A 72,089-nucleotide genomic window follows, 5' to 3' on the forward strand; every position below is an offset into this window, starting at 1 on the left:
ACTGCTCCAAATGACAATGAGTGGTACAGTGGTTAAACATTGTCACCTCACAGCAAGAGGTTCTCCAGTTTGATTCTTGGCCAGGGTGCCCTCAGTGTGAAGTTTGCATGTCACCCTGCATTCAAATGTGTTTCCTCCCACATTCTAAAGACATGCATCTGGAGTATTTCTCCCTGGGCCTTTGCTGAAAATAGGCTCTGACCTAGTCAGACTTTCCCGGTCAATAAATAAAAATAAAATCACTGGTTATCAAATCTCTGTGCATGTAACTTCTAGCCAACTAACATTCAGCTGCCACTTTAACTGATGATATACTGTAATCTGATCTGCCCTATTTTTGTAACTGGGACTGAATGTAAATTTAGTAGTAAGTGCGTTTAATATACCATCTGCAATATGGAATTTGTCAAGAAGCTGCAAAGCAAGTTAGTGTAAATGAATGAGCCTAAAGATTTATATGCAGCAGCAGTTTAGACACTAAATCCAGTTTACAGGTGTTAGCATTTTAGCCACTAGTCTGGCAGGCAACACATAAGTTTAAGGCTATGAGCTACTAACAAGCTTCTTCTGGTTGTCCATGGTTTGATTCCAACAGCCTCTTTTGTTCCTACTGTGTGACTCTTAATAAGGCACTTAACTAGACAGTGCCCCCACATAGCCCCTAAAAAGGGATACTTCTGTCCATTGGATTTAACCGATTAACAGGCTGAAAAAATATTTATCCTGGGGTACTTACTTGTATCAGGTAGTAATTCTAGTATCCTGTCATTCATAAATGGCCATTGGCACTCAACACTTCTTAAAAATGCTGGACAATTACTAACTTGTTTTGTCATCACAGCTGGGAGTATTTGGTTTCACCTCTTTAGTTCCATCTTGCCCTAGTCTTGTAATCTTGTATGGGGGAGGCATAAATACATTAATTATTTCTATTTAATAACCGGAAAGATGGTCTGGTCTGAGAAGTGATCAATATTCCATGTTTAATATAACCTTTTTGCAGAAGCCTTTAGGCTTAGTTGCTTAATCCTAACTGGCTGCCCGTTTCTTGTATGGAGAATGGCTAGAATGGATGAGTGAGCAATATCCCATGCTTAATGTAAGTTTGACAGATGTTTGGTTTGAATATCTTACTCATGTCTGACTGCCTTATTTTTAGTATAATAGAACTGGTGAGACATTGTTACCTAGGTTTAATGTTGCAGCCTTCATGTTAGACAGTGTCACCCTTTTTCTAGGTTCAGTGTCTCTATGTTCAGTACTCCCTCCGATCTTGTCCTATCCGTGTCTTGAAGAACTGGTTAAGGTGAGTGACTCCTCTTTCAGTTTTAATATTGTGGTGGTACGGCAGTAGCGTTGTTACCTCACAGCAAGAGGTTCTCCTGTTCGATTCTCGGCTGGGCTTGGGAGTGCCTTCTGTGTGGAGTCTGCATGTCCTCCCCGCGGTTGGGTAGCATTCGAAAGACATGTGTGTGTAAATGGGCATGCCTTTGTTGAAGGTTGAGCGTCGAGCTGGCACCTCGGCGTTTTGTAAAAATCTACTGCCAATCCTTAGCGGATTGGAGTTCCGCTGTGGCGACCCCTTACCGGGAAAAAGCCGAAAGACAAACAACAACAACTTCAGCAGGAACATTCAGACTCAGTATTGTATCCTTTCTGGCTGCTCTATTTTTGTGGAGGACGCCCTCTGGCAGCCAAGTACGGAAAAGCAGAATATGGAGGTGAGGCAACCAGGAATTGAGCTAGTGAATGTTGTTTATTTATTTATTTTATTTACTGACATTTGATTACTGGGAAAGACCATCTGGGTATAAGCACATTTTCAGATGAGACGTGGGGAGAAAAGCTTCACAATATTACAAAACATTTTAAGAACAATAATTTTACAGTCTTCAAAAATAACACAAAAACCTCCACAGTTTAAATAATTATAACAAATTAGACATAATATACAAACATTTTAAGAATCAATACAAGTTATATGACAATCATTTAATATTTAGAGAAATTTTACACAATTTGTAGAGAAATTAAAGGTAAGTTAGTCTAATACAAACAGGAATTGTAATATGAAGTGAGGTTAAAACAGGATTATGGTATGTTTAGAGAGAAGGTTAGGAAGAGAATTTGATACGAGTAAGGAGGTATAAGGAATAAAACGTCCAAGGAATGAACTTTCTAAATTAATGGTATAATGACCCCTGGGCTTGTTGACTGCTAAGGTATTATATTTCTTTAAAATCTAACAAACACTCTATTGATTAGGTCCCCCTCAGTATAATAGAAACTCTGTCACGATTTAGCAATAACTTTAGGCATATCTCCCCTCTGAATATTTTCACTCTGAAAATACATTTTTTTTACTTTGTTCTCAGCCGATGGATTCATTAATGATTGTCTATCAATCATCATGACATGAACCTTTGCAAAGGATACCCGTGTATTCAGAGTTAGATATTTTAAAAAATCTGTAGCTAAAAAAGATAGCCTGCCATTCTTTTGGTCCAAACCAATAAGCAAGTATAATATAAACACTCACTCTCTAAGGTGATGGAGCAAGAAAGCTGCCACATTGTGAATGTCTGTAAAGGTTATAGGCACTAACAACAGGATCGCTGTTTTACTTCTTCCACTGTACATCTGTTAATACTGTGCCTTGTGGTGGTATTGTCACTGCTACAGCCTATTCCACAGTCATTTTCCTAATGCAGTGAAGTCCTTTTTGATTAATTCAGTTACATGTAATATTCATTAACATGTGAGTCGGGGAGACAGTGGTAGCTGTGGACATGGCTTTAAGCAAATATGGAGTACTTTAAGTATATAACAATGAATACATCCATATACCTACAAATATCAAAATAATCTACTCATCGTTTGACAATTCCCAGGATGTAATTTTCAAGGCTCTTTTTAAAACTCCTTATTTATTTTATTTATTTATTATTGTTTGAGATGGCAACAGCAACCAAAAGTTTGACAATGGAACTGGCACACCCTTTCTGCAACTCTGCACTGCCTACTGACTTCCTTCATTTAGCAGTGAACAGCTCAGGGGCATTTCTGTAGCTGGGTGGGGATCACAAAACACAAAACACTTGAAATAATGTGAATCCAGTTCACAGGTAGAGAAAAGGGTTTTAAAAACGGTAATACTGCAGTGCCAGTACCCCATACAGACTGGTACCTCTGGAAATGGCATCACTTGGCCCACTTGTTCTGTGCCTGTCATGTGCAGAATTTAATTTCTTTTAATTTTCTTTACTAATTTCTTACCTGATGCACAGCTCCATACTCACTCTTGCTTGGTGATCTGTACATGCTCAAACTGATTAACTCCCACTAACATGGAGGCAGGTCTCACTTAACTTCCCCTCTCCAACTTCTCTTACCTCAACAGTAGATATACTCAAACTCAGTGTTTTCATAGTCCAGCATCTTATCACTATTTCAGTGTTGTGCAATTCATCTACTGCTTCTCCCAATTTCACTTTATCCAACTACCACCTACAATACAACTTAAACTATTTATTTAGTGGCTATTAACTACTACATTGATCCCAGCCCTGGTCATTGTACTGCAGGTGGTGTTATGCTGCTTCACAGATAAACTCTCAGCCTCTCTGTAGTAGCACAAACCATCTCCACCAATGACCATAAACCCAGTTGGATTCTCACTAAACTTCCAAACAAGGGCTTCTATCATCTTTATGTTATAGGTGCTTATCTATTTCCGTCTGCCTCTCTTGCAAAATTCACAGCTTTACTGAATAATATTCTGGCCAACATTCCTGTAGCCCAGGGGTCTGCAACCTGTGGCTCTGGAACCGCATGTGACTCTTCCACCCCTTTGCAGTGGCTACCTGTAGCCTTTGAAAAATAATGGCCACCGTACCACACACACACACACACACACACACACACACACACACACACACACACACACACACACACACACACTTACGTCTCAACTGCGCAGATTTTTGCAGAGTATACTGACGTTTGCCTTATATGTTTGGTCTGTTTCTCATAAAATTGTGGTTTTCTGGCAAATCATTTAGGGCTGAAGTTAGAAAAAAATACAGACATTTGAGTTTCAGACTTTGTAACTTTCAGAAAATTAATGCTAATGCAAAATCGGTTATTCCATCAACTTTCTAAGTTTGTAAGAGCAATATTTAAAGTGTCCCTATTTTTGGGTGTTTGTGCCCCGTTGTTTATGGCTTTGTCCAGATTACTTGTTCTAAGAGGTCGAAAGATATACATACACACACACACACACACACACACACACACACACATACACAGAGCTATCAAGCAATCTCATCAAAGGAAGAAATATAGGGAAGGATTTTAAATAATGCTCTTATAAACTTGGTTCTTTTATATTTAGTATAATTATATGTAAAACATATGCTGTGTTATCTTCATTTTAGGGATCAAATAGGTTTTGTGGCTCCCGGTGAATTTTATTTGGTGGGAGGGGAGGCAAAAATGGCTCTTTTGATAGTGAAGGTTGCAGACCCCTGCTCTAGCCTAACACATAATTATCCTTAGGTACTTCAAGTTAAATTTATTCAGCCCACTGTACATGATATTTCAGAGCTCCTCGCAGCCTCAAACTCCTTCAAATGGTGACTATGCCTGCCGGACCTAATTTTAAAACTAACGACCACTAACTTCTTGATTTCATAATTACCTCTCACCCCAACAATATCTCCAATATCATAAATCACCCACTTACCTTCACTGGCCACTGCCTTTTAACATCTTATGTACAAAATCTAAATATAAAATATGATCTAGAAGTATTTCCTACACCAAAATAACTAGACTGAAAGCAGCAGCATCCACAATAGACTTGTCCGAAATTCCCAGCCTCATGACATTGATCCACATTCTGCAACCAACTTATTCTCACATCTTTTTTACTAGACCTTCAAAACACACTCTTTTAAATACTTTCTAGGTTATTTAAAGATAACAAGACTGATTGATTCTCTAAAAAGTTGAAAATTCTAATGCATTTACATGATGAAGTTTGGAAATTCTGGAAACATGACCCCATTCCTAACTCAAGGGAACAATGTACTAAGTAACACAACCTTACTAAACAAGCCATATGCAGGCATAAAGCCAAGTACCTCAAATAAATACAGGTTATCTTCACTCACTTACCCAAACAGCTTCGGCATTAGGTAGGTAACATCTCTGATAGAAATCCCGATAAAGAGCTTTTTTTTCTCTTGGCCACATTCCTCACTCTTCTGGAATCATCTGACTTGATGATTTTCTCAATAGATTCCCCAGTCTGCCCAAGCAGCAGAATATTCATCCTCTTCCACACAAATTCACCCAAATCTCCAAGGTTACCTCCCACCTTTCAACTTTTCCAAAATCAGAAGCAAGCAAATTACACCTCTGCTATAACAAATTACCCTAGACTCTCACTCTGGTCCTAGTAACCTCTGCCCTTTGTTTCTCTACCATGGCTGAGATTTCAGTCATCTTACTAAAACACATTTACAAATCATATCTTTACAACCAGCACTATGCCCTTTGTCTAGAAAGCTGCCTTTGTCAGACCTGTACCAAATGATCACAAACCATACTTCAGTCTCCCAATTATGTCCCATCTCAATACTTCCTACCTTTGATAAAATGCTTGAAAAATCATTTGCAACCAACCCCTTGCTTACCTTGAGAAATATTACTTACTTTCTAAGAAGCAGCATGAATTTTCAGCAGGTAGAAGTACAATGAATACTCTGTGGACATTCACTGGATGACATCCTCATTAACATGGTTAAAGGTAACCTCACCTGAGGCAGTATTCATTAACCTTATGCAAGCCTTTTACCTGTTTGACCCCCACTTAAAAATATATCTGTTTAAGCTCTGAATTTACCTAGCAGTTCAGAGATTTCCTCCCCTCTATTTTGCCCTCCAAAATATTTCATTTCCTCTCATATCCCACTAGAGCAGCCTTAGGCAACGTTATCCTGCTTACACCACTAGAATATGGCCTACTGCTGTTCATCATTGCTTAAAAAAATACCACCCTAGAGTCTCTTCTAATAAAATATTTCATCACCAACTCCCCCTAGTGTGAACATCACTACAACACCTTGAAAATGGCAAATTGTATACTCATTCAAGGCAGAGCCAACCAGCTTTTTGGCTTCCTTCACCTCAAACTCCTACACTAAGACACACATTCACCCCTGACCATGAGACTAACTACATCCAGCCCACTAATGACCATACTCTCTTAACAGCATCCACTAAACATATTTCTACAGACCACAGTTTCTCAGTTCTTACCTCTAAACTATGGCAGTCATTGCCACCTTTTCTTACTGAAATCAGAGCCTAGAAACAGTTCTTACCTCAGTTTAAACAACTTAACTGAGCAATATAAGCACATATGTCAAAATATAGGCCATGTCACCTAACTCCCATAATTACACTATTGCATTCATCTCAGGAAAACCTTGTCTGTTTAATCTTCTAACCTCTCAAACATATAAACTCATGCCCACTGCTTCTCCATCTGCCCTATCCATTCCCTATTATGTAGATAATATCCACATTTCATTTTATTGGCTCTTATAGCTGTTTGCATTTTACAATTTCTACTCTCTTCATGCTAAACTTTTCCTCCACACTTGTATATCCTATGTCTATTCTTTTGGCTAGACCACATTTATCACACCTTTAACACCTGTATTATGCATTGTACACTCGTGATACTACTCCTTTCTAACTTTGTAAATACGTGTATATTTGTTTACATCTATATTATGTTATGTTACTAAACTGTATCATTTAGTTAGACCTTTAATCTTAAATGTTTATTGTCACTATGTTTATAACCTAGGCTGTGCCTGCATGTGGTCATTCCTATTAGATCCTAAACTGGGTAATAGAAAATCATTCTACAAACATGAATGGAGTTACAGTGAAGGCTGCAATAGTAATGTTATTCTTAAGAAAAAATTGCAATTTTATCACTGATCAAAAGTAAATCATGGAGATATTTGTTAGGCTCTTTTATGGAACAGGTGTACATAGGCTACCAAAATTCATCATTAGAAAATGTAAGAAACGGTGGTGAATGCCTCCTAATCTATATAAAGTCTCTGTAGTAGGCTAAAGTCATATGTCTTGAGGAACACGATTCATGTTAAAGGAAGTACCCATACATTAAGAGTCACAGGTGTGTCAGAATTGGCAGCACAACTGAATATGCATTAAAACGTAAGAGATATCACAAAGGTTAAAAGTGTTATTTACAATACACAGAAGTGCAAAATACAATAATGTGAAATGAGGAATTATATTTGTGTATTAAAACAAAAGAAATAACAGAAAGTCACAGGGGTAATACACTGGTCTTACTCATTCTGTCTTCTCTCCAATTCTTCCTATATATTTTAAAACAATATGTGAGAATGGGATATATTTACTTACACAAAAACTCTTACCAGACCCTTCATTCTCAATGATGCCCCTGTACTGCAAATTTCTCCTATTATTTACCATCCATTGTATAGCCAGTTTTTCCTGCCACATTTTCTTCTTTGCCTGATTCAAAACTGTTAGAAAATAACCTCTTTCAGTTAATCTTTCTAATATGTTCTTAGAACCTTCTTCAAATCCTCCTAATTTATTGTATTACATCCAGGCCTACAAACATACCCATTGCCAAAAACTTTATTAGATGAGGTATAAGCACTTGGCAACTTTTAAAATGTATTAGCCGAGTTTGTTTTCCTAAATACCTTTGTTTACATACCTTTTATAATCATTCTGCCCGGTGCTTTATCCAAAAAAATTCACAACATTCAAACTAACGTTAAATGCAACTTTAATCCTCCATTCATTTGGATCTAAATATTGAATGAAAGTGCTAGCCTCAGCTTTATCCTCTTTGTGCAAAAGCAGCAAGTCACTTGTGTATCAAACATACATGATTATCTCCTGTTCCATAAACCTTTATTTATCTATAACAACTCTTTCAAAATTGGCCATAAAGATGTTTGCATAAGCAGGTGTGAATGGCAGATCCATGGATGTTCCACTTCACTGAAGGAAACACACACACACACACACACACACACACACACACACACAGACACACACACACACACACACACACACACACACACACACACACACACACACATTAACTATGACTTGGTTCAAAATAATTATTCATTTTTGTCTGATTTGCAAAAAATTACAATGTCAGTGACTGCTGTTGTTTTGGATTTAATGTGAGCATATCAGAGAAACGAGAAATATAAGCCTTGTAAAGAAACAAATTTTTCAGAATTTTTATGACTCCCCTGAAGAAGGTTAGAGCATTACAAATGAGGCAGACCTCACCATTTCAGAAACAGTGTCCCAAATTTCTAGACAGCATTTTATACAATTCATCTAAAGATATTAAAATTCAGGCTGCAAAATGCAGTGGCCATAGTAATATTTTATTATGATGCCTTGTGATCTTTCCTGAAACACAGTGATAAAGACATTAATGAAAATGCATTCAATAGAAGTAAATTCCCTGTCTTGTGAAATGGCATAACATTTGAGCCATTCAGTCACTGAGACCTCTCAACTGCCCCTATTTTCAGGTCAGATTTCACCCTGCACAGGATGTTCCTATTTTTTGGAGGTGTCCCTATTGTCAGGTTTGATTTACTCCTTCAAACAATTTTCTGAATCCCCATTGTCACATGTGATTTTTGAAGCTGTCTAGTATCAAGAAAACCACACTACATGACCAGCATACCAGTAGCAACATTAAAAGAATTTAAAGAAAGAGGACACACATCTTATATCCCCCTTTTTCTGAAGCAAAAATAAGTTACTTTGTGTGGTAGAATTTTGCAGTATGGTTTAATGAAGTCTACATATTTTACACTGTCTCCTTGATTATGTGCTTATATTTTCCCACCATTTTGTCACCCTCTGTTTTTAAATGTGTTTCTAAGTAGTATCCCTCATTCCTGCTGGAGGCAGGAAGATTTATGTGATATTTGGTATTCAATGTTTATGCTAATTAGATGTTCAGATTTATTTCTGGATATGCCTTCTTTTTAAGGACCTTTATTCCTTTATAATGTATCCAGGTTGAGAGGTATGAATTTGTCATGTTAACGCTAGCAGTGGATAACACCGTGGTTGGATCTGGAATAATGTTTGCTTTCATCTGGAAGACATCATTTGCCTGTGAAAGGGAAGCCCGAATGTTTTATTACTATTGTCTGTCTAAAATCTATTATTTTATTGCCTGCCTAACCTCTAAGTACTAATCTAATTTTGCTTCTTCAAACATCCTTAGTATTAGTAGGAATAAATATAAATATATTATAAATAACTAGTAATTTTATTTCTAGTTAATCAGTCTTTCTATATACCAGGTCCTACTCATTCTGTACTGGCTGCTATCAAGATTGCATATCTCCTTTTTAACTGTTTTATTGCTGTCCAAGGAATTGAAAATATTCGCCTTAGCTGCCTTACATTTTTCTTCTCTTTCTCCCCTTCTTTGTTGCCATATGGTCTCTGAATGCAGGCAGTTGCCATGTTATCACCACTCCTCACTCTTGTTTCTCTGTTCATGTGAACTATTACCTACCCACTCTGTCTTTTTGTTCCGGTTTTGTCCTAAAATAAGACATCACTGATTTTGTCAGTTTATCTTTTCATTATAAGTGAAATGCCTCAGAAATATTTGTATTCTACCGAGTCACTCATGTTGCAACTTTTCTTCCAAGCAGCACATTAGCGCTCACAGCTCTAGACTATATTAATACCCTTCTGTGTTACTGTGCTAAGGTTAGCTTGAGTACTGTTATCCTGGAAATGTTGCAGAACTGGTGCCCCAGGATTTTGCAACAAATTCTCTTGTCTTTTGTTGAATCTATTTCTGTCTGCATTAGCTATTTCTACTTAACTGTGCCCTGTAATAAGATCCTCACATGTTGCTCACTTTATTTTATGAGTATGATTACTGAAGTCGTTGTATGCTGCTATCATGCATCACGTTTCAGTGTGATGACCTCTGCACCTATTCAGCCATATGAAAATAATTGCCATCTCAAAATACCTCTCCTGTCTGTCAATGTGAAATGCCAGGTCAACTACTAAAGAGACTGCAGGTGTACAGAGAAAAACATAAATCTGTGTGACAGATAATAAACAAACAACAGTTGGAAGAGTCACGATATGGCCTAAGGTGGCAGAAGCATACATACAGCGTATTTGTTTCAAATATTCACAGGTAAGTGTGATGCACAAAAATTGTGGAGGATTGTTTTTCCTGGGCTAAAGCCATTTGCCTTGAGGAACATGATTCATGTTAATGGAAGTACGTACATTATGAGTTACAGGTGTGTCAGTACTGGTAACAAAACTGAATATGCATTGAGAGGTGAATGTCAGCACAAAGGAAGAAGGTTATTTATAATACATAGATGTTCAAAGCACAGTAAGTGAAAGAACAATTCATATATGTTCACACACAGTATTAAACTAAAATGTAGTCAAAGTGGGTTATACACTGGTCCTTTTCATTCTGTATTGGTAGTTAGTGAGGTCACTGATCTTTATATCAAATCTACCAACCTACAAAGGCCTATAATTAAAAATGTACAACTAATTGAAAAAAGAATCTCAGAAATGGATCAGCTTGTCGATAACCATGACACGTTAGTAGAATATGCAGACATAATATGCACATCGTAAGCAAAATATTAAAGATATAATCTGCAGCTGAATTGGACATTCATAAGCTATTTCATTAACATGCAATGATTATGTCACCATAGTCACAGAGAACAGCCTCTGTTTCAGAGGCCACATGGCCTTGTATAAGTCATAGCCGTAGTGCAGTGTAAAACCAACAGGCTATATGAGGTAGAGGTGAACGCACAGCTGGAAGGGAGTGAACACAAAACAGTATGTTTCAATAATAATGCTACAAGAGTGACTTGCAAGAAAGAACAAAAAACAAAAGAAAAAGATAGGGGGTGACGTAAGGTGAAGATAAGTGGAAGTCAGAAATAAAGAAAAAAAGGTATAAACAGCCAAGTCAAGGATGGTAAAGGTGCAAGCAGAAAGGTTAAAAAGGGGATTTTTTTCCAGAGGTATAAGAAAATTAAGGAAAATAGGAAGAGTCTATGTCAGAAGAACAAGGCACAATATCGAAAGTCTGGTCACTTAGAAAAATAAGCTGTGAGTTCAGCATGAACCAGTACATTCTGAAAGATACTGTTATACATTTAAAGCACTTCTGTATGTGGGTGGAGTTCTACCTCCTACAATCCCAGTGAGGGAGGATATACCTTCATATTCCTGCTACCTGCACACACTTACTCTAATACTGATATAAATTGTATCAAATATCATGCACTGGAGACCATTTCTTCAAATTAAGTTCAGTTTATTTGCACTGCAAAAGTCAAAGCAAAATACATTTTAAACTCAAATGAAAACAAGCACATTTTGGCTTAACAAACGTTTGGTTACTTACACTTCATCTCTGTGTTTACCAGTCCATTTTAAATTCTCACAGTAAAACACAATATTCCCATACACTTCACATGTGTAGTACTGTAGGTCTTGTCAAGCTATGTCACAATCCTCAAATACAATCAGAGTAAGGATCCTGATATTCTTTGAGAAAATCCGCAGTTATGCTTTTGGTGTTCCTTATGTAGATCCATAGGACTTCCAATAATTCTTCTCGCATTTTCCACAGCTGCTTCTTGTCAGAATCTAGTAAGAGCGTTCATTGTTGGCCTTGGAATCTCTGTCTGTGAGAGGCACGGCTCCATCATTGTGAGCCTCCAGCCCTTCTTCTAACATTCTTTCACATGTAATTTTGATTAGACTATGGAATTCCAGGATCTTTTACTACTATAATATGTTGTCTACACTCACTACAACAAGGTCTTATCACATCAAAATAGCGTTTCTGACATAGCAAATAGCCACTGTGTCACAATGGCCCATCTCCCTATATAAAAAACATGCTTCATCTAGTGAATAGGGTGGTTTATGGGACTGGGTTAAACCATCAACAGTCTTGAAGCTGTTGCCAATACATCTAAAGGTAAAATGAAATGGCTGCAGTGATAAAGTTCAAGTACATAACATGGTGTCTACATCCCATTGTTTTTACAGCCACCACAGGGATGTATCATCGGGTACCAAAGCAAAGCTATGTCCCAATGAGTGATAATGTAAAGTTGTGACCACTTGATAATGAATAATTCTCATTTTATGGTGCAATATCCTGCATCAGCTTTACTAAGCTTCTTGCTTAGGTAACATAAGTGGTCTTTGTCATTATCAGATTCCTGAAATAGCACATTCCACAACCATATTTCAGGTGCAACAGTATACATAATAAAATGAATAATTAAAGTCAGAGGTAACCAAGACTGGCTCTGAACATAGGATAGCTTTCATTTGGGAAATGCCAAAACAAAGCAGCCAGCACAAATAGAGGAATCCAAGACTTTATTAAGTTTAAAAGCAGACCAGTTTTGGCCCGAAGAGCCTTTATCAATGCAGAAAAACAAGCCCTCACAGTAAACCGCCCCTTTTATATGTGATGCTCATAAGTTTCCCCACTGAAAATATCAAAACAATTAAGTGATTCCTGTATAAAGAAATCACCTACACCAAAATATTCAGACATCACAACTGTAACATAATTATACATACATCATAAGTATGATGAAAATATTTAAAAAATATTTTGAATGCTAACACAGAAAAAGAGTGAAGAGATATGTTATTACAAGGTCTTAAGCCCTATTGAATCAAAATGAATATACATTGCAAACGGTTTGCCGACATAATGTTGAATAATGTCTAATAGTCATTTGGTTGAAAAATAACATCTCAACCCAAAACGTTGAATTATCAAAATGTCTACAATCATTTCATTGAAAAAGCAATGAGATCAACCCTACTGTTTTGCAGGGGGGCTACGCACCCCTGCACCCCCACACCCCCCCTATTCAAATATATCAACTCAGAGATCACACTACAGTGCAGAAATGGGCAAATTCGATACTTTTGACTTTGTGTGTTTAGACTAATTTTATTTCAACTTTTTCATCATTGAATATAGTGTGTTCAACCAATTCAGTTTCAACCATTTAGCATTCAACATTATGTCAGTAAACCATTGCAAACACCTATGTTCAAACAAAATATGTTAAATGATGGTAATAGTTTATATTAAAGATGTTCGTTCAATCCTGGTGGGAACAAACCCCCCAAAGAAATAATCCATGACCTTTCCTTTTTATTTAAAAGTTCATGCCACTTGGCTTTGCAAAATTTAAAACCCACAACCTTGTCAATAATAGTAAAGTGAAAATTGGTTGTTTTGTGAACCAAAGTGTGTTTGTACAACAAGGCATTAGCAATAACCTTGTTTCTAATATTACTCAAGTGTTCTGAAATATGTAATTTAAAAGACCTAGAAGTTTGGCCAATGTAAAATGCAAAGCAATGGCACTCAGCCAAATAGATCGCTCAACTGTGACTGTATTTTATAAAGGTCTGAATTTCAAAAACACGTGTAGTATTTTTAGTAGAAAATTCTTTGGTTTTGAATACATATTTACAAAAGGCACAATGTTCACAAGGAAAACATCAAAATAATTTAGTACCATCTAAAGTACGTTGAATTTTAACATAGAAAGATGAATCCCTCAGATTTACTAATCTTCCGTGCAGGACTAATCTAGTCCTGCACGGAAGCGGCAGTTTAAGAGGAGGACGGCAGCGCGCTATGCATATTAATGAAGGTGCGCTGCCTGATTTCCTAATGTGACATGGAGTGTGGACAACTGCAGGGGGTGTTTCTGTGAGCAGAGTTCTCAGAATAAACACACCCCTGCAAAGTAGAACAGAAGAATGTGTAAATAAATGAGTGAGACCACTCATAGATGTCCGAATATCCCCACCAACATTCCCCATGTGTTCAACAGCAGCAGTACATTGAAATAAAATGAAGATACCCTTGTATTTATTTTTTTAAAACCCCGAGTACAGCTAACTGTAGGTGCATGGGTTTGCCTATCGCTTAGCTAAAGTTAAAGCAGCTGAAAAGGCTGAAGAGGATAACAAGGAATGTATATGCAAATGAAGCAGCACAGCAGTAGTGTAGTGGTTAGCACATCCACCTAATAAACAGGCATTCCCGGTTCAAGTTCCACTGCAGCACATATCATCTTCCACGTGAAAACTGTATATGAACATATATTTACATCTTTTTGCTGTATAACCTACATAATAACATTTAAATGTGAACTGGAGTACTGCATGAAATGCACATGTGAAGTGTCAGTGTCATAATGAATAAGGCACTAGTAAGCAGGTTTAAGCACAAATAAGCAGTTGTAAGCATGTCTAAGTATGATGGCGTGGGGGTAAGTATTGCCTACACAGATTAAGCAAAGTAGAAGCTAACTGTGTGTAAGAAACTGTAACCGGAGGTTAGCAGTGCTTACCATCGCGCAAACCCACGCATACCCACTTACAACTGCTTTAAAGTGCCTTAATCACTCTGGATCCAATGGTCCATGTTCTGCCCAGCAACAAAAGAAACTGCCTCTGCAAGGCTCAAACTCAGGACCCTATACACTATAGTCACAGTTGTTAACCATTAAGCCAGCATAGCAATTGATATGCATGAGGTATCAGCAAACTAATTTTCACCACAGGAAAATCAAACCAAACATGTGAACTGAATCTATGTACAGTGTGAAGTGGTATAACCTGCTATATAATATAAATATGTGAACTGGAGTACTGCAGTAAGTCCAGAAGTGAGGTGCTATTGCAATAAAGTGTTGAAGTTCCCAGGACCCCATACAGCATATGTACACATGAATCAAGGATACAAGACACATACATAACATGTAATGAAGAAGACATCAATGCCAAAAGGCAAATATCATGCAAATTGAATATTAAGTACCACTAAGCATTGCACAGCACTGCTACCCAGACTACTGGCACGATACTACCAGTAGGAGAAACAGTATCAACCTGCAAGGTCTAATCTTAAACAAATGCATGTTCCACCCTAGTGGGACAACCCCAAAAATTCTGCTAAAAAGTGTCCTCGGGGTAACATACCATGCCTTACAAGTAAGCAAAGAAGGATATGTATGTTCATGGACTGAATGTGTAGGAACCCTGAAGATCCATGGGGTGAGACAACATACATGACAGGTCCCGAGAAGTGGAGAGTGGGCACTGTGTAGTGGTGTGATGAGATTCGGATGGAACCTGTAGGAAGGATGATTGATGTGGTGGAGGGAGGGGGTGGAGGGAATGATGGGTAAGACATTATGGGCTGAGGCGTGCCAGGGTTGGACGGACCCATTCTAATGGGACCGCCCCATGGATTTAAGTGAGAAAGGAGGGGGCACAGGAAGGTAACTGAGATATATCATTTCCCATGACAAAGCACGGTATGAGTAATATGTATGTTGCATAACCCATGGAATAACATATATATATATGAACTGGAGTACAGCTGCCACGAAAGAACATATATATATATATATATATATATATATATATATATATATATATACATACATACATACATATATGACCTAGAGTACTGCAGGAAATGCACATGTGAAGTGTCATTATCATTATGCATAAAGCAGTAGTCAGGTTAAGCAGCAAGAAGCAGTAGTAAGCATATGTCAGCAATAGTAAGCGAGTATAAGGCTGTGAGCGGGTTTGCGAAAAGGTAAGCACTGCTAATTTCTGGTTACAGTGCCCTACACCCAGTAAGCCTCTAAATTTCTTAACCTGTGTATGCAGTGCTTACCCCCGTGCAAACCAACTTAAAACTGCTCGAAAGTACCTTAATCACACTGTATCCAAGGCCCTTGTTCTGCCTTGCAAAAAAATAAACTGCCTCTGCAAGGCTCAAACTCAGGATCCAACACACTATAGTCACAATAGTTAACCACCAAGCCATCATAGCAATAGACATGAATGAGGTATCAGCAAACTAATCCTCACCACAGGAAAGTCAAACCAAACATGTGAACTGAATCTATGTACAGTGTGATGCTGGATAACCTGCCACAGAACATAAATATGTGAACTGGAGTACTGCAGCAAGCATAGATTTGAGGTGTTATTGTAATAAAGTGTAGAAGCCCCCAAGTCCCCATACAGTGTATGTACACTGAATCACGGATAACAGGCACATATATAACCTGTAATGAAGAATAACTCATTGGCAAATGGCAAATATAGCGCTAATTAACTATTAAGCAATGCTAACCACAGCACAGCTCAAGTTAGTAAGTGTAAGCAATGTGTAGGTGAGTCAATTCAATCTGTCTAGTGGTATACCTCTTTAAGCAGTGCCAACCTCATGTAAGCAGGTCTTCCCATAGCTTAGCCTATTCAAAACTGGCGAATCATGGGGAAGTGCAGGAAAATGGCTGTATTTAAACTCCACAGGTGGGAATACTACTCATAACTGGTTGCAGCTTCCTACTGCAGACAGAATGGATGGTGTGGGTGAAGGCACTCGATTTAGAGAGCAGCGCTGGGGCATCTAGGAGTCAAAAATAATGGTATGGCTCCTGGTAAAAGACCATGATCAGAGACTACTGCAGGGCCAGTACCAGGGCTCGCAGTATAAAATGGAGGCCTGGGAGAGTCTCGCCCGTGACCTCACCAGTGCTACAGGTATCCCCCGGACTGATGAGCAGGTCAGGCTCCACCATGCTGATCTGAAGTGGTGGAGGGGGGATGTACTGGAGCAGTGGATCCAGGAGTCTTGGCAAATGCCCAGTGCCCCAGGACTGAGTAAGTACTCATTCTACTAAGTAGTAAATAATTGCCTAGCTTGTGTATACTATGGATAGGTATGGCTAAATATCACTGCATTTCCCTGACAGCTGCAGATGAGCAGGCTGTGAAACAGCAAGCCCATGATGCTAGGCTAGGCTGCAAAGGCTGTGTCGTGAGGCAGGTTAGTAATCAATCTGCGTATACTATCATAACAAATAAATATAAGAGCCTTAGAAAGTGTTGTACCAGTAGAAATAAATGTGTAATAGTCTGTGAATAAAGGTATAATCCATGGAGTGCTTCGGTTTACTCTTCTCTCATATGTTGGTGATCTGTTCCATACTATAAATAGTAATGTTGTATCTTAAGCAGTGTCATCCACACCGTGATATGCAGATAAAATGGGCATGAAGTCCTGCATAACAATGTTGTAAGTGCCAAGAGGTCAGTTATATTGTACAAGTTAGGGAGACTTAGATAGAAACAGTTGAAAGTTTTACATCAATTCCCTGATAACACAGTGTACTGTGATGTTAGCTATAATATTTTGTCTCACACAGCAGAGGTTTGAATCCTGGGAGTGCTACTAAGTTGTATGCATAATCATACCCCATAACTGTACAGATTTTGATACAATGTTCAGATAGAAAGCTGTATGCATACTTACACCCAACAACAGTACAGAATTTGCTAGAATGTTCAAAATGTAAGTTGTATGCATAATCACACCCCACAACTGTTCTAATCTGTCCAGCATGTCCAGATAAATGGCCCATATCACCAGCTTGGTACCCTGCTCCCCTGAAAATCCAGTGTGATGTTCCAAGAATTGTAGGCAGCTGTCAATGACATATAACTAATATTCAAACGTGTACATAGTCAGAGAGAATGTATATGGAAAAAAACTGTCATTCTAGCACCTCACCCAAAGTGTATGACAGCAACTCTCAACATATGTTGCATTAACACCTGCAGCCTGTCACACCTGTATGTAAGACACAGGTCACGTATATAATAATTTATAAACATACCAGTGTACAATATAAGGCCATTGTGTAGTGTAATAATACATGTAAGGAAAAGACCACTGCAGTGATTAAGAATGTTGTGAATACTACAAGGATATATTAGTTGCTAATTGAACTCTCTCTCACTCCTACCATATGTGCATAATAACCCAATGACACTCCTCAACTGGTATGTGTACACTACAAACTTTTGTTGGGACATATGTCCTAATGGTTTATAAATATTCACATTTGTTACTATACATGTGCCATGTGAAAATACACCCATATTGGTGGCCTGTTGCCATCAATGAAACCTGCATCCTTCTGTAATGGCCACTGTTGTTCCATATATACATGTGTTCTGCTTGCTCTGCAACTGTGTTAAATCTGGTGTGTTGGGTTAATGGGAATACTTATGCATGCTGTTATAACTAATCCTGAATGCTGTTGACTGTTACTAACCCATATCTGTCATAAACCTGTGACAACACAGCACGTATGAGAAGGCCGGTCCCAGCGGACCTACCTGTCTCACCTCAGCTGGCCATGGCACCAGGCACCAGCACATCTGGGGCACAGCCTGGGACGTCTTCCTCCGTGGGCCATGTGCCACCTTTGGGTTTAACCACTGCAGGGGATGGGGCTCGCACCCCCCTCAGAGCGGGCACGGAGGGGAACCTTTGGGCCGTGGTGCATAGGGAGCTTGATCTGGAGTATTGAGAGCAGCTACGCCAGCTTGAGGGCCAAGTGGCGCTATTAGAGGGTGAGCCTGCCCCTCCTACACAGCTCACAGCACAGCCACCTTCGGGGCCGAGAAGGTGCAGTGGTGACTGCCCATGGGTGGGGACCTCAGTCCCACTGTTTCCAGTTGGGGGCTCATGGGCTTGTGACTTCCAAACACCCCTCCCTGTCCAAGCACTGGTGAGGTCACAGGCGATACCCCCCCATGTGTCATATACCGGTCCTGTATGTGTCTTGTGTGTCTTGTCTGTTAACCTACCCAACCTACCTCCCCAAATATACCTACTACCCCTCCCCAACATCCCACTCTTACCTGAAATTTAAAAAAAAGCACAATCTGCTCCCACAAAAAAAATCTCGCCCGATACATAGCTGTCCTTTTTGCACATGTGTCCACTGGACACATGTAATCTGGTCTAATTGGCATCACAATAAATATATGTTGTCCTCACCCCTCTCACAGGGGTTTGAGGGTCCAAATGTACCTGCAAATATAGTGTATATGCAGAGCTGTTGCTGTAAAAGAAATGAACAGCTATGGACCTTTCCTATACCCGTCCTGCACATGCCTAGCTATTTTCCCTACTGTCTTTCCCTCTTTGTGCCCCATTTTTCACCACTGTCCTATCAACCCCTTTTTCTTTTCTTTTAAAGGAATTAACACAGGGGTAAGTGGCAGTAAGTACTGTTAAGAAGCAGTAAGCGGGTTTGCGCGAGTGTGCCCGGGGGTAAGCTATGCCTACACAGGTTGAGAAATTCGTAGCCAACTGACTGTAAGATAACATAAGTGGAGGTTGGCAGTGCTTACCATCATGCAAACTCATGCACACCCACTTACAACTGCTTAAAAGTGCCTTAATCACTCTGTAGCCAATGTCCCTTGTTCTGCTCAGCAACAAAATAACCTGCCTCTCCAAGGCTCGGACACAGGACCCTGCACTCCATACACAAAGTGATTTACCACTAAACCATGGCAGATACACATAACTGGAAGTTTTCACAAACATATCATGCAGCACAATCAGTCAACAGTACAAGAAATATATTATTATCACACAACATAACCTGTTAATGCAAGAAGTCTGGACAAAGTATGCCACACTGTGGGTACAAATAGGGATATATGTCAACTAATGCTCTGATACACTTAAAATGTTGCTAGTTACACAGTTATATGTATTAGAACACACATGTAGAAGGAGATGAAGTCTGAAACACCAAAGTGTTGCCACTACTTACTGACTTCAATGCTGCGATCATCCATGACAATTGACAAGTGAATGAGGAGCAGGTCAAAATATGAGCTGAACATGCATGGTCATATGGACAGATATATATATATATATCTGTAAATGTAAACAGATAGACAGCTATATGTAGATATATATATTAATGTATGACTCACAAATAAGCATATAACAGCAATTGTATATAGATACATACATATGTTCATATGTATGTATGTGTGTATATCTATCTATATATATATATATATATATATATATATATATATATATATATATATATAGATTATAGAAGCAGGATTTGCCTTCAGGAAACATAACAATCAACAATTACTTATGTAGTTCAGCAGCCTCCAATTACACCCTGTAGTCAAGCCCTAGTGGGAAAAGTAGTACTTGTACTAATGTCACAGTATCTTGTACATAACATTGCTTAGCCTAACATCTCACTATCACACTGAATGACCCTCTTCTTAACAGTTATATCACTGAAAAGGTGCCATAGCCTAGGTTAATGGCATGGACCCCCCCCCATAAAAGGCTGTACAAGGGCAAGGAACACTGTATACCACACACTTACCTCTGGAATGTACAAAGGCACATATGTGTTCTCCAGCTGTTGCCCCCATATATATGGACTTGGCCCAAGAGTTGGTCTGGGAGTCCATGACATAACTGGGATGATAGCAGTAATGCTAGTGGTAAATAATGATAGGCCATTACCTAACAACCCTTCCTGTATCACAGCAGGACAAAGACTGTCATATATGTAGAGGACAGAGGCAGAAACATAGGGCCATATTTGCATTATTGCTGTTACACACCCTGGAAATTGCTGGTGTTACAGGATTTGTTGCAGCATACCCTTATGCAGGGATACGACATTGAAATACAAATGGATGTAGCCATGTACTGATAGCACTCAAAAGACAGAATGCCACAGATATATTTGTGACAATACCTGTGTGGTGCACAGACAAAACCTAACAGCCACCCCCCCCCTGGTATCATATGGATAGGCCCACAGTTGTGAGCTATGCAGACAGACAACATTCCATGCAAAAGTACCATGTACACAGAAACCCTGTAAGAACAGCAAGATGCATTGCACACAACAACACTTCTCATGCTGTCTGTAGGTCTGGAACCTTACCCAAATGTGGATTTGGCCTGTGTCTGCAGGTTCTGCTGTAAGAGGTATTGCTACCTGCTGTCTGTAACACTGATGTCCACACACAGGAAGGATGTCATCCATACTGTAAAGGTGAAGGGACAAGGCCCACAGAAGGCAGCAATTTATAGTAAAGGGTTGCCATGACGGTGGTTATCTGAAGTACTACACAGCAGGCTGCATGCAATTAGCAACTGGTGGACACTTACTGGTGCAGAGGCCACCACCTGATCATGTGCAATACCAATAAAAGCATGCTGCAATCTATTCAAACCAGTTCAATCACTCTACTGGAGAGACTGAGAGAGAGAGAGAGAGAGAGAGAGAGAGGAAAAAAATTACCTTCAAGAAAGTTCACAAAGCTCAGGGTTGTGTTACAGCAGAAACAAAATAACAGGTATGTGAAACAGATATGCATTTACTGGCATGTAGTATATGGCATAGAATAATAGGATGTATACTGTGAAAGGATGTATATGTGCCATCAGTGCTTGGTCCTGTAATGATGTTGTGCTCAACAACTGCACTGGACAGTAGTATCAGTACCTGTGGGCAGTGGGACATACCTGTCAAATGTGCAGACCAGCAGTGAATGGCAAAGATGTGACCCATGATATCTGTGTTCTGTAAATTACTGTGGCCAACAGCTGGTGGGGGTATTAATACTGCCATGATAGACACATGGGTGAGAGACCCCACCACCTGCAGGACAGTCATGTTAAAGTGTAGCATAGCATGCCCAACTGCCATAGCAGTATAATATGCTTTTCTAAAGTATGTCACCATATATACCCCCCTAATGTTAGTCTCTGTTCACATGTGACACCTGTCTGTGTTGCAGCAAGGCAGAACAGTTCAGCTGTGAAGTAAAGAGGGTACATGAGTGTGGTCCAGATGTTTGTATGTACCCCACATACAGATACATATATGTGTGATACATATTCACAGCTGTGTATGTGTACAGAACCTTGGACAGTTATATATTTATATAGGTATATAAACAACACAAAATTATATCTACACATATATGCACATATGTATATATATATATATATATATATATATATATATATATATATATATATATATACATATATACATACATTTATATATATATATATATATATATATATATATATGTGTGTGTGTATACAGGCAGATATATATATATGTGTGTGTGTGTGTGTGTGTGTGTGTGTGTGTGTGTGTGTGTGTGTGTGTGTGTGTGTGTGTGTGTGTGTGTCAACATATATATATATATATATATATATATATATATATATATATGTGTGTGTGTGTGTGTGTGTGTGTGTAGAGATATAAAAATATATATATATACATGTCAATACATTTCCCCTGCCATGACATGTGTGAGAGAACATCACACATCAATACACAACATACCTACACACCAGTACATGGCTGCAAGATGGAGTGTGGAGTGAGGTGTGTAACCCATGTTGGGAACACATTGCAATTGTATGAGATGGCAGGATATATGTGTTGGTGAAGGGTATTAGGCACATATTGGTATGTAGGTCTGGTTGGATGACAAACAAGACAGCATACAGGGCTGGTATATGACACGTGTGGTGGTTAAACACTGTGTATGGGTAGTTACATTTGGAATGGGGAGGCCATTGAACCATCACATGGGAACAAAGGGAACATGGTGCCACCCATGGACAGTCACGACAGCATCTACATGAACATAAAGGTGCCTGGGCTGTGCACTGGGCAGGAGGGACATGCATGTTGAACCTTGTGTATATGTACTGCATGTCTTTAGGTGATGTAGCACATACCCCATGTCTCTGTGGAGCTCCCTATACCCAATACCCGTGACCTAACTGGCTGACAGACCCATGTCTGTGTGTGCTCCATGGGGGGGGGGTGACACCATCCCCTGAGGTGGTTCCACATGAAGGTAGTGCTGGAACAGTAGATAATGAGGTTCCATGGAGGGCCACGGATGTGATGTGGACTGCTAACATGTGCACATTAGGTTAAAGTGGTGTTCCTGTTGGCAAATAACCCCTACACATACTGGTGTGTAACTGTCATGGAGCATATGTGGGCTGTAATAGTCCACACAATACCAGAACATGTCCAACAGCATGCACAGATATCCCCACTACTACAGAATGGCAAATGTGTAGTAGTCACATAGCAGGCCTACCACATGCATATGTGGAAACATAGTGGCAGTGACAATGGCGTGCAGGTGAAATACCCTGTAACAGCCCTGCAACTCTAGTGTCCCCACAGGGAGCATGTCTATAACCACATAGCAGAAAGTGTTGTAAAATGCAATATTTGGCCCAATGGTACACATGCCGAACACATACCACTAGCGTAGTGTGAACATTATGTTGGAGCTGATATGGTGGTGGGAGACTGATATGTGCATTGTATTATGGTAAACTTGACATATGAGTTGCTCAGACATATTTCCATCATTATGTCTTTCAGGGAGTATAGCACACCCGAGGAACCCTGCCTACAGTGCCGCTGAGGAGTAGATCATTATCACCAGCATCATTCACAACTATCAGCTGTTGTTCTCCCAGACAAGCATGGACCAGCAGGAGAGAACAGCCATGTGGATTGATGTGGTCTGCAGGGTGAATGAAGTGGGGATGCACAGCCGTACTTATGAGCAGGTCTGCCACCATTGTAGTGACCTTCTCCGGCAAGTATGTCATTGTGCTGCTGCCATGTGGGATGACCACCTTGCAAAAGGGGGGGGCCATAACATCCATTCCCCCTCACCAGAGTGGAGAAGCTGCTTATCAGCCTGGTAGCACCTGCCTGCCCACAAGAGCTCCAGACTTATACAGTCATGGAGGTGGGTGCTACTCACACACCACACATTGAGCATGCAGGTAAGGTTCCAGGGCATATCAGTAGACTACTGTAGTGTATGCATCTGTACAGGTAGACCATGCATATGTGAGATGTGGGGTATGTTGCTGTGTAGTACCGATAAGCAGTAATGCATAAACTGTAGTACTGTGGACTTCAGTTGTTGTTGTATAATATTGCAGCCCACCCTGTAGCAATGCCACAGCTGTGGCTACTGACATCAACTCTATCCCATGCCAATGTAGATACCTCTGGGATACCAGTAAGGCAGTGGCCGGATGCTGGTGAGTATGGTTTAAGGTTATGCTTGGCAATTCACTGTGCATGTCATAGCTAAGGTGTAGGCCATGTACACATCTAACACACCTACCCATAATGCATGCTGTACATGTGCACTGACACAGCACACACCTCACTAATGGGATTACCAGCCTCAAACGCATGCAATACACAGTCCATCTCAGACAACTGTGGCTACACTCCAGTGCACATTGCCCAGGCACAGCTGACATCTGCCCAACATACACAGCTATGTCATACACAGAGCAGTTGAACATGCTACATATAATGACATCTTACTCCCTCTGCTAACACACACTCCAGGGTCCGAAACATAATCAACACATTACACAGAACATACTGGAGGGATAGGGCCCTGTCTTGGGGAATCCCCACACTCTGGAACGGACTACCCATACATGTCAGACAATGCTACTCATTGGCCCTCTTGACAGAAACACTTGGCAATTTGATGGGGAATGGGGAATACACCCTGGGTAGCATGTCTGTGCCACAGCCTGATAGGGGCACAGGGGAATAACATTAGTTGGTGGTGCATGGCAGGGATCCTCTGTGACTAGGCTTATGTAGGCCCCAGGACCAATAGACCAGTACTCATCTATGAACCTATGTGTACCACAGACAACATCAGCCAGGGCCCAATCATGGTCAATAATGGTTTCTATACTAACCATAGGTACAATATATTGTCTCTGTGGTTGGTCTAATAGTAGTCTACCACTCATACATGTACCACTGATGATGACATATGTGAATATACATCAATCACTCACTAAACACATGTCCACATGTGATCCAGGAACACATAGAGGCTGTGAGCAGCAGTGGAAACACACCTGACACACAGAAACACATCTTGCAATGGTGTGTATACCCGTGAGGTATGGTGCACAATACATGCCAGGGTGCTGAACAGATGCACAGCAATGCTGTGGACATGGTGCATTGGGTTCCAGAGAGAGGGCCATCACCTACAAACAGAAGCCATGCATCACAGCCATGTATAATGTTGGTAACGGGGATTGACTACAGTTGCACTGCATGCTGTTGAGCCCCACATGTCCTGCATGCTGGCATGTGTGTAATTACAAGTATGTGTGTGATACTGTACTGAACCTTCACCTGCTATTGGGTGTTTTATGGGGTTGTGGGAGCTGTCTGTAGGTGCTGTCTGGTGGAGTGTATGGGTTGCCATGTATGTCGACTGCATGTGTATATGTCTGTGTGTGTGGCCATGTCTGCACACATGTGTGTGTGTGTGTGTGTGTGTGTGTGTGTGTGTGTGTGTGTGTGTGTGTGTGTGTGTGTGTGTGTGTTTACTGTTTAGCAGTGTTGTACAGGTCTTACAGTCTGTTCTCTGTTTTCCCCTCACAGGTGGCGAGGTGGGGCTGGGTCCCCCCTGTAGGGAATCTGATGTCACTGATACAGACAGTGACCATGAAGATAGGTGTGTTGAGGCACAGGAAGGGTCATCAGGGACTGCCGCTGTGCCACCAATTGACAACCCACACATATCCATGCCATCCACGCACACAGTCACACTGCCTCTACACACCTCATCACCATTGGTCCTAGATGAGGAACAGCCTACGGTTGGCATGGGCCAGGGCAGTGTGGTATCTATGGCACATGTGTCAGGACACAGCAGCCATAGCCAGATGTCTGGTGGGGTATCCCATAGGCAGATGTGCAGGGGTACTTGTAGGAGCACTGCTGGTCATCATGCCCCTGGCAGACGTGCCGCATCTATTTCAACCACACGCATGTTTCAGACTGTCATGGAGGCACAGGCACAAATGGAATGGTACACCAGGCAGGGTCTAAGGGCGCAGAGGGCTCATCACACCTCTGTATCTGACAGCATCCGTGACCTAGCAGGTACCATCTGTAATTACACCGAGGTCATGGATAGACAGTGGGGTGAGACATTGGAACTCATCCACAATGTCATGTCCATGCATCAGGACAGGCCGGGATGGTTGCGATGGCCACGTGGACGTATGCCAGCAACATTAGCAGCTGGAGGTCACCATAGACATCCAAACAGTCACAGCCGCTCCCGCAGTGGCAGTATCAGCCCCCGCACTGTGGGTGGGACTGTCCACAACCCATCATAGCAGTCCACTTGCATGTGGCCCTGGCCAGTCCCAGGAGTGACCTGGATCAATTGGACGTCTGTCAAACTCAGGGGACAGTACTCAGTCTGGCTCTGTACCTGATACTGCCTGTAGCACCCGTGCCAGGCACAGGTCCCATGTCCATGGCTGGAGATGGTGAACTGCAAACCCTGCCAGGTACAGTCTGCAGCTGTCCCACATTTCCCTGTATAGGGCAGCCACATGGAGGAACTGTGTGCATGAAGACACACACACATAAACAACAAACCTAGGGCAACCACATACCTGCACATATGACATCACCAGTGGCCCATAGCAATACTCAGCCCCCCCAAACACACACACACACACACACACACACACACACACACACACACACACACACACATGTTGTCAACTGTATGGCTCAGCCTAGGCCTCTGGCAAACCAATAACACACCCTGTGCATATGATGATACATGTGCCACTCCCTGCCATCTGTAACATTGATGCAGGGACAGGCTAACATGGTTCTAATGCACAGGGTGACTGTACAACAGTGTAGCAATGGAATGATTTGTAGCATGTTGTCAGCAGTAAAGTGAAATGCTAATATCTTGGAAGGTGTAGCTGTGCAACCATGATGCATCATAGCTTTAATTAACAATGGTGTATTGTTGTCACCAGTATTTGTTCTGATTGTGTTGTGTTTGTCCATGCGCCACATGACTGATGGGTGTAGTGGTGTCAACAGGCCTTCTACAGTGGACACCAGTAAGTGTAGTGGGTGGTACACATGCCATGGCTGGGTACAACACACAGTGCCTTTGGTTAGGCTGCAGTACAGGTACAGGACTGTACACATGGAGGTATGTCCCCATGCAGGTAACACATCTGTTGCACATGGAATCCCACCAAGACAGGATAGGCACAACAACACAGTGCTATATATGCAGTCTGCAATGTGGATGACATTACACATGCTAGCAGCAGGGTGTATGTCCCCCTCCCACTCTACTGTGATCCTCACCTAAGTAACATGTGTGTGCCAATGCCAGTGGCATAACTCTACCCTTAGCAGGGTGTGAGGCACTTAACTACTGTGAATGGAGTAAACAACAACTAACAACCTGATTACATACACTGTACAGTATTACAGACAGCTATGTGGGGGGGATAGACACAACAGTAACTGCAATTATGGCAGTCATGTCCACAACAGCCACACCCAGTGAGTTATAGCAACCCCAGTAGTGCTGCACACCTCAGCAGTGTGGAGGAGGGCATTGACACATCTATGACCTGTGAAGGACTGTATGCCCACAGGATGGCACCTGTGGTATGTTGGCATATGCCAAGCAGTCCTGGTGGAAACATATCCTGTGAATGGAGGTAGATCCCGTAACAACCACACACATTCCTACAAGTGGGATGGTGTACAAAAGCCTGCTATGATCTACATAGGCATTGTGCACCTCCTAACCCTCATCTACACCTGTAATGATTGGGTTAAGGAGGTATACCAGGTTCAGGTTGTATTCTCTGCCTTTGACAAGTCCAACATTGTCAGGGTCCCATGTGTTGAGATAACCAGTGACATTGGCCATGGGTTCATTGTTGGTAAGTTCCATGTCCCGGCAGACCATGGTCATCAGGCTACTGGGTGGTAGTTCCCAGCTGACATGGTGGGTTTGTGGATGTCCCTGCCAACATTGGTGAATCCATTGTCAGGTGTAGGGCTATTGGATTGTATGAGGGATCCCAGCTACTTACTGCACCTGCCCAGGGGGTTCCCCCAAGCATGACATGTCACTTGACTGTACTGCATGATATATTAGTAATGCAAGCCTTACATCCTACAGGTGGGATGGAGTACTGCTAACATGTACTGCCCTTGTCGTATAGGGTCCTGCTTATGGGATCTGCTAAGGTTGGTAATGTATTGCAGGCCAGATGCATTTGGCTGGGGGGGATACCTATCCATGCCAGATGTATGTGGTTTGGGTCTCTCAAACCCATCAATGGTGCATGTGGACATATATGCTGTGGTTATGTTCCCAGTTCCATCTACAGATGCATGTCCATATATACCTATATTGATATATATATATATATATATGTGTTCACCTTTGACAGGGGGACAATCATTCCTTCGAATAGCCCTTTCTGCAAACCAAAAGGACTAACCCGTCATTTCTTACTGCACCACAGTTAAGAGAACTGCAGTTCTAAAGGCACCTTTGCTGACTCTCAAACTGCAAGTTGGAATACATATCGTAATGGTGGGGGTCATGACTCCCTGCACCCCCCCTCTGGAGGGCTGGGCCCCCCTATAACCCCCCTACTGTGATATACAAATTCCTAGTGTGCACTACAGTGGGGATAGGCAATTATTCCCCATCCCCACTATAGTGGCATCTGCAAACAAATTGCCTAATCTGCAATGAGCGAATGCATAGTGACATTCGCTCATTGCACATTTGATGCATGTATTGGAGGACTGTGCAATGTTGAGAATATACTTTAGGCCTACCAGCTTCCGGACACATGGATCTCTCCCTTTGAAAGGTGAGCCATATATATGCTGACATATATGCATTCCTAGTGCTGTCTATATGTGGACATGTGGATATATACATATATATCGATGGCTGTATGCGTATCAATGAATATATGTATTTATTGGCTTAAATATATATATATATATATATATATATATATATATATATATATATATATATATATTTATATATGTGTGTATGCATATAGATATGTCTATACCTATATCTACATATATAGATATGTTATATTCATTCAGTGATGAATATATATGCACATAAATACATCTATATGGTGGAATGCATTCCCTGTAGTGTTGTATACCTGGCTGGATGATATGTATGTGGAAACATCATGATTATGCATATCTGCCATGGCTTAGTGGTAAATCACTTTGTGTATGATGTGTAGGGTCCTGGTTACGAGCCTTGCAGGACCTGTTCATTTTGTTGCTGGGCAGAACACACAAACCTGCTTACAACAGCTTTATGGTGCCTTAGTTACTCTCTACCCAACAGGCCATGTTCTGGCCAGCAACAAATTAAATAACTCTGGCAAGGCTCAAACCAAGGACCCCACACACCCTAGACAAACTGATGTACCACTAAGCCATGACAGGTACCCAGACATTTAATGTTTCAGAAACATATCAGCCAGTCCTATCATGCAACAGTGCAGAGAATGTATACCAACATCTAGATGTCTGCGTGTGCAACTATAGTGCAACCTTAGCAGATACAACATACCCATATATGTATAGATACACATATATTCAAATATATATATTGTTTTACCAACTCTATATATATATATATATATATATATATATATATATATATATATATATATATATATATATATCGCTATCTATGCACATATACCTATATATCTGTAAGCAGATAAATATATCTATATCGGTATATATGGCCATACATCTTTAGATAGCAATTGCAGATTAACAAATACACCTATGTCCACATGCACCGTTAATGGGGTTGAGAAGCTCCACACACTATATGTTTTGTACGAATAGGCACCCCCCCATAGCTAAACACCTGCACCCTGCAATGCACTACCAAGTACAGTCTGCCTCCCACAGGACATGTAATATGTGGAAGCCATCAGTGTCCCCAGGATACAGATACACATACACATATATGTTAATACAGATATGCACATATATATCTATATATATATATATATATATATATATATATACATGTGACTACACATACACACGCAGGTATATGTACAGTAAGATACATATGTAGGAGGTGCACACAATATGGAACAGCCAATATGCCTACAGTTAACACCTGAACAACTGGACACTGTATGGGCTACACATACTAATGTCAATCATTGCCTGCAGCATATACCCATAGAAAGGTCATAGGAAAGACACCACACACAGGTTTGCAGAAATAGGACTCCTTTAATTGTGTACCATAATGGTCCTATATGCCATATCATATAGCTGTTCAAATACTGACAACCATATAAATGGAGTACTGCAAATGTGAAACAGTTAAACTTATACGGTAGTCTGGAAAGGTTCACAACTGTTACAGTCTAAGCCAAGCCCTTCCGAATGTACAATAGTGCTGACAGACTGGGCCACAGGGCACCACACAATCAACAGTATGTACTGCAGGTATGTAGTTCAGCAGCCTCTATCTACAGTCTGTACAAACCCCGCAGGAGGTAAAGACATTTTGTGATCAAATGGGTTGTACCTGGAACATAACAAGGCATAACGCACAGAACAGTCTGTATTGCAGGAGGCAGTAGGCTTGCAGTATCCCAAGTCATGTAAGTAATGTCAACATTGGTGGAGTATACGGTACTGTACATCCACATACCTTGTGGCAGCACACCCCTGATACCCCCCACAATTGTAACAGCCTAGGTCATTTATGGTTCTCTCCACCTGGACTCAATAATACAAGACCATATACCACTGTTATATACACTGGCCTCTGCAGTGCATAAGGGTGCACATGTGTTGTGTAGGTGACGCCCACACATATATGGCCCCAGCCCCAGTGTATGCATGGGGGATACAACAGCAACGTACTAATGGCAGCAATGGCAGTGTGATATACTCACAGCCCACTACAGAACAACCCCCAACAGCATGACATATGTGCACAGCTTCGTATGTAGATGGGGGATAGAGGCTGGAACACAGGAATATATGTGGAACACTGTTACCATACACTAAGCAAGGTGCTGGTGTTACAGGATAGTCTGCAACATACCCTTAGTCAGGGTATTGAGGTTAGATATAGACATGGATGTAGCCATGTACTGGTAGCACGCAACACACATACTGCCAGTGTCATATCTGACACAGGACCTGCGTGGTGGACAGACAACACATGATAGGCATACCTCTGCCCAGCAAAAGGTTAGGCCCACAGTAGTGAGCTACTGCATTCCAAGGTACACTAGTATGTACACACACACACACACACACACACACACACACACACACACACACACACACACACACACCCTGTAACACCAGTACTATGCAAAGCATTACACAACTCTACCCACAGTCTGTCTGTAGTTCCTGAACCTCCTACAAATATGTGTCTGCTCTAAGTGTGCAGGTTCTCCTGTAAGAAGTATTGCTACCTGCTGCCTGTATCACTGATTCCCACACACAGGACAGATATCCATCACACAGGAAATGTAAAGGGACCACGGCCACATGCTGTAGGGAGTTATAGTGGGTGGTTGCCATGACAGTATTAATTCAATGTAGTACACATGTGTAATTATATATATATATTGCTATCTGGATAAGTATATGTACATATAGCTCCACCATATGTCCTGGACATGGAGTGTAGCCATATGCCAGCCCCTACAGTCCCACAGTAGTAGTGCAAGGGGGTGACAGCAATGTATAGCAGGTATATTACTTGACTGTTGCTACTGTCATTGGGATTGTCTTCACAGACATGGTGTGTGTGGATGCTGACATCTGCTTATAACGTGTACCACTGGCTACTGACAGACATCCTAAGGAAATCATTGTAAGGTACTGCTGCTAGCATGTAATGCCCATGTGAAGTGCAGCAGAGATATTGGCCACTATATGTGGAACTTCGGACACAACCTGTACAGTCCAGAGGTATACACATGATCCCTTAGTGCACCACATGCGTAACACGCCTGACAATATGGATGTAGACAGCCATGTAGATGGGTATAACACATAACTACTGGTATACATTTGGCAACATAGGTGTTGGATTCACACACTCCTGTCTGGCCTGACACATAATGATTGCTGGTACAGGGGTGCCATGGACACATACCACCCACTAGATATTGACATACATCTGTACAGCATCCCACTGCTCTGTCTGACATACATAACATTTAAGGGAGGGCCAGCAGCAGCACATCTGGTGAGTATCTGCACATAACACCCCACTGGTTAAGTACACTAAGCTGTTAGGCATGTAACAATGCACTGTGCAGGCTACAGACAGACTGGCACAACACTGGCCTACTTCTCGTATGGGGTAAGGCACATGTACCTGCACATATAGCAGGCTTGACAGCCATGTCACAGCACAGGGTAAGATACACCTGGGTGACAGTGCATAACCACAACCAGTGTGAACACAGCCACAGCCACATATGGTAAGCTAGCATAATATTACAGTATATGGACTATCTGTTCTACACCATCCTCATATGTGCCACTCACAGAATGACCCTACATATAATGGGGTGCTTCACAGTTTGTCATGATGGCTGTCTGTGGTATGCGACATGTGTGTGTATGGCTCTACAAACATGTACGGCAAAATGGCACTATACAGTGGGGCAGCATGTAACATCTGAGAGAAAGGGAGGTAGAACAATGACATCTACCACAGTCTGTACACAGGCTGAGGTACATATTAACAATACACACACTGCTGACATTCACCATCACTACACAGACCTCAGTACTGTACAATCATCCACAGAATGTCCAGCTTATGTCATGAAATATAACCACTACTGTACGTGACATGTGTAGCAATCTGATATATCACTGACTTGTTTTCAGATATAATGACAGTATTTATGGTGTACAGCACATATGCACCACTTCATGCACGCCATATGTACAAAGGTTGACAGAGGTGTGGCTGACAGCGCATACACAGGACCAGTATAGACATGTTACTGTGATAACCCCATATAATTTCCATTGTAACAGGGTTTGTTGCAACATATGTCCTATGAGGGATATGACGTCAGTAACTGTCATGGCCTTCGCCATCTACAGACTGCAATCCTCACACTACCTTTTGCATTCCACAGATTGATGCACTGTGGCTAACACCTGAAACCATAGGCACAACACTGCACAGTCTGCAGATAACCCTGCAGATGGAGATTCCTCATATACATGGAAATGACATGGGAGGAATTGCAACATGTACGACAGGCATATCCAGACAAACACTGTTAAACCAACATTACACCAAACGCAGTATGGCAGCACTTACAGTCTGTAGTCAGGTCAGGCACACCCCCCCTTCTGTTGGTTGCCCTCTTTCCACAGTGTATGTTGCTAGAGGTAATTCCCCAATCCATCTGGGATGCTGTTTGACAAGCATCAAATCTAGTTCCTGCTCACAGTGACTGCAAAGGCCCAACACCACCATGATGTTCCTAGGTACTGGAGTGTGTTTCCATGCTATAGTCTATGGGATTGTTACCACAGCTGGTCCACATGCAATCAGCTAGGAGAGGGCTGATATTCATGCAGTGGCCATCAGCTGATCATGAGCATCACGTAACATACACATGCTGCTGCCTAAGCAAGGCAGGTGTGGGTCTCCACATCCACCAGAGAGGGACTGGGGGAGGCAGACAGAGGCAGATACATGTCAGGGAGGTGTGGGAGAGTAAAACTGAATCATGTTTGTGTAACACACCTACCAGCACAGGGTATCAAATCCCCAACAATTATGTAGTGCTATCACAGTTCGAAGCAGCACATGGGTTACCTGATGTGGAGCTCTCAGAGCATATATGTCAGGGTGAGTGACATCTGAAACAGGGATATGGTAGATATACAGTAGAGGTCGTACACATGCCTGTCTGCATGAACATGTGCCAGGGTCAACACAGGCACACTCACACAGGGATGCACACACATTGACACACTTGGCAGGGCCAGGAGTGCAAATCATCAGTAGTGGGATTGCCACAACACATCAATGTGCAGGTATCACATGCACCACATGGGTCATACGGAGGCCGTATGGGAAAAGAGTATGAAGAGATGTCAGACATCAGACAGCATGCTTCATTATGCCCTGGGGGAGTTGTAGTGAGTGTGTTTGTGGACATACAACACACACACACATGTACACACAGGGTGTCAGTTCTAACATGCATGGGTGCATGTCTACACGGGTGTGTGGTGGTCAACTGTGCCAGCAGGCTGTACATGGGTAGGCAATGGGTATAGCATGGCATCAGGCCACATGGAAATTATCTGCATTGTGGCTAAGGGCTCTAGTTACTGCATTTGTCCACACAGGTTGGTATTGAATCCCCCATCCAGTCAGCTGGGTGACTATTGTGTGTGACCAATGCTGTACACCACATGCCATGTATGTGTTCCTTAGTCCATGACATGGATGGTGTCTGGGATGTGCACACCTCCCACATGCATGTACAGTGACATGTGGAACTGTACTTGGGGTGTCTGGCCCATGTTGTGAACACAGCTTATCATCAGTTGTGCCAGTCTTGCCCACCTGTGGCAGGAACTAGAAATGGGCAGCAGGTTTACCCTTCACCTACATTGATGGCATGCCAACAGCATTCCCTGATGTCAGTGTCATCTGTCCATACAGGGCATGTTGTCAGGCATGGTATGTCCGTTGTGAGTCACATGTGATGGCACCACAGGTGGTGCAGGTGTCCATTGGGGAACATGGTAGAGGTGCACTGTCTGCATGTACGTGCATATTGGACAGATTGGCAGGGTGACATGCCCTCTGTAGCCCACTGCTATCACTGCATAGTTACTATCAGTGACCAATATGCAGTGTACTACCCACATATTAGCTGTTGCCTAGGCATGTGTGTGCATATGACACATAGGTTGAGTGTGTGCTCTAGGTAATAGTGTGGTTACTAATTTGGATTGGCTGGCCTTGATGTCACATGTATGGTTATGGCTTTGCACCATAGCCTCCCAGCTATTTTACATCTGTTATCCCTGTATAGTTGACATTGTGATATATAGTAGGGCAACCATAAAAGTAGTAAGCAAAACTCCCTCCACATTGGCCACAGGTGTCACACACTCACCTCTACACAGGATATGAGTTACACACCCACACACCTGTTATGTCTGGAAGTTGAACCCCTACCTAACTAGTTTATTACACTATAGCACTACACAGTTACACTACACACCACAGTCATTACTGGAGCACTTCTTCCCCAAAGGTGTATTTCGCAGTGACTGATATCAGCAGGATTGCCAAAGTAGGGCATTTCAACTGTACTGCGAGTGACTAGCCTAAAATGCATTGCTCCCTACACAGACAGTGAGACACATACAAAACACCCACAACTGTCATGTGTGGGTATAGAACCTTTGATCAAGGCCTCTATTATACTTCAGCATGAAGCAGTTATAGGTCACACCACAGGGATTACAGGGATTGTTCTCCCCACAGTTGTATTTCGCAATGAATGACATCAGCAGGATTGGCAAAGTAGGGCCTTTGAAATGTACTGCAAGTGAGTAGCCTATGATGCATTGCTCCATACACAGACATTGAAACACATGCTAAACATCCAGAACTGCCATGGGTGGTGCTGGAACCCTACCACAGTTCTAAATCACACTACAGCAGTACATATTTACAGGATGCGCTACAGACATTACTGGGCGATGACTTTCCCAGAGGTGTATTTCTAGGTGAGTGACGTCAGCAGCCTTGCCAGCATTGGGTATATGAATTCTAAGGAGTGTGTGTGACCTAAAAAGCATTGTTCATCACTCAGTCAGAGACACATAGATACACAGATTAACACACAGTTGCCAAGTCTGGGGTTGGAACACCTACCTAATTACTTTATCACACTACAGCAATACACAGTTACAGGACATACTATGGAGATTACTGGGCTATGATTTCTCCAGAGGTGTATTTCTAGGTGAGTGACATCAGCAGCCTTGCCAAAGTTGGTATATTAATTGTACGGGGTGTGAGTTGCCTAAATAGGCATTGCTTTCTACTCAGTCAGACACACACACAAGCACACAGTTACCAGGTCTGGGATTAGAACACCTACTTAATTACTTTATCACACTACAGCAGTACGCTGTTACAAGATGCATTATAGAGATTGCTGGGCTATGATTCCTCCAGAGGTGTATTTCTAGGTGAGTGACATCAGCAGCCTTGCCACTGTTGAGTATATGTATTGTACAGGGTGTGAGTGGCCTAAAAAGCATTGCTCTCTACTCAGTTAAACACACACAGATTCGCACACAGTTGCCAAGTCTGGGATTAGAACACCTATTTAACTACTTCATCACACTACAGCAGTACGCTATTGCAGGATGTGCTATAGAGATTACTGGGGTATGGTTTTCCTAGAGATGTATTTTTAGGTGAGTTACATCAGCAGCCTTGCCACAGTTGAGTATATGTATTTTATGGGGTGTGAGTGGCCTAAAAAGCATCACTCGTTATCCAGTCAGACACACAGCTGCCAGTTCTGGGGTTAGAACACCTACCTAATTAGATTATAACACTACAGAAGTATGCAGTTACAGGACGCGCTCACTACTCAGTCAGACAAACACAGATTCACACAAGCACACAGTTGCCAGGTCTGGGGTTAGAACACCTATCTATTTTATCACACTACAGCAGTACACTGTTAGAGGATGCGCTACAGAGATTACTGGGGTATGATTTGCCCAGAGGTGTATTTCTAGGTGAGTGACATCAGCAGCCTTGCCACAGTTGAGTATATGTATTGTACGGGGTGTGAGTGGCCTAAAAAGCATTGCTCTCTACTCAGTCAGATGCACACAAACATACAGATTCCCACACTAGCCAGGTCTGGCGTTAGAGCACCTACCTAACTAGGTAATCACACTACAACAGTACACAGACACAGGACACGCTACAGAGATTACTGGGCTATGATTTCACCAGAAGTGTATTTCTAGGTGAGTGACATCAGCAGCCTTGCCACTGTTGAGTATATGTATTGTACAGGGTGTGAGTGGCCTAAAAAGCATTGCTCTCTGCACAGTCAGAGACAGAGAGACATGCACACAAACACACTCTCATACAGTTGCCAAGTCTGGGGTTAGGACTACTACCTAACTAGTTTATCACTACAGCAGTACACAGTTATGGGACGCGCCATGGGGATTACTGAGCTACAGCTCTCCCAAAGGTGTATTTCACATTGGATGACCTCAGCAGGCTTGTCATGATACTGCTATAGGGAGAGTGGTGTGTGCATTGGCCATAACCCATTCATGTAGGGCTTGACATGCCCCATGCGGGTTCACACGGGGTCATATGACATAGGTACGTGTATACAGCTACTAGGTGACTACTTCCTTGTACAGTCATGTTGCAAAGCTGGCACGTGCAACACGCTGTCATGCTGACAGATACTGGTGGCTAGTATCTGCAGTGAGTGACACCTGCACCTCATGTGTTTGGGGGGGGGGCACTTTGGCTGTGTGCTGGGTGGAACAAGCCCAGATGGCTCCTTGTCACGGTCACCCTCTTCCAGACATCTATGTCCATCTAACTTTGGCTTATTATAGTGTGTTGTCCTTACATATATGTCTGTATTCCTATCCACCTTGTGTGCAAGGCAGGAGTGGTGCATACTGACATGTGTCTGCACTAAGAACTCCAACTGCCAGATATGTCTGGTCCACTAGTGTTTGCTGACAAAGCCTTCATGTGTTTAAGTGTGTTAGCATGCCCAGTATGGCCTTTTATTATGTTGTTGACTGACATTGCCTTCATTCCTTTAAGTGTGTGAGCATGCCCAGTATGGCCATCTATATTGCATGTGTGGATCAAGTCCAGGTAGTTTGCACTGCGGTGCTGACCTTTTTGTTTTACACCAACAGATAGCATGCTGTGTCTGCAGGGTATACATCGGTCATTTGGCATAGACTGTTGCTACATTTCTACATAGCGGTGGGGGGCACCTGACTGTTTCTACATTTTGACACAGGGGTGGGGGGCACACCTGACTGTTACTACTATAAGTGTGCGTAGGATGGTGGGGTACGCCTTACACTTTTACACATTTGCTAGGACTGTACTAGTATGTTGGGTACACCATTTCAGTCTGTAGTCTTACCTATCATGCTGGCTAGAGGCATACCAGTGTACTACAGATCTTAGCTTTAACTACCTACATATTAGTTTCTGACTTCCTAGCCTTCACAACTTACATCCCACTGACTGGCCTACTATAGTCTGTCTGTGTAGGCCTGAGGTAGGGGTTACCCATAGGGCTCATTCAGAGGCCATAGTACAGCATTTGGTTGTGTTTGTCTACACCTATCCTGCTGGCTGTGACTGTTGTTGGGTATATGCCCCTCCAACTGGCATGTGTAAGTCACTTATCTTGTGGGTGTCCCAGTATTTAGAGTGGTGCTGCAGGGCTGCCTATGTCGGATGCACATAGTACACTCCCTATACATGGTTGAGCACAGGTAGTGTCATGTTTGGCATCCCTTTTACTGTATGTGTGAGTCGGAGAGAGGTGTCATTCCCTGGGTCCCTACAGTGTCAGTGCATGTCCTATGCGTTACCTCTTTGCCAAGGCCAGGGCATACTGGGCATGCCTCCTTCTGTCTACTGGGAAAGGCTCAGGTGGTTCCTCTTCCGAGTCACCCTGCACCTGTGCAGGCCTTAGCACTGGTCAGGGGCTGTGTGGCCCTGCCCCATGCTGTTCCTGCTGCAGCTGTTTCCGCAGCATCATAATGTGTAGCATGGCACATACAAGGACAATTTGGGTACATGTAATTGGTGAGTACTGCAAGGCTCCACCGGATGTGTCCAGGCACCGGAACCATGACTTGAGCATCACAAACACATGCTCTATTATGATTCGTGTTTGTGCATGTGCCTCATTATGGAGTTCATGTTCGGGTGTGTGTGCATTTCTGATGGGTGTCATCAGCCATGGCTCCAGTGCATATTCAGCATCCCCCACTAGGTGACCGTCTGGGATGTCCCCACTGGCAAATGTCTGGTACAGCTGATTCAGATGCCAGATGTGGGAATCGTGGTAGCTTCCAGGGCAGCCAGCGCACACATTCATTATTATGCCCTGGGCATCGCACACGACCTGGCAGTTGATGGAGGGGAAGCCCTTGCGTTTGATGTAGACCCTACCCTGCTCACCTGGTGGTGCTTTAATGCATATGTGTGTGCAGTCTATTGCACCCACTACCTCAGGGTATTCTGCTATTTGGTGGAAGAGAAACATATTGCTAGCCAACGCCTCACGGGTTATGGGGAAATATACATGCTCACTGGCATGTGCTGACATGGCATCCAGGAACTGGTGGAGTATCCTGGATGCTGATGCCTGTGAAATCCCCATCATATCCCCAGTTGGCCTTTGGAAGGTACCTGTAGCTAGTATTCTTAGGCCTACACATACCTTGGTATCCACTGGGATGGGTTCCCCTCTGTTAGTTCTGTGTCAGGCATGGCCAGCACAGCTCAACAATTTACTGTAGGAGGTCCCTGTCCACCCTATAGCGCTCCACTATCTCCAGCTCATATAGCCCTTGGAAGGTTACCCTGGGTCTGTACACTCTTCTCCATCTCCTCACTGTGGGTTGCTCAGCAGCATTCACATCCTCAACACCATCAGCCTTTTGCACATGCTGGTTTATGATAGCAAAAGCAGCCCCTAACATTTTTTCTCTTGCTTTCGTTTTGTAAAATTTCCCCATCTGTATACACCGGTTGTGCAGAATGTTTGGGAAAAACAAGGGGGAAAGGTGTTTGCATAGTTTATAGTGGTGTACTGGGCTGGGCTGGTCTGCTGCCTGTGTAATTGGCTGATTCTGATACATTTCACCTATCAGCTAAGCTAGTTCTCCTTGATTACCTTCCTACTGCTGTTTTCCCTTCCCATTGCCTCCATGTTTAAGCCCGTGTGTGCGCCGCACAAACAGAGTGCTCAAATGTGCACAGAGCTGCTTTTTCCTGGTTTACCTTCCTTTTTCTTCCTGTAAAACGTGGTGCGTGGCACGCACATCCGCTTACACTTTGTAAAAAGTGCTAGGCAGGTTTAGACACACCCCTAGCTTAGCTGTGCTAAGCTAGGAGCAATCCCGAGCCACAGGTCACCAATCCGCTTACAGTATGCCTGACACCCCCCCACATGATGTCACCTTTTTCCTAGTCTTGAACCCAGCTATTTATACTCTTACACTCTTGGGACCTGCCTCACACCCTGGGAAAATCTGGGATTCACTAACTTTTCCCCTCATTTGCATAGGATTGCCTGCTAATGCATAATTACATGTCCCACACTGAGCCACCCCCCCCCCCTTAGCTACCACTACTCACTTGCCAGGTTGTCTTCTGCCTGCCGTTGACTTGCATGGCAGAATATTGATTTTTGTTAGAATGCTCATTTTCAGTTTATTTTCTTATTTTCCCCCCGATCCCATTTGCGCACTGCTGCCCTATGCTTAATAAGCCGAGATCGGCGAAAAAAAAATTAAAAGTTGATTTTTCTGTTTTTTTAGCAGTTTGCAATGCCAATGGCCTTATACTTGGCCATTGACATGCTTCCTCAATGACATGCAGCCTTTATTTGGAGCTGTCATAGCTCCGTTTTGGAATTTGAAGAAATGTACTCGGTTACTAACCGAGTACATTTCTGCAAATTGCACTAGTCTTGCACGGACTATTACAAGCTTCTTGGATTGCAAAATCACCTCATTTGCATGGATTTCTCCTGCAAATTAGGTGATTTGCATACCAGGGCTTAGTCCATGCAGGATTAGTGCTGGAGCTCTCATGCACATCCCTGCCGGCTGTTCCTGGATTGTATGGCAGACATATTGCCTGCGTGAGCTCCTGCACTCATCTTGCACTCTGTGCAAGCTTTTGATAATCCGGGGGAATGTCTTTTGTAAAAACTTAGGTGTCTGCCTAAAGTTATCCCTCTCCAATAAGAAAAAGCACATCTGTTGTCCAATATTCCAGCTAGATACTCATCAGAAAGTAAAATGTCCCAGTGCATCTGTATTAACTCAGTAAGATGCTTAGCATTCCTCCCAAATGTAGTTGTAAATCTGATTTTAGATCCTTAGTGGGATCTGGAACCCTAATAGGTAAGTAATTCCTCCCTAGGTATTTTACCAACTGTAGAACTGGTATGTATCAGATGCTTAGCAAGCCTGTGAGTTAAATCGTTATTGAAGTGTGCAAGATCTGCCTCCCCTGAGCATATCCAAGCTTATCTGAGAGGGGTAACTTTAGGCGGACACCTACGTTTTTACAAAAGACATTCATCTTCCTATTTTAAAATCCAACGTACTTTAGATGGTACTAAATTATTTGGATGTTTTCCTTGTGAACATTGTGCTTTTTGTAAATATGTATTCAAAACCAAAGAATTTTCTACTAAAATACTACACGTGTTTTTGAAATTCAGACCTTTACGAATTGCAGTAGCAGTTGGGTGATTTATTTGGCTGAGTGCCATTGCTCTGCATTTTACATTGACCAAACTTCTAGGTCTTTTAAATTATGTATTTCAGAACACTTGAGTAATATTAGAAACAATGTTATTACTAATGTCTTGTACAAACACACTTTAGTTCACAAAACGGCCAATTTTTACTTTATTATTATTGACAAGGTTGTGGGTTTTAAATTTTCCAAAATCAAGTGGCATGAAATTTTAAACAAAATGGAAAGGACATAGATTATTCATTTGGGGGGTTTGTTCCCACCAGGCTTGAACGAACATCTTTAATATAAACTATTACCATCAGTTAACATATTTTGTTTAAACATAGGTGTTTGCAATGCATATCCACTTTGATTCAGTAGGGCTTAAGACCTTGTAATAACATATCTCTTCACTCTTTTTCTGTGTTAGCATTCAAAATATTTTTTAAATATTTTCATTATACTTATGATGTATGTATAATTATGTTACAGTTGTGATGTCTGAATATTTTGGTGTAGGGGATTTCTTTATACAGGAATCACTTAATTGTTTTGATATTTTCAGTGGGGGAACTTATGAGCATCACATATAAAAGGGGCGGTTCACTGTGAGGGCTTTATTTTTCTGCATTGATAAAGGCTCTTCGGGCCAAAACCGGTCTGCTTTGAGACTTAATAAAGTCTTGGATTCTTCTATTTGTGCTGGTTGCCTTGTTTTGGCATTTGGATCATTTTGGTCTTTGCACTTGCCGTCCTTGCATGGATCTTTTAGACTTAGACTGGTTCATTTGAGTAAAGCCTCATCTACTGCTAAGGTCTGTAGCTTGCTAGTCCTAATTTTTTTCACTTGTCGTTTAGTACTAGGTACAGGCTAACATCTGACAACTTCTGCTTTATCTGTTTGGAATTTAATTATCTTTTTCTCAGTCATATAGCCTTGATATCCAACTTCTGCCATAGAAAGTTTACTTTTTTGTGTGTGTGTGTGTGTGTGTGTATAATAGTATTTGATCGCTCAGAATTACTTAACAAGATAAGATGCAAGAACATAGCTTTTCAAATATTTAGCAATAAAACACAGTTACGGAATGACCATAAACCAAAGATGAGATCTGCAGCAGAAATGTCATCTACAGTGAAAGGCTAAACATCCTAAGAAAAAAGGAACAATAACATATCAGTGAGTAGTCATAGATCCTTATCAACATGAACAAACAAAATACCCCAAGATGCTTGCATCTCTTTTACATTGTTAAAGTTTTTATAACAGCTCCATTCTATATGTATAGCATTTTATCCCCTTATAAAAAGTCCTTTCCATCCTTGAATTACAGCTTCTAAGCTAAACAAAGGTATAAAAAAAATTATAAAAACAACCCCTCCAAATATTTACGTCTTTCACATCATGACTTCATGTCTTTCTACAGGCAATCCACTATTCCTTTTCTTGTTTCCTCTTTTTTACCTTATTATTTCATACTATAATATATATATATATATATATATATATATATATATATATATATATATATATATATGTATGTATAAAATAAAATATAATATATTATGAATCGTTTTAGTTGGATGGGCATTCCTCCCCCTCTCCATTCTCCTTTCTCTTCTTGTAAATCCACTTAAACCATTTTGCAGCATGTCATTTCCGTTCTCTGACCATATCCACTATATTTATTTATGTATTTATTTACTATTTATGGACATTTGTTTACTGGGAAGTCCAACTGATTCCAGTGTACCCATTTTCAACAGAGGTCTGGGAAGAAAAGCTCCAAGCAAAATTTACACACAAAAGTTAATTACAATAGCATTGATTTTGGAATTCTACTTGTAGAGGTAAAGATACATAACTTATTAAAAAAATTACAGTAAGACTTATATATTTAATATCTACATTTAACATGGTTGGGTGAGATTTACAGATTTACATACTGAACAAGGTTATTAGCTGAAAAAGAAAAAAACTGAGATAACAGAGAGAGTAAACTTGAGGTTGTGGAAGGGGAAACAGTGGGATAAGGAAGCGGGTGAGAGAGATGGTAAGATTTAGGTGGGAGAAAAAATGGTGAATGAGTCTTAAAAGGAGATAGTTGAGATTTGATAATGACACACAGTGAAAGCAAGAGAGTTCAGAAAGAGAGAATAGTGGCTCAATGATTATATGAGGGTTTTATTGACAAAAGGTTGTATATTAGGACAGGGCTGAGTAGTAAGACTTTTCAGCCAGATTTAGAACAGGAGCAATTCCAAGATTTAGTAAGATATTCTTTTAGTGCATGTTTGAAAGCTAGAATGCTAGAGTTGATTCTGATGTTAATAGGTGGGATGACCCATCTTTTGGCTACTGAGTAGGAGTACAGGCCATGACCTGCCTTTTATTAGGTTTCTCTACAACAATAAATTGCTTATTTTTTAATCATAGGGGGTGTTTTGGGTAGGTAGTTGTGGAGTATGGAATTTAGAGCTATACAGTTATTAAGATTATAAATTATTTTATGGACAGTTAAGAGTTGTAAGTAACTAAGGTGTTGTGGAAGTTCAAGCCATTTGAGAGTTTGAAGGGCAGACAGTGATGGCTGAAACAGGTTGCATGTGTTGCAAATTTTACAACTTTTTATAGTATAATTCTAATTTTGATTTTAGGGAGATGTAGCTTGTTAGAATAGGAGCTCCATGTAAGAGTGAGGGTAGCAGATAGGTGGTGGCTGTATTTAGAAAGAATTTGTGTCTATACAGCATATCTAGTTTCTGATGAGTTTCTTTTTGATGTTGCTATGAATATGAAGATCACATTTAAGATTCTCAACTGCTGTTACACCTAGGAGTTTGGTATAGGCTACTACTTCAATTATGATATTATTCTGAGAAATTATCTTAAATTTTATTTTATGTAGAACAAGTGTTGTAGGGGTGAACAGGAGTAATTTAGTTTTTGGGACATGGAATAATAGTTGACAACTAATGAATCAGAGTTCAGTAGATGAAAAAGCTTATTGAATAATTTGTCATAGGCAGGAGAGACCATTAGAAGACCAGATGATAGCTGAATTATCATTGTATTGTATTAGGGAGCCTATATGGGATGAAATGTATTGATCATTGATAAAGACATTGAACAGGACTGGACCAAGAATAGAGCCTTGTGGTACTCCATGACATTGATAGGTATGGTAAGACAGAACCTTGCCATTTTACAAATTGTTGTCTGTTGGATAGATAACTGGTAAACCATTTGGGGAATAAGGTGGAAAGACCCAGGTTAGAGAGCTGGTGTAGAAGTTTTTAATGAGAAACAGTGTCAAATGCCTTTGATGGTTCCAGAAATAGCGATGAGACAAGCTTGCCAGAATGTCTACCATTGTTGACAGTTACTGTGAAAGAAAAGAAAGGAGTTATTCTGCTATGTGCTGGCCGAAGACCATGTTGAGTTGACATTAGGTAATGGTATTGTATAAAGTGTCCAAGACGTTGCTTATGGACATGTTTTTTAGTACTTTGGAGAGGGGGGATAAGATAGTGATGGTTTAAAAGTTAGAGACTAGAGTGGAGCTACCTCTGTTATGTAGAGGAATAATGAATGCTTTTTCCAAATTGCCGGGACATATGATTCAGTGATCGTTCTATTGATAAGTATACTAACAGCATACACTATGGATTCAGCAGCAAGTTGTAGATACTCTGCTGGGAGGTTGTCTGCAGCAGAAGAGCTGGGTTTCAGTTTATAAAGAAGTTTTTTTTTTTACATTGTTGGGTACAGGTTGTAGAAATAAACAGTTTATGGAGGCAGTTTGGTTGTAGTCAGGTAAGGGAAAAGATGGATTAGAATTGATAGTTGTACTTGGAAAGGTAGGTGTAGTAGACAAGTGTTTTGAGTGGTGGTTTAAAGTGGTGATTTATTGGGATGAGAGTTGGGGTCATGACTGGAACTTGGACTAAAAAACTAATAGATGACCAGAATTGTTTGGGGTTAATTTTATGTTTGTTTTGGAGAAGAGTGTGGAATTGTGTTTTTGTCTTTATTTACTTGTTTTCTGACCTGGTTATGCAGCTATCTAAAGATAAGTAGTTGAGTACTGGTTTTATACTTTCAGCATTGTTCCCATGCTTTATCTCTGTTACTCATTTGTTGTTTACTTAGGTTTTGATAACCATGGGGCATGGTTATTAGGTTTGGTTATTTTCTACAAATGGGAGGTACACTAGTGAGGGTATCTAAGAAAGTTGTATTAAAGTAGTTTACTGCTTCATCTAGATGTATATTTTAAGGCAGACCATTTCATAGCTTTTAGTAGGTTAATGAAAGAGGTGTGCTTGAAATGTGATAGGTTGTGGGTCATTTTGTAATGATGTTCTTTAGATAAGGTATTGTGCCTACTGCTCCTTAGATATGTGGAATACTTCTCTATAAGTATAGGCTAGCAGGAGAAACATTTAGAGCATTGGGAAGAGTGCAAGCTTTTTATAAATGTATTAGGGTCCGATACAAGAAGCCCGAACAGAAGGAGGGAGAAAAGAACAGGTTGCACCTGAACTTAATGCTAGTCCTAAAAAAACAAACAGTAAACTTTGTCCTTATACATACCCTTGCAGAAAACTTGAGGGCATATGCTGAAAATGTTTAGAATGAATTCATACTCTTATGATGAAAGTGACTAGTATAAGTCAGAATACTCAAGCTGTATTGGTAATTATGAGACACACACACACACACACACACACACACACACACGAACAATGCATAATATATAATATGAAAGAATTACAAAATCAATTGAGATTAGTTGGATTTCCTTTTTATTTATTTATTTATTTGTGTATTGTTTATTGAGCTTGATGTAGTCTATTTGTTATGAGGAAGCTATTTAAGGTAACATGAAGACATTACTAAGGTGTTACTTTTAGATTATATAAACTAAATGAATTCTAGCATCTGTTTCCCAGTGCAGTGTACATCCCATCAAGAATTATTATATACAGTATGGTGAGGTATAGCTTATTTATTATCTACTACTTAATATTGATGTATCGCTATATTAGAAACATATACTATAGTATGATGAATACATACATCACAAAACATATACTGTAGTATGATGAATACATACATCACAAAACATATACTGTAGTACGATGAATGCATACATCACAAAACATATACTGTAGTATGATGAATACATACATCAGAGACAAACACAGCTGAAGCAGACTGCATTGCCTTAAGCATCCTTGGAGGAGGCAGTCTTTCTGGAGATGAATCTTTTGGGTTTCTTGGTTTATCTGAATGGGTTGATGTCTTGTGAGTCTGGTAGGTCAGGAAATTAGAAGATGGTCAGGGAGGACTAATATTTCTACATATGAGTAGAGTGAATACAACAGATGAATAGAGAAAGTGTTAATTAATTAGAGATATAGAAATAAAATGTAAAGTTAAAAGAGAAATTGGGAAAAGGACTCTGACAAATATCAGCCTACTCAGTCAACCACTGAAACTGCATACCAGTAAGTTAAAAGCCTCAGAGAGGCACAGGGAATGACATTTAAATACAGTACCTGAGGCTGCATGCAATCAATGAGAATGACTACCTCACTATAATTACATGTATCTAAAATACATTGTTTATGGCCTCAATGGCTGACAATGAGCACCTGGTTATAACATATGTGTACATGGCAGCAAAACAGAAGCAACAGCTTTCTCTTCAACATTGACATATGCTTATTGTGGCTTTGATACATTTGGCTGCATTAGCAATAAAGTTATATTAAGGTATAAGCAGGCAATAGACTATCTAAAAAATGCTGTATATTTTCTAAGCCTTTCAACCCTCAAAGGTTTGAGCCTTCATGCTTATAATTTTGTCTGTGGAATTTATAGGTATATGAAGTTGTGTTATTACAGATAAAATATTCATGTTAAATGCTTTGTCAAAATAAAGCAGCCAGAACAAGCACCTTAGCACACAATCACAATTGAAGGTTACTGCAGCATTGGTGAACTACTGGTATCTAAATAAAATAAAATAAATAATCTAAGCATCTTAAGAACAAATACATACATTAAAGATGTAGAATATGGGCAGGAATGTCACAGTGAAGGCTAAATGGCTTGCAACAATTCTACAAACTCCAAAATAAAGTCGGTGTATATTAATGCTCTGAGCAGGACACTACTGCTGAATATAAATTCTGTGAGAACTAAATGCTATGAACAGGTCACTACAGGAACTTAAAATCATTTCTAAGACACATTGAATCAGTAACAAATAAAACTTAGTAACTGGTGACAAACAGCATTTCTTTTATCTCAGCAGACTGCGCTTTAGTATATGGTATTGCCATGGCACCAAGCCACAAAGAATCCGAGGAAAGGCAGGCACTATTATATAATTCAATAATAGATTAATTAATGAGATAAAGCATATAAAATGCCATAAGCAACTACTGTACAAGCAGCAGGGAAATAGCTCTCAATAGAAACTAGTACTAGCACACATTTTGAAAGGGTACTAGTTTCAGTCTGCAGAATAAACAATAATGTATTTCATAATATTGCAGTTAAAAGTAAAATCATGTATATACAAAATAATCAGCATTTACACAGTTAGAAAATTAACATATAAGTATAGGGAGGTAGTCTTCGGGTACAAACAGGAGATTCCCTAGGCTAACTAGAAGTTAAAAATAGAGAATCAGAAACAGAAAGCATTTGTACATGCTGCAAAGCACCATAGGAGTAGTTAAATTAAAATTAAAACATCACCAAGGTTACAGGAAACATAATAGCACCTGGCCTCTATATTAGCCCTTGAAAAAACAGTCAGTAACATTTATCCTTTTACACACCCTCATAGAAACCTTGAAGGTGTATACTGAAAATGTTCAGATTGAACTCCTAATCTCATAATTATTTTAAGTGACTAGTATAAGTTAGAATACTCAAGCTACATTAGTAATTATTTATATTTGTGTGTGTGTGTGTATATATATATATATATATATATATATATATATATATATACATGTGTATTATATATACACACACATATATATATATATATATATATATATATATATATATATATATATATAAAATGGGCCGGATTTACTTTACGAAAGCTTGCATGGAGTGCAAGAAGAGTGTAGGAGCTCATGCTGGCAATATGTCTGCCGTGCAATCCAGGTACAGCCGGCAGGGGCGTGCACGATAGCTGCTAAAGCTACTCTTGCACAGTCATTGTCATGGTATGCAAATTACCTCATTTGCTGGTGAAAGCCATGCAAATGAGGTAAATTTGTGATCCAGGAAACACAAACCTGTCCGTGGAAGATTAGTGTTAGCTGCAGAAATGTACTCCATTGGTAATGGAGTACAGTTCTGCAAATAGCTAAACAGAGTTATCTTATTCTTCTTCTTCTTCTTCTTTCGGCTGCTCCTGTTAGGGGTCGCCACAGCAGATCAACTGTTTCCATTTCTTCCTGTCCCCTGCATCTTGCTCTGTCACACCAACCACCTGCATGTCCTCTCTCACCACATCCATAAACCTTATCTTCGGCCTTCCTCTTTTCCTGTTACCTGGCAGCTTCATTCTTAGCATCTTTTTCCCAATATACTCTGCATCCCTCCTCAGCACATGTCCAAACCAACGTAATCTTGACTCTCTGGCTTTGTCTCCAAACCTTCCAACCTGGGCTGACCCTCTAATATACTTATTCCTAATCCTGTCCATCCTCGTCACACCCAGTGCAAATCTTAACATCTTCAACTCTGCCACATCAAGCTCTGACTCCTGCCTTTTTGTCATTGCCACTGTCTCCAACCCATATAACATAGCTGGTCTCACTACCCTCTTGTAGACCTTCCCTTTCACTCTTACTGGTACTCATCTGTCACAAATCACTCCTGACACTCTTCTCCACCCACTCCATCCTCCCTGCACTCACTTCTTCACCTCTCTTCCACACTCACCATTACTCTGAACTCTTGATCCCAAATACTTAAACTCATTCACCTTCACCACCTCTACTCTCTGCATCCTCACCATTCCTCTATCCTCCCTCTCATTCACACACATATATTCTGTCTTAGTCCTGCTGACCTTCATTCCTCTTCTCTCTAGAGCATATCTCCACCTCTCCAGGGTCTCCTCCACCTGTTCCCTACTCTCACTACAGAACACAATGTCATCTGCAAACATCATAGTCCATGGGGACTCCTGTCTGATCTCGTCTGTCAACCTGTCCATCACCATTGCAAATAAGAAAGGGCTCAGAGCTGATCCTTGATGTAATCCCACCTCCATCTTAAACGCATCTGTCACTCCCACTGCAGACCTCACCGCTGTCACACTACCCTTGTACATATCCTGTGCCACTCTTACATACTTCTCTGACACTCCTGACTTCCTCATACAATACCACAACTCCTCTCTAGGCACCCTGTCATATGCTTTCTCTAAATCCACAAAGACACAATGCAACTCCTTCTGACCTTCTCTGTACTTCTCCATCAACACTCTCAGAGCAAACATCGCATCTGTAGTGCTCTTTCCTGGCATGAAACTATACTGCTGATCACTAATCATCACCTCCCTTCTTAACCTAGCTTCCACTACTCTTTCCCATAACTTCATGCTGTGACTGATCAATTTAATCCCTCTGTAGTTACTACAGCTCTGCACATCACCCTTATTCTTAAAAATCGGTACCAAAACACTTTTTCTCCATTCCTCAGACATCCTCTCACTTTCCAAGATTTCATCAAACAATCTAGTTAAAAACTCCACTGCCATTTCACCTAAACACCTCCATGCTTCCACAGGTATGTCATCGGAACCAACAGCCTTTCCATTCTTCATCCTCTTCATAGCTATCCTTATTTCCTCCTTGCTAATCCACTGCACTTCATGATTCACTATCTGCACATCATCCAACCTTCTCTCCCTCTCATTCTCTTCATTCATCAACCCCTCAAAGTACTCTTTCCATCTGCTCAACACACTCTCCTTGTTTGTGAGTACGTTTCCCTCATTACCCTTTATCACCCTTACCTGCTGCACATCCTTACTAGCTCGGTCCCTCTGTCTAGCCAATCAGTACAGGTCCTTTTCTCCCTCCTTAGTGTCCAATCTTTTACACAACTCTTCATACGCCTTATCCTTAGCCTTCACCACCTCTTTCTTTGACATGCACATCATCTCCTTATACTCTTGTCTACTTTCTTCATCTCTTTGACAATCCCACTTCTTCTTCGCCAACCTCTTTCTCTGTATACTCTCCTGTACTTCTTCATTCCACCACCAGGTCTCCTTGTCGTCCTTCCTCTGTCCAGATGTGATACCAAGCACCTTTCTAGCCATCTCTCTTACTAGCTCTGCTGTAGTTACCCAGCTATTCAGTAACTCTTCACTGCCACTCAGTGCCTGTCTTAACTCTTCCCTGAACACCACCTCACAATTACCCTTTTTCAATTTCCACCATTAGCTAAACAGAGCTATGATAGCTCCAAATAAAGGACGTATACAGTTGAGGAAGCATGCCAATGGCCAAATATAAGGCCATTGGCATTTATAACTGTTTAAAAATATAAAAAATTTGCTGTTTTTTCCCCGATCTTTGATGTTTAAGCATAGCGCAGCACCGTGCAAATGTGCGGCGCTTATAAAAACAAGAAAATAATTACAAAAAAGCCAAGAGTAGGCATTTTCACTAAAAAGCTTATTCTGCCATGCAGGTGAATGGCAGGCTGAAGACAACATGGCCACTGAGTAGTGGTTTCTAAGGGGGGGAAGCTCAGTGTGAGAAATGTAACCATGCATTAGTAGACAATCCTATGCAAATGAGGATAAGGATAGTGAATCCCAATTTTCCCCAGCATGTGAGCAATGTCCCAAGAGTGTAAGAGCAGGAGTAGGTGAGTAGTAGAGTAGAATATAGGTAACATCATGAGGGGGTGTGTCAGACAGGCTGTAAGCTAATTGGAGCACAGTGGCTTATGTTTGCTTTGAGTTGCTCAAGATTGCAAGAGGTGTGTCTACAGTTGTCCTATTTGAAAACCTCAAACCAAAGGTGCACAATGTTAAAAAGATAGGAAACTCTTTGCAAACATGCACACAGCGTGTGCTCGTGTTTGCACTTGTTTGCGCAGCGCTTCCCCCGGGTGGAAACAGAAAGGCAAAAGGAAGGAAAAGAAGTAGTAGGAAGTTATCCAAGGAGAACTAGCAGAGCTGCCAGGTGAAATATATCAGAATCAGCCAATTACACAGGCAACAGGCTAGCCCAGCCCAGCCGAGCACTTTAAACTCTGCAAACAGCATTCCCCCCTGTTTTTTTCCTAAGAACTCTGCATCACTGTAGTATACAAAGAGGGAAAGCTTAAAAAGCTTAAGTCAGACAAAATGTTAGTGGTTGCTCTTGCTATCATAATCCAATATGTGCAAGGTGCTGAGGGTAGTGATGTTGTGAATGCTGCTGAGCAACCCACAGTGAGGAGACAGAGAAGAGTGTACAGACCCAGGGTAACCTACCAGGGGCTACATGAGCTGGAGATAGTGGAGTGCTCTAGGGTGGACAGAGACCTCCTACAGCAAATTGTTGAGCTGTGCCGGCCACGCCTCACACACAGAACCAACAGAGGGGAACCCATCCCAGTGGATACCAAGGTATATGCTGGCCTAAGAATACTAGCTACAGGTACCTTCCAAAGACCAACTGGTGATATGATGGGGATTTCACAGGCATCAGCATCCAGGGTACTCCACCAGTTCCTGGATGCCATGTCAGCAGATGTCGGTGACCACGTATATTTCCCCAAATCCCGTGAGGCATTGGCCAGCAATATGCGTCTTTTCTAGGGTTACCACCTGTCCCACTTTGCGAGGGACAGTGCCTCTTTCGGCAGTTGTGTCCTGACAAAAAATTGTAAAAATGGCAAATGTCCTGAGATTTAGGACAAAATTATTTCCTATATTTTATGTAATAGTTGCATAAAACAGTTATTTTGTATATAAAATACCTAAATGTTATAAGAAGCAGATTAAGCAATTAAAATGCTACAAGAATAAGCTTTTATTTAGGCCAAAAAGTTAAGTTCTGTCCTTTGTACTGACCGTGGGTATGTGTCGGCCTGTAAAATCTGATGTTTGTACCAAAAATGTCCCACTTTGGCCATTTGAAAAGGTGGCAACCCTAGTCTTTTCCACCAAATAGCAGAATACACTGAGGTAGTGGCTGCAACAGACTGCACGTAGATACGCATCAAAGCACCACCCGGTGAGCGGAGTAGGGTCTACATCAACTGCAAGGGCTTCCCCTCCATCAACTGCCAGGTCGTGTGCGATGCCCAGGGCATAATAATGAATGTGTGTGCTGGCTGCCCTGGAAGCTATCACGATTCCCACATCTGGCATCTGATGCAGCTGTACCAGAGATTTGCCAATGAGGACACCCTGATGGTCACCTAGTGGGGGATGCTGGATACACACTGGAGCAGTGGCTGATGACACCCATCAGAAATGCACACACACCTGAACAAGAACTCCATAATGAGGCACACGCACAAACAAGAAACATAATTGAGCATGTGTTTGGGATGCTCAAGTCACAGTTCCGGTGTCTGGACACATCTGGTGGAGCCTTGCAGTACTTACCAACTACATGTATCAAAATTGTTATGGAATGTGCCATTCTACACAATATGATCCTGTGGAAACAGCTGCAGCAGAAACAGCATGGGGCAGGGCCAAACAGCCCCCCACAATTGCCAAGGCCTGCACAGGTGCAGCGTGACTCGGAGGAGGAACAACCTGAGCCTGCCCCAGTAGGTAGAAGGAGGCATGCCCAGTATGCCCTGGCCTTGGCAAAGAGGCAACGCATAGCACATACACTGACTCAGTAGGAACCCTGGAAATTGCACCTCTGTCTGACTCGCACATACAGTAAAAGGGATGCCTAACTTGACACTACCTGTTTTCAAACATGTATAGGGAGTGTACTATGTGCATCTGACATAGGCAGCCCTGCAGCACCACCTGAGGCATGAGTGCCCTATTTTAAGCAATATAAAGCACTGCTAAGCACATTTTACCAGTATTGAGCATATTTAAATACAATTGTGTGAAGCTGTGCACTGCGCTAACCAGTGCAACATCGGGCAACATAGGGCAAAGTCGAGCAAAGTCAGGTAAACACTCTCACACCTGCTTTACTGTTCCTTAACCAGTCAGGTCTGCCCAGCAGGAAAATAAAAAACAGTGACAGGGCTCAAACTCAGGATACTGTGCACTATAGTCGCAGTACTGAACCACTAAGCCATGACAGCATTTCACTGGCACAGACACAACTTAAGTCGTTCACACATACCAGTTGGGGGAGGGAGTCACATACCTAACAGTCACAGCTAGCAGGACAATTACAGACAAATGCAAACACAAGCAAATACTGTATCATGACCTCTGAAGAGGCATATGAGTAATTTCCCCCCAGGCCTATGCAGACAGATAACAGCAGGCCAGGCAGTGTGATGTGGGTTGGGTAGGCTATGAAGTCACAAGCTAATATGCGTGTAATTGGAAGCTAAGGTCTGTAGTACAGTGGTATGCCTCAAGCCAGTATGATAGGCAACAGTACAGACTGAAATGGAGTACCTGACATAGCAGTGCAGGCATAGCAAATGTGTATAAGTGTCAGGTGTACCCCTCATCCTATGTACACCCACAGTAACAATCAGGTGTGTCCCCTGGGTAGAAATGTACAAATAATAGCTGCCCCCCCCTGTATGTAGAAATGTTGATACATTTATGCAAATTCACTCATGGAAGCCCTGCAGGCACAGTGTGCTTCCTGTCGATGTACAACACAAAGGTGAGCCCTAGTAAAAAACAACTTGAATTTTCACACACATATATAGTATATATATATATATATATATATATATATATATATATATATATATATATATATATATGCCTATAGTGGGCATGCTCACACACTTAAATTTAGCAAATGTCAGTCAACAACATACTGAAAGGTCATACTGGGCATGCTCGCACAAACAAACGAAGCAAATGTCAGTCAACAACATACTGAAAGGTCATACTGGGCATGCTCACACACTTAAACAAACAAAGCAAATTTCCGTGAACAACATACTGAAAGGTCATACTGAGCATGCTCACACACTTAGGCCATGTCTGAGTACAGCAGTGGGCCACACATATCTGGCAGTTGCAATTTTTACTCCAGACACATGCCACTATTTACCAATCATGCCTTGCGTCCACAGTAATATGAAAACAGACCCATATAATATATTCGACCCCTGTCATAATCAAACTATTTAATACAAGTACTTAAGTTGTTCAAAGAAAGTGAAAATCCAAAGAAGATCAATAAATCTCCGATCAGTATCATCAAGAAACAATGAGCACTCCTAACATTATCCAAGCCATGTTCTGGCAAAAATATTGCCAAAGAGTCCATAGAGAACCATGAAGCTTTCTTTAGCTATGTCATAAATATCAATGTAAACTCATATATGTTCTGAGTCAGTGCAAAGTGTAAATGAATACATGCACATGACTGACATTGCCAACATCTTGTCAGACAGGTTCATGCACATTTACCCCCCTCTCACTGACAAAAGGGACCATTACCATACCTGGAGATTGTGAAAAGCCAGAAATCACATATACAATGGTTAAACAGCTCTATCCAAACCTAAAAACATGGTGTCTATGGGATGACGTGGTGTCCCTGGCTTTGTCATATGTGAACTCCAAAACAAACAGACCCTGCACCTGAACAGTCTGTTGAGACTCACCCTCTGTACAGGATATGAAACTGTTGAATGGGTTACAGCAATGTTTGGCACACTCCACAAGTGTTGGTGCACAACAGACCATGGGAACTATTGTCTTATAAGCCTAATAAGCCTGATCTGCAAGGCCATGGAGTCCATCATTATGGAACTCATAAACAAAGCTATTGGGAGCCTACAAACACCCAACCCTACCAATTTTGGTTTGGTCAGGGGCAGATCATGGTCCCTTAACCTGCTAGACAGCTTTCAAGGCAGTTACCCAGGACATACATCAATGAAATAAGCTCCACACACCCTACATAGACCTTGAAAAACCCTTTTCCAACATCCCACACACATATCGTATCCACAAAATCAACAACCTGTGCATAAACACGTATGTCATCTGATGGATTGCCAACTGGGGCACAGATAGATCCCAAAAGGTAAGAATTGTGGTCTCCCTGTTGGACTGTAAGCTAGTAACAACTGCTGTCCCCCATGGCTCAGTCCTGGGACCCCTCCTGTCTGGTGTATACTTTTCAGAAATACAGTCAAACACATGATGGCTATGGTTAGCAAAGTTTGTGGATGACTGCAAAAAGGTTGTCATAATCGATGTTTGGGACAACAGAAACATCCTTAAAAAGGGTCTCAGTCAGACAGATGTGGTCTCAAAATTATGGCCTTGAGCTACAGTCATATAAATACCACATAGGTGCCAACACCCTAAATATGGAGGTAATAATAAGGGATCTATGGACACACGTGGATAGGCATTACTACTTCCAGAAACACATTTACAAAGTGGTTAGAAAATCATGCTATGTGTTCCCACAAATTGCCAAAGTCTTTGCATGTAGGTCAAAGGAGGTTTCCTCTACTCATCAGTCATCAGACCGATCAGAGAGTACCATGACACACTTGCGATGAATCTGACTAGGCACCTTCAGCAGCTGGAAAGACCATTGAAGTACCTCAACAAGAGGATTACTGGCCTCAAACAGTTGCCCCATACAAGACTGAAGTAACTCAATCTATACTTTGTTGCATACTGTCTACTCAGGCGATCTCTGCCCAACAGACAGGTCCATGGTCCAATGCAGAACTGATGTACATGCTCTATCTGAAGTAAACCCAAGCTCACTGTGCCACATGCTCTAGGGATATAATCATCACAGCAATAAATAGAACATGGTGGAGGGATACATTACTAATTCATAGACTTCCCTTGCTTTGGAACAGGCTCCCAACCTACATTAAGCTGAGTCCCTCATTGACACTCTTCCAGAGGAACCTTGATGAGTGTATGTGAAACTGAACTGTCACACCATGGATCACTTCATCAGCTCTACTACACAGAGGCATAGGGAACTAACCCCATGTGTGGTGATAGCTGCACACTCTGGCCATACTAATATATGCCTTCAGGCAGATAGCCTATTACCTACCTATGTACCTATATATATATGTAGGGGAACACAGTATAATAAGCCAAAGATGGATGGGCAGAGATGTGTGTAAGAGGGTGACCATGACAGGGAACCATCCAGGACTGTCCCACCCAGCATACATCCCAATGGCACAAAAGACATGAGGCGCACATCTCACCCACTGTACATAATAGCCACCAGTATCTGTAAGCATTACAGTGTATGTGGTGCATGTGCCTGCTGTACAACATGACTGTACAATGAAGTGCACATCTACCATCTGTAGACATGTACCTGCCACATAGGTTCTTAGGTATGTAGTAGACTATCTTCACGAAGACATATATTAGCCTAGGCAAGTTGAGCAGCTTTCACCACCCCATTGGTTAGTCTCCTAAGCCCTAGTTCTAATAGTTAGTACCCTAAGCCCCTTTCTAGTGAGGCTGCTGATGTGGTGCCTGGCGTGAATTATCTGTTTCCCATCCACTCATCAAGGTTCCTGTTAAAGAGTGTCAGTGAGGGGCTCTGTCTGATGTATATTGGGATTCTGTTCCACAGTAAGGCAAGTGTCTGGGATGATACTCTATCCCACCAGCATGTTGTATTCATTGTTGTGATGAGGTTCACATCCCTGGAGTGTGTAGTGCGACTCAATTTTGTTTTCCTTAGATGGAGCATGTTCAACTGTTATGTGTTGGAAATGGCTCTGTAAGTTAGGCAGAGTGTGCCTCTGAGTAGGTGGTACGCAGCGAACAACAGATTTAGTTTTACCAGTTGCGTTGCATAAGACAACTGTTTGAGGCCAGTAATCCTCTTGGTGAGGTACCTCTGTGGTCCCTCCAGCTGCTGGATATGCTTAGTCGAGTACATCCAAAATGGTGCATTGTACTCAATGATGGGTCTGATGACTTAAGAGTAGAGGGCCACCACTAACTCTTTTGATCCTGATGCAAACCCTTTGTTGATTAGGTGGGCCACATAGGATTTCCTAATCACTTTGACAACATGGTTGTCAAAGGAAAGATGACTTTCTACTTGTGTCCCCAGATCCCTTATTACCTTGTCAGTTTTTAGTGGGTAACACCTATGTGGTAGTTTGTGGGTACTTTGTTTTCCCCAAAGGGGATTACTATGCATTCTTTCACATTGAGCTTGAGGCCATGATTCTGACACCACACATCTGTCTCATAGAATCCCTTCTGGAGAATATTTGTGTCATCCGGGGAATCTATTATGGCAAACACTTTACAGTTCCCAGCAGACTTAGTCAACCATAACCCTCCTGTGTTGGCATGTACTTTTGAGAAGTCTATACCAAACAGGAGGGGCCCCAGGACTGAACCCTGGGGGATACCAGTTGTTACCAGTTTAGAGTCTGACATGTAGCCAGCAACTCTTAATTTGTGGGATCTATCGGTGAGTCAGTTTGCAATCCATCTTGTGATGTATGGATTTATGCCCAGGTTGGTGAGTTCATCTATGATACCTGACTGGGGAATGGTCTCAAAGGCCTTAGCGAGTTATTGGTAGGCTGTGTGGAGCTCCTTTCAATCATCTGTAGCCTGGGTAACTGTCTCAAAGAAATCCACTCAGTTCAGGAGGAGTGATCTGCATTTGACGAAGCCAAACTGGGTGTGCTCAACTGTGTGAAGGCTCCCAATGTCTTTATTGTTGACTTCCATTATAATTGGCTCCATTGCCTTGCAGATCAGACTCATCAGGCTCATAAAGTGTGAATGCCAAGGGTCTTTTGTGGACCCACCACTGTGGAGTGGGAAGAATGTTGCTGTGCAACATTTTATGGGTTCATATCCTGCAGAGAGGATGTAGAGAGAGGTGTAGGTATCCTTGATGAATATGGATACATCCCCACCCTATGTGCTATGATCCAGGTTCTGATGCTGAAAGCTATGGAATGAGTAGTATCCTGGTAGTGCTGGTGTGCTCTCTGGAGCCTTGAACTAGGTTTCTGTTACTGCACAGATATCAATATTCTCCATAATGAGAAGTGCCTCGAGTGTGTGCATTTGGAGGCTGAGACTTCTGGCAATGAGTAGCATTTAGCTCAATTTGTGGTTATTTGTATTGGTTATGGGGTTTGGTTTGTCCTGAGTGACCGGTGTTCCACACCTGATGTCAATGCCTCATTGGTCCGATCTGACCATAAGCTAATTACCCTACATATCCACATTCTGCCCCCTCTCCCCATTAAGGAAACCATGTTAAAAATTTCTCCAAAGCCAACTTCATGCTTCTTAAGACAGAAGTGGTGAACTTCATGACACCCATGCAGATGGACAATACAGTTACGACTACTGAATCCTACACAATTGCACTTTATAAGCACTTACATAAGTGTGTGGATCGTGCTATCCCAAACAGAACCAAGATGCTATCCTCCAAAAAAAGGAACCCAATTTGGTGGTCTCCTGCCATAAACAAACTGTACAACAGAAGGAAGAAACTGTTGCAAAAGAGAGTAAAATCCCACGAGTGGAGGAGCTCCCTGGTCAGCCTCAGTAAGAAGCTGTGATCTCTGATAAAATCCTCCAAAGCTAGTTATGAAAACAAAATCACCACTGATTCTAAAGACAACCACAAAGCATTCTATAGCTATGTCAAGAACCTCAATGGCAACACTCAGATATGCTCTGAGTTACAGCACAATGGCACTAAATATACAGATCCAACTGATATTGCCAACATCCTGGCAGATAGGTTCAGTGCTAACTTTACCCCTCTCTCACCCATTAAAGAGCCCATCTCTATACCAGAAGAATGCAAAGTTCCTGTAATCACGGCTGCACAGGTAAAAACCATACTCTCCAAAGCCAGGAACACAGCATCCATGGGACCAGACAACATCCCAGGCTGCATTCTACATGAACTGAAGAACGAACTGCCACCACACCTAAGTACCATGTTCAGTCATAGCCTCACCTCAGGCTTTGTGCCTGCTGAATGGCTCACAGTGACAGTTATCCCACTACACAAGGTCTGAGCCACCACGGACCCCGGGAACTAGCACCCCATTAGCCTGATGAGCCTGGTCTGCAAGGCCATGGAACGTATCATCATGGAACTTATAAACAAAGACATTGGTAATCTCCAAACTCTGGACCCCAACCAGTTCAGGTTTGTAAAATGCAGATCATGTCTCCTAAACCTGATAAACTTCTTTGAAGCAGTCACCAAAGCCGTAGACAAGGGTAAGGTGGTTCACACAGCCTATCTAGATCTTGCCAAGGCTTTCAACAGCATCCCCCACTCTGGAATTATAAACTCACTAAACTAGGTATAAATCCCTATGTCACAAGATGGGTTGCCAATTGGCTCACTGACAGAACCCACACTGTGAAAGTAGCAGACTCCAAATCCGACTTCAGACCAGTGACAAGTGGAGTACCACTGAGTTCAGTCCTGGGTCCTCTCCTGTTTGGTATCTATTTCCCTGAAGTACAGGCTAACACAGAAGGTCTTTGGCTAATGAAGTTTGCAGATGACTGCAAACTAGGAGCCATAATCGAAACTACTAACGATGTGGACATCCTAAAAATGGGCCTTACTAAGACAGATGCCTGGTGTCAAAGCCATGGCCTCAAGCTCAATGCCAAAAAGTGCATTGTCATCCCCTTTGGTAAAAACTCTGTACCCATGAACTACAACATAGGTGGTAGTATACTTAACACTGAAAGTGTGATAAGAGACCTTGGGACACAGGTGAACAGTATTCTCTCCTTTGATAATCACATCGCCACAGTAGTCAAGAAATCCTTCTACGTGGCACACCTCATCACAAAATGTTTCTCATGGAGAAAAAAAGAGGTCATTGTTCCCCACTACTCATCACTCATTAGATCCATTATAGAGTACAATGCCCCTCTTGGTATGTACCTCACAAGACATCTACAACAACTGGAAAGGCCGCAGAAATACCTCACAAAGAGGATTACCAACCTCAAACACATGCCATACACAGACTGTCTCAAAAAGCTCAAGCTTTACTCCATCGCATATTGCCTACTCAGAGGTGATCTCTGCCTAACATACAAAGCTATGTCAAACCCAGAGCTGTTGGACATGCTCCACTTAAAGAAATCCAAATCCCTCCGAGCTGCACGCTCTAGGGACCTAAACCTTGTCACCAAAGTAAACAGAACATGCTGGAGGGATAGATTCCTGTCTCAGAGACTTCCCATACTCTGGAATAAACTACCTATCTATATCAAACAAAGCTCCTTATTAGCACTCTTCAAGAAAAATCTTGATGATTGGATGGGAAATAGGAAATTAACCTTGGGGATCACTTCTGTGTCTCTGCTCGACAGTGGCACAGGAAAATAAATTTCTTGGGTGGCAAAAGCCAGGGTACCTTTTTGGCTGGGCTTGTATAGGCCCCAGGGCCAATAGCCTAGTACCTACCTATGAACCTATGAACCTTTGAGCCTTGCCTAAAAAAGGTAATATGGGGACAGCAAGAGCCTTGGCCAATATTCAGAAGCATAGGGGTGACAGGTGCAAGCCATCTGTAGCGAAGCAATGAGGCTTGTCTATCATGTCATCACAGGCAGACAGAGACTGGATTCCCTTTGAATGACACCAGAAGCTCAGCCAATTGTTGAAGTTGATCATCTTTCTGTTATATTGCAGTATCATGTAGGTGAAGGTAAGATGCTACTCAAGGTCAGGGTCATACCAGCCTGGGCTACATGATTATAGAGCTACTATATATGTCTTGTCATGTGTTCCTGGGAGGTATGTCTCAGATCATTCACACTGATATGTACAAAGAACATGTCATATATGTACCTGTTCTGGAGTGATATAAGTGTTTGTGTTATGTGGTGGATCATAGCACCTGACAGACAACTGACAGTATCCTTCCCCTTGTCCAGCCAAGTGAGTGGAACATCTGCATGCCTGACTATGGAGTCACTTATTACTAGTGTGTTGGGTATGTTATTTTGCCTTAGGGCCTGTTGTGAGGCACACTGCTTTGGTGTATTATGTGTTTTCTGGCATGTGCTTGGAGGTGCATGTTGCTTGCTTGTCTACTTAGGAGACACTCTCTCTTTTTCAGATTAATATTTGTATTCTCCGAGTATGGTAATGTGTATTTATGTGTGTGTTTTGCTGGTGCTTATATTGAAGGTCTATGTGAGACTATTGGTGTTGTGCTTGTATGACACTACTCCTCTTGACTGTATTGTCCAGTAACGGGTTGACAGAGCTTAGCCACCGGTTTGACCCTGTGTGTGCCAGCATGTGGTGCATCAACCCATATATAATATGATCATGGCCTATGCATACAATACACTCACAATACACCTAGTATGATAAGCCTGCTGAGGTTAGCAAATGTGAAAAAACCTTGGCCAAACTGTCAGCAAGTAATGTCTGTATTGCACCCTGTAACTCCATATTGCTTGCTGAAGTTTAAAGATGTATTTAGTTTGGATTAAGAACCCCGCACTTGCCAACTGTGTGTGTGTGTGTGTGTGTGTCTGTCTCTCCCTGGGGAGAGAGCAACCTTTTTGGAGACTACTCACACCCCTTAAAAGTGTATACTCATCATTGTCAAGTCTGATGATGTCACCATCCTACAAATATACCTGTGGAAAGGTGAAATCCTAGTAATGTGTATAGTGCATCGTGTAAATGCATACTGCTGTAGTATCATAATGTAATTAGGTAGGGGTTTTAATTCCTGCACTTGCTGAGTGTGTGTGTCTCCGTGGGGGGGGAACAACCTTTTTGGAGACTACTCACACCCCTTAAAAGTGGTTTACTCATCTTTGTCAAGTCTGATGATGTCATCATCCTACAAATATACCTGTGGAAAGGTGAAATCCCAGTAACGTGTATAGTGCGTCGTGTAAATGCATGCAGCTGTAATTTCATAATGTAGTTAGGTAGGGGTTTGATTCCTGCACTTGCCAACTGTGAGTGCGTGTGTCTTCCTGCGAGGACCAACAGTTTTGGAGACTACTCACACCCCTTAAAAGTGGTATACTCATCTTTGTCAAGTCTGATGATGTCACCATCCTACAAATATACCTGTGGAAAGATGAAATCCCAGTAATGTGTATAGCGCTTCATGTAAATGTACTGCTATCGTATCATAATGTAGTTAGGAAGGAGTATGAATCTTGCACTTGCTGATTGTTTGTGTTCCAGGTGTGTGACACTGTTGGTCAATGTGGAGTGGGTTTTGATTTTTCTAGTGTATGACATATCACAATGACAACTGTATGTGCATTACACATGTAAGGTAGCTGTGGGGCAAAGCCATATACATACATGTGACCTAAATTATTTCATAGATGGGTACTCTGCTTTCTCTATGAAAGCATCTGTTATCTTTGCCAGAGTGTGCTGGCACTTTCCAGACCTTAGGTCACTTCTGTATGCTCGTGACAAGCTTAGCCACTGCAATGATCCCTGGGATACATCTTCTGTTTCACATCCGCTCATCACGGTTTCTATTGAAGAGTGTGAGTGAGGGTTTATGCTTGAGGTATATTTGAATCCTGTTCCAAAGCAAGCAAAGTCTGGCAAAGATGACTAATCATTATAGGTGTGCAACAACCTCTGTGGATCTGCATGCAAACCCTTTATTGCTTATGTGTTCCACAGAGGGATGTCCAAAACCCTTTGGTAATGTGATTATCGAAGGTGAGATGATTAACACATGGCTCTATGTATACATTAGTATCTGTTCCACATTTTGGGGGCTACTACCTATGTGGTACTCTGGGGATACTTTGTTTAAAAAAAGTGGATAATTATGCTTTCTTTGGCTTATAGCTTTACAGCATGATTTTGACACCAAGTATCTGTCTCTATGATACCTTTTTGGAGGATGTGTGTGTCATCTGGAGAATAAAGTATAGCCCACAGTATGCATTTTCATCAACCGTGGGCAGATATATCCCTACTGTGTTTTCTTGTACCTAAGAAAGCTATATGCCAAACAGGAGTGGTCCCAGGACTGAGTGCAGGTGAATACCACTTGTTACTGACATAGAATTGTACATGGAGGCTGCAAATGTTACTGTGTGTCCTACATCTGTGTGTCAGTTGTCAATCCATCATCTAACAATCGTTTATGGTCAGTCTGTTGAGGTTATGTATAATACCAGAATGTGGGATGGGTATGAATTGCTGGTAAGCTATAGCTTGGCTGTGTGGACCCCACACCTCCCTTACCTATAGCCTTGTTAACTGGCTTGAAGTCTACTAGGTGTAGAAGCCATGATCTGGCCTTTAGAGAACCTAAGTGGGTATGGTGCAGTGTTTGCAGGTTCATAATGTCTCTGTTAATGAGTTCCATAATGCTGTGCTCCATAGCCTTCCAGATAACATTTGTCTGGCTTATAGGGTGAGAGTTTCTAGGATCTGTTGTAGTTCTACCCTTAATCAATTTATATTAACATTTGCACTGGCTGTGATGAGGGTGGACAGGATTAGGAATAAGTATATTAGAGGGTCAGCCCAGGTTTGAAGGTTAGTAGACCAAGCTAGATAGGCAGGATTAAGTTGGTTTGTACATATGCTGAGGAGGGATACAGGGTATATTGTGAAAGATGCTAAGGATGAAGCCGCCAGGTAACAGGAAAAGAGGCTAAGATGAGGTTTATGGCTGTGGTGAGAGAGGACATGCAGGTGGATAGTGTGACAGTGCAAGATGCAGAGGGCAGGAAGAAATGGAAAAAGATGATCTACTGTGCCGACCCCTAATGGGAGCATCTGAAAGGAGAAGAAGAAGAAGATGTTGTAGCTCAACCCTTGTGGACTGTGAACACCATTACCGTGCATCATTCCACAAGTATGTAACCTGTATAGAGGCTGCATCTGGACAGAGTGTTTAGGTGAGTGGTGACTTCATATGTCAGTTTGTGTATGACACAGCCAGGGACACTGTCCAGTACCATTGCCACTGTGGTTTGGACTTTGGTAAAGAGAAGTTTTAACTAGAGTGTCTGTGAATCATCAGGTTTTACATTCTTCAGGTCTGGAAATGTGGCCCTTGTGTAACGACAGGGTGGTGAAATCCGCATTCAAACTGTCTGACAAGAAATTGGTAATGTCAGTCAGATAAGTGTACTTTGTGACCATTTACATTAACTGTGACCCGATCTGAGATTTCCACTGTAGATTATAAACAACACTAAAGAACGCTTTAGTGTTGTCTTTGGAATCCTTGCCATTTTGTATTTTGAAGCTTGCCTTGTATGTTTAATGAGGGCTTTTATTTTCCCAATGATACTGACCAGAGAGGTTATCCCTTCTTGGTATGTAGCTCTTTTTTGGTACAACTTCACACCTTCTATTATATATTTAGTTTATGGCAGAGGTCCATGAGACTAATGCACTTTTACTGTATAAGTGAGAATTTCTTGTGTTTGTGATAGCACGGTCCATGCAACCCTGTAGGTGAACAGTGTGCATTAGTAAAGGATTATGCAGCTGGGACAGTGTTAACCTTAGTAATGCAAACCAATGACAGATAGCAACAACAGCATCACCCACAGCACAGTGTCAACCTGTGTCATACACACACATGCGTACTCAAGTTCCAAAATGTGTGTAGTACAATGCATACTGGCCACCAATAGAAACTATGGAGTGTTAACACTGGCCAATACAGGGCATGTCACCCTGACCATGTGTCCAATATGCATGTACATGCAGACAGTGCACCTCCACCATGTTCACAAATGGACACCTGCAAACGTGTGTTGCACACACTCCAAACTTACTGTCCACTGTATAATGCATGCTGACACAAATACACACATCAGCCAAGTGGCACATGGGCAAACAAAACACAATTGGAATAAATACTGGTGAAAACAATACAGCATTGCTAATTACAGCTTTAATGCATAATGCCTGCTCAGCTACACCTTCAAGGATAACATTACACTTTACTGCTGACAACATGCTACACATCCAACCATTGCCATACTTTATTAAAGTCACCCTGTGCATCAGCACCATGTTAGCCTGTTCCTGCATCAATGTTACAGATGACAGGAGGTGGCACAGGTTTCATCATATGCACAGGGTGTGTTGTTGGTTTGCCAGAGGCCTACACTGAGCCATACAGTGATGATGAGGATAGGTGTGTTGAGTGTGTGTGTGTGTGAGGGCCATGAGTACTGTTAAGGGGCAATGTTGATGTCATGTGTGTGGGTATGTGTTTGCCCTAGGTTTCTGGTTTATGTGTGTTTGTCTGCATGCACACAGTTCCACCATGTGGCTGCCATATACAGGGATTTGTGAGACAGCTACAGACTGTACCTGGCAGGCTTTACAGATCACCGTCTCTGGCCATGGATATGGAACCTGTGCCTATCAGGGGTGCTACAGACAGTATCAGGTACTAATCCAGATTGGGTACTATCTGAAGAGATTGACATATGTCCACTGGATCCAGGTCCCTGCTCAGACTGGCCAGAGCCACGTGCATGTGGTTTGCTAGGACGGTCTATGGACAGCCCCCCCAACATTGCTGGGGCTGGTACTGGCACTACGGGAGCAGCTTTGACTTGCTGGATGTCCACGGTTACATCCAGCTGGTGATGTTGCTGGCATACGTCCACGTCTCAACCATCCCGCACTGTCCTGACACATGGACACGACATTGCAGAGGACATCCAATGTCTCACCCCAACGTCTATCAATGACCTCAGTGCAGTTACGCATGGCACCTGCTAGGTCATGGATACTGTCATTTACAGAGGTGTAATGAGCCCTCTGTGCCCTTAGCCCCTGTCTGGTGTACCACTCCATTCATGTCTGTGCCTCCCTGACAGCCTGGAACATGCATGTGGTAGAAAGAGGTGTGACAAGTCTGCCAGGGGCATGATGACCAGCAGTGCTCTGATGAGAACCCCTGGGCATCTGCCTATGTGGTACCATTCCAGACATCTGGCTATGGCTACTGTGTCCTGATACATGTGCCATAGATACCACACTGTCCTGGCCAGTGCCAACCATACACTGTCCCTCAGCTAAGGGCAATGGTGATGATGGATGTACAGGCAGTATGACTGTGTGCATGGATGGGGTGGAGACTTATGTACTGTCAATTGGTGGCCCAACAACAGACCCTGACAAACCTGCCTGTGCCTCAACACACCTATCTTCATCATCACTGTCTGTCTCAGTGACATCAGGTTCCCTGCTGTACTGAACTAGCCCACCTCGCCACCTGTGAGAGGAAAACAGGAAACACACTTTAAGACCTGAACATGACTTCAGACCACATGCACACATGCGCACATGCACACATGCACACATGCACACATCCACATGCACACATGCACACATGCACACACACAAAACTACACTCCTCCCGAAAGCAGACACACACAACACCAGCAATCACAGAACATACACAATAGCAGGTGATGGTGGGGTACAGTATCACAAGCAAAACAGTCATATCACACATGTCAGCATGCAGGACATGTGTTGCTGAACAGCATGTAGTGCAAGTGTAGTCAGTCCTAACAGTATACATGGCTTTGATGCATGTGTTTTCTTATTAGGTGATGGCCCTCCCCCTGGAACACAATGCATACATGGACAGAACATTGCTGTGCAGGTATTCATAACCCTGTGATGTACTGTGCACCATAACTCACAGGTGTACATACCATTGCTGGATGTGTATCTGTGTGTCACATAGGTATCCAATGCTGATTACAGCCTCTGTGTCTTTAGCAAATAATTGTGGACACATTTTTTAGCACATGCATGATGAGTATTCACACAACATCATCTGTGGTGCATGGATAATTGATGGAATACCATTCGGCCACATACCCAATGTACGGTTCTTATGGTGAGTGTAGATCATATTGTGGACATGCCAGTCTCATCCATGACATGGCATGCTAAAACACAACTGCATATTTAAACACTACACATACCCAATATGTGTCATATGACCTAGCCACTCAATAGCATCACAAGACATATATGTGTCAGTTGTGCAAATGGTGATTGGTATGCATACTGTTTAGAGGTGCATATGTGTGCACACGCATCATTATGGTGTGTAGCAATGACAGCTATGTGTAGTACAGTGGTTACAATAACTGGATGGGGTATAGTACCATAGGCCATCTTCATGAAGCATCAGGTGGTCAGTCAAGGCTACAAATGTTTCACATACCAGCACTAATCATGCTGTGGCGGAACTGTACTACCTTGGCTAAATTCACCATTTCACAACCAGTTGTTATGTGAGTTTGTAAGGAGGCCAATAAGGAGCATTCCCTGACATGAATGTGTAGTGTGTTGAAGAGTGTTTAAATGCCCCAGGATAGGCCTCTACCCCTCAGGTATATTATGTGCAATGTGTCAATGAGATTTTGGATACTGGAGTGTGTCTTTTCAGAGGGTTTGGGAATCCTTTATGTGTAGCATGTTAAAATGCTCTGTGTATGACATAGATGTGTATGTTATGTGCATATTGAGTATCAACTATGCCTATCCAATGGTCACTACAGTCTAGCCACATTTGTTTGAGATGGTCTGGGTAGTGCATGTGTTTGAGGCAGCTAATCACATTAGTGAGATGTGCGTGCTCTTACACCAAACATGCACAGCATTATGGGAAGGTGTGTAACATGTGTACATGGCCTACACCTTAACTATGACATGCACTTTTTATTTACAATAATAAATGTAGAACACACTCACCAGCATCTGTCCACTGCCTTGATGTCACCCCAGAGGGACCTACATAGAGATGAGGCAGTTTGTCAGTGGCCACAACTGTGGCATTGCTACTGTGTGTTTGCAATCTTACAGGACAACAATAGTTTACATTCACAGGGCTACAGATTATGTCCCAAATGATCAGTATTGCACAACAACAGGCTCCACATCTTTGAATGACACACTCCACATCACACATATGCATGATCTACCAATACAGATAACAGTAGTCTACAGATATGCCATGTTACCTGCATGCTCCATGTGTGCTTGCTGGGTGGTTCCAACCTCCATCATGGTGTATGTCTGCTGCTGTTGTTGTTGGGTAGGTGCCACCAGGCTCATGAGCAGCTCCTCCATTCTGGTGAGGGGGGGGTGGATATTAATACCACCCCCTTTTGCAAGCTGTTGTCTACGCACATCAGCGGCATGCTGACGGACATGTCTGAGAAGATCACTGCAGTGGTGGCATACCTGCTCATATGTCCGGTTATGCAGGCCTACCTCATTGACCCTGCGGACAACATCTTGCCACATTGCAGTACGCTCCTGCTGGTCCTGGCTGGTTCGATAAAACATGAGACAGTAGTGCTGAATCATACTGCTAGTAATGATATAATCTTTAGCACTACTGTAACTCAGGTTTCTGTGGTAGGCCATGATCCCTGGAAGGCATAAATACAAAAATATGTCTGAGCAAGTTATATAGCACATTTAAAATTATACAGTACAGGTATCACTGAACTGCCATATATAGAAACCTATAAGCTAACCGAGAGTGAAACACTGTAACTGCCACTTATCACTGCTCACCCCACAACTGCTTGAAAGTGCCTTGCTCACTCACTATCTAATGAACCATGTTCTGCACAGCAACAAAATAAAATCACTATATAAGACTATACAAGAGTACCTGGCACACTGTATGCAGCACGATGCACCACCTAGCCACAGCAGATCTACATCAAGCTGATGTGTAAAGAAATATATCATCCATCACAATCAGTGTAAGGTCCAGTAAATGTATTACTATTATACCACACAACCTGTTAATGCCAAACCCGTGGCCAAAATATGTGCACAATTGGGAATATAGGTCACATATTGCTGTAGTACACTATGAATGTTGCTTGATATGCAGTTATATGTATTACCGCACATATGTCAAAGGACATGTTACAGACATACCCACACACACATCAGACATAATTACAGGACACAAAGGTATGGCAACCCAGATATGCTTTCAGTGTGTACTATACAGTACTGTGTGTCAGTACTTACACAACCTTAATATTGAGAAATGTAATTTGTGATGAATACAGGGAACACACAAAACAGTAGATGCAAGCAATGTGGACATACACCATACTTTGCTGTACAGGCCCAGAGCTTCAATTAGTACTACAGTAGAGTACACACAGGATTTGCATTCAACATTGGTACCTGTCAATAATCATAGATGTAGTGCTTTAGCCTCCAGTGACACACCCTAGTTAAAACCAAGGGACTTAATCACACTGTATGCAATACCGCTTATTCTACCTAGTAACAGAATACACAGCTTTTGCTAGGATCAAAGCAAGGACCCATAATACCATAACATAAGCAGTTTCCCACTAAGCTATCCCACAGATACATATCTTCGACATATTCACAAACATATTAACCATCACAGTCAGTCAACAGTACAGAGAATCTATTGCAACAAGTAGATGTAGGTGTGTATGAGTATATATATATATATATATATATATATATATATATATATATATATATATATATATATATATATATATATATATATATATATATATATATATATATATATATATTTATTTATGGGTCTACCTGACAAGGTCAACAAGCCACAACATCGACAACCAGTTTACCGACACCACATAACCAACAGTTCACAAACACGAAACCTCACATGCCCGACAACAAAATCACTGACACCACATAACCAACAGTTCACAAACACGAAACCTCACATGCCCAACACACCATAATAACGACAATCAACAAACAAAACAAATCTCCTGTCCAAAAAGCACACACACAACACAAGCACACCAAAATCCTTACAAACCCACACTAAACCTCACATACACAACTATCTACAACCTTAACCCAACCCCTAACCCTAAGGTCCGTCACTATCGCACACTTACCTAACCCGCGCCCTAACCCTAACTCACTTAACCCACCCCTAACCCAAAGACTATCACTACCGCACACTTACCTAACCCGCGCCCTAACCCTAACTCACTTAACCCGCCCCTTACACAAAGACTATCACTACCGCACACTTACCTAACCCGTGCCCTAACCCTAACTCACTTAACCCACCCCTATCCCTACAGACCATCAATATCGCACACTTACCTTACTCGCACCCTAACGTCCGTCACTACCGCATACTTACACAACCTTTTCCCATGTCGGTGTTCTCAGTGTCGGTGCTTTCATCCATCGGTCTTCTCAGTTGTCGATCTTCTGGCGTCGGTGTTCTCAGTGTCGGCGTTCTGAGCTGTCGACGTTGTCAGGTAGACCCATATATATATATATATATATATATATATATATATATATATATATATATATATATATACATATACACATCCATTTGTCTACATATACATATATATGTAGGCACATATACATTTCACCTTTCATAGTGAGAATATCAATTATACAAAGGATGTAAGGTGTACAGTAATGTAATAAAATTGCACAGTCTTGGGATAAATGCATTGAAGGTGTTCACAGCCCAGGTAGCTTTAGCAGGCCTTACTGGCTTCAACATTGCAAACTGAACAAACCATCCACAGTGTTTAACCGCCACATGTCATATACCAGCACTGTATGCTGTCTTGTTTGTCACACACTAAAACCTACATGCAAATATGCGCATACTAACCTTCACCAACATATATATCTCCCCCTTCGCAAACAGTTGCAATATATCCCCTGCTCTATGCACATATACAGATGTGAATATATACGACACATATATATTTCTCTGTATGTGTGTGGCATACACACACATGGTCCACACTGTTGTAAGTCCCCGAACCTCACAGCTGAACTGTTGGGCCTTGCTGCAACACAAACAGGTGTCACATATGAACACAGAGTAACATTAGGGGGTATATATGGCAACAGATGCTAGATAAGCATACTAGACTGCTACATCAGTTGCCAATGCTAAGCAACACTTTAATATGACTATCATGCATGTGTTGTTCTGTCACACCCATGTTTATATAACGTCAGCGCTAATCCCCTCAACAGCCATTGGGAACACTACTGTACAAAACACAGATAACATGGATCAGATCTTTGACATTTAATGCTGAGCTACACATTTCACATGTATGTCCCACTGCCCACAGGTACACACAGTATTGTCCATAGCAGTAGTTAAGCAGAACATCTGTGCATAAAGAAGTACTGCTGCCACATATGAATGTTTCACATTATGTAGACTATTCTTCAATAACATA

This window comes from Protopterus annectens, chromosome 10.part0 (genome assembly GCF_019279795.1).
Source record: "Protopterus annectens isolate FY-2018-M chromosome 10.part0, PAN1.0, whole genome shotgun sequence".
Taxonomy (NCBI): Eukaryota; Metazoa; Chordata; order Ceratodontiformes; family Protopteridae; genus Protopterus; species Protopterus annectens.